At 40.9% G+C, this 59,235-nt stretch overlaps 2 protein-coding genes and 1 long non-coding RNA gene across 9 annotated transcripts; 2 read left to right on the top strand and 1 right to left on the bottom strand.

Moving 5' to 3' along the window:
• Window positions 1–10,998: 10,998 nt before the first annotated feature.
• Pcmtd2 (protein-L-isoaspartate (D-aspartate) O-methyltransferase domain containing 2) lies at window positions 10,999–27,609 on the top strand. Of its 6 annotated transcripts, none has more exons than XM_027420044.2 (7): window positions 10,999–11,110; window positions 15,443–15,573; window positions 15,688–16,018; window positions 17,593–17,695; window positions 18,540–18,711; window positions 21,991–22,114; window positions 25,391–27,609. In XM_027420044.2, exons 3-7 carry the CDS (start codon window positions 15,712–15,714, stop codon window positions 25,489–25,491), a joined length of 807 nt encoding a protein of 268 aa, XP_027275845.1. In that variant the 5' UTR covers window positions 10,999–11,110; window positions 15,443–15,573; window positions 15,688–15,711; the 3' UTR covers window positions 25,492–27,609. The 6 variants fall into 6 exon arrangements, with proteins under 6 accessions (XP_027275845.1, XP_027275839.1, XP_027275843.1 ...); XM_027420038.2 differs by having other exon boundaries at window positions 25,027–27,609; XM_027420042.2 differs by lacking the exon at window positions 25,391–27,609 and adding an exon at window positions 25,008–25,285.
• A 385-nt stretch (window positions 27,610–27,994) lies between these two features.
• LOC103159488 lies at window positions 27,995–31,204 on the bottom strand. 2 transcript variants are annotated; one of them, XR_004770655.1, is made up of 4 exons: window positions 29,527–31,204; window positions 28,613–28,833; window positions 28,387–28,516; window positions 27,995–28,236 (listed from the first exon to the last, which is right to left on the bottom strand). It is a non-coding gene; the product is annotated as an uncharacterized LOC103159488 (long non-coding RNA). The 2 variants fall into 2 exon arrangements; XR_003486271.2 differs by having other exon boundaries at window positions 28,613–28,766; window positions 29,527–31,196.
• A 53-nt stretch (window positions 31,205–31,257) lies between these two features.
• LOC100765374 (DNA-directed RNA polymerase III subunit RPC10) lies at window positions 31,258–39,156 on the top strand. The gene is made up of 3 exons (XM_027420045.2): window positions 31,258–31,448; window positions 32,876–32,963; window positions 37,461–39,156. Exons 1-3 carry the CDS (start codon window positions 31,338–31,340, stop codon window positions 37,586–37,588), a joined length of 327 nt encoding a protein of 108 aa, XP_027275846.1. The 5' UTR covers window positions 31,258–31,337; the 3' UTR covers window positions 37,589–39,156.
• The last annotated feature ends 20,079 nt before the right edge of the window (window positions 39,157–59,235 follow it).

Raw genomic sequence — 59,235 nt, 5'->3', positions numbered from 1 at the left:
GTCTCCAGTGGAAGCTCATGGATAAGGTTCTCAGGGAAGTTTTGGAGTTTGCAGCCACAGTATTCCATTGTCTGTTGAGGTTGGGAGGGCAGCCATGGACTTGGTGGGTATTAGTCTCAGTAGGAGGGCATGCCTAGGCTTCTGGCTATGCTCACTGAGGCCCATGTGGGCAAGTAAGTTTTGTGTTTTCATTTAATTCAGCTTTGTGTTAAAGGTGCACAATGCTCTGCTTCAGAGGTGAATCTAGGAACAGGCCTTCCAGATGGCAGTCTACACAGTTGATGAACATCATAGAAAGTCAGCTGAAGGTATTTTTCACTTGGAGGCCCTGAAAATCAGCCTCTTGCTTGGGCAGCAGATGCCTGTAGGCCATGTAGATCTGCTTCCTCCTGGCCCCAGTATTTAAGCCCCTGGCCAGGGCTCTAAGTCCAGGACCACTGGGCCAGGCCTCTGGTTTCTGTACTTTCACCTAGGTGCTATACCCATCATTGTTATTATTTCCCGCGTAGGCTTACTCTGTATTCAAGGTGACTGAGATGGGGACAGTGAGATCAGAGGTTAATTGTTAACGGGAGTCCACCAAGATTCCACTTCTTTTTTAGATCCATTCAAGATGTGAAAGGGGTAAAATTTAATTTAATGTGTTAAAAACACAATGTTCTTAACGTGTAAATAGAGTCCAAGTCAATTGTGACTGCAATTCCAAATTAGTATTTAAAAGTAGAGAAATTGCACTTCCTGGAAGACACTGAAAGTAGCTAGTTTATTCTGTAAATTATTTAATTTTGTCATGATATAAGTATTTATATTCATACCCTGTTATGTTAATGTTTGGTATTTATTATTTTTATTTATTAATTTTATACTATTTCAACTAGACTACACACTAGGGCACCATAAGAGTTACATAAGTTAAATCAAAACAAAAACATTTATTTGACTATAAGATAGGCCACAAAGAATCTTGATATAACTCCTAGTTATAATTTTGATGCAACTGAGTTATTTTTTATATATTTTGTTATTTATTCTTTTAATAATGGAATTTTTTAAAAAAGTATTTTGTAACTGAGGAATTTTGATAATTTGGGTTTTTTCCCCATTGGTCCAGCAGAGAGAAAGGTGTTCTGGTTTTCTTTTTCCCTTTGGGTTCCTTTTGTCAGGACAATAACAGCAAATGGAATTCTGTATTTATTATTATTTACGTGTAGTGCAGATGTGTGTGCTCTGGTGTTTCTTGTGTTGCATTTGTGGAGGTTCTTATGGATGATTCATGTTGCTGTGAGGGATTGCTGGCCATGATCAGTTCTAGGCAGTTGCCTGGACTCACTGGCCAAGCTGCCCAGGACCCTGATACTCCAATACTGTGACCCTCCTTCCTCAGGAAACACGTTGGACCCACAGTACTTCGTGGTGTGTTTGGAGGGTGATTTCTAATAAAAGTCTCACTGTGCATAGGTGCTATGGTCTGTGAGGAGGCTGCTACTCTGCTCCCCGTGCTTCAAGGAGTATAGTGTGGGTGGTCATTAAAAGGCTCTTCCATTTAAGTCTTTCATCAGTCAACATTTCTGCTGGACCTGCCTTCCCCCAAGTGTTGTTCTTCAAGGTCTAACTCACTGCAACTTACCTTTTCCCATGATTCTGGAGTGTCCAAATCATGTTTGTTTTTTCTCCCAGGAGTTTTCTTTTAGAGTCAGGAAGAAACAGTCATCCTACTTGAGTTTCTAGATTAGGGGTATGAAGTGTACCTGTACTTCCAGATCATCTTTCTTAGCCATGAGTGGATGAGAGTTTAGACATTCTGGAGGGAGGCAGAGGTAAGAACTGAGTTAGAAGGTAGAAGAGAGAGCTCTCTGATGACCTCAGAACTATTAGTCATGCCTGAACACAATCTACTCTTGGACTTCCTCTGTGTGAGGCAGTGTGTTCCTTTTATTTGTTTTAGCTCTTGTGCTTTGGCTTTTTTGCCCTTCAGAGGCACCTTTCCACTGTTACACTTTAGTAACAGGTGGATTTCTAGTTTTCCCAAGTTCACATTTGCATTTAAGACAAGTCAGATTCAACCTGACCTCTCTGGGAATGTTGCCTAGAGTTCTTCTGATATATAGACAGAACCCATCTTTCCTGACAAATTCTTAGAAGCTCTGGGTTTTATTTCCAGCTTCTGTTACAGTCAGATAAGGCCCTGGTTGCTGGGACCATACACAAGTGAACCATGCAGAATCTGCATAACTGTGAGGAAGAGCTTCTGGGGATTTCCTTTATCAAGGCTATACTACAGATAGTAGTGGTCTGGGGTTGCAACCCTTCACATGTACATAGGTGTTGTGACATGGGCCAGAGTGTGGGCAAGCAGAGCTCTGCTGCAAACTGAGCTCATCCTAGGTTATGGAAACTGAGAACTATAATGGTCCTTAATGGAGTAAAAGAGGAGAGGGTGTTGCCAGGACTCCAATATCCAATATGGCTGCCCACTGAGGTAAGTAGCTGAGACTAGGACTATGGAAGAATGAGATGCCTTGGGAGGAAAGGCTTATGTCTGCCCTCATGTGAGAATGACAACCTTGTATTTGGGTCATTACCCCTATTCTATCACTGCCCACAGTTTTCTTTCTTTTGATTTTGAAGTGTTCTTTAGGCTGTCATATACTGTCAAATACTACATGTCAGGGGAACTGCCCACCCCAGTCTCCAACCTAAAGCCTCTTTATAATCATACACAGCAAGAACAAAGAGCCTAAGAAACACAAGGGTTTACTTAAAGAACTTCCAAATAATTCCAAAGAGCCCCAATGCCAAAAAAATCACCAGAGTCTGTGAAAGTAGTTTGTGAAGGGCAGGAGCATATCCCACGTGAGTTTTGTTAAGATTTGATGACACATCTGTCTGCTCCTGTCTTTGTGAAGCTTTCAAGTACTAAACATAACTAAGAACACATTGTAGGGGGAGGAAGACTCCAGAGGTCATTGTTACAGCTGTAGTGGGTATGTGTGTATGGGTCACAGAGGACTTTAGAAGAGACTTGTGGGCAACTGAGGAAATAATAGTACCTAGTCTCAGGTTCTAAATGAAGTCCTGGTCTGTCTGATGCACAACTACTTTTAGCAGCAGCTCCAGCCCAGGGGTGGCCAGGAATTGAGCAGTTGGAGGCCATGACAGTATGATCAAATCTTCCTTTGGCTTCCCTAAGATGTGTGGTTGTTAAAATTGCTAATGGAAGCAATGTTTGGGATCTGGCTGATGGTTTGTCATATAGGGAGTTCTTAGAAAGAGAAATCCTAGGGAAGAGAACCCTTTATTTTTAAAGAGGTTCAAGTGTTTGGAAAATTATTTTGATCCTATAGATCTTTTGGAGTTTTCCACACCCTTTTCTACTAGTTTTAGGATTCTGGGAGGAATTGGGAGCCTCATGTTGGGGCTCTCAAATCTTAGTGTCTTTTTTTTTTTTTTTTTTTACTAAAGTGCTCAGCTTTTGGGCACTACAATACCCTGGGCTCCTGATGGTTAAGTCCACTGGACTTAGCAGGCCTAGACCTGGACCTGGCTCTACAGGGCAAGCAGTTCTTCCAGCCTCAGGAAGGTGGAAACATGGGTGTTAGAAAGATGCACAACACCATAGTTGGCAGTGGCATGAGAGGTTCACCACTGGGAAGAAGCCTTTCCTCCCAATTTGTAAATATCCTCTTACTCTTTCAAGAGAATAAACATCTAGTTTTTCTACAGGGGAGGGATCATTCTACAATTGTGGTTGGGACCTGAGGATCTTCAGTTTCTGAAAACATTTGGCAATATCATCTTTCTTTGAACACCTGTGCATCTCTAGCAGAACCTAGTGTTGCTAGTTCTTGGGGTGGGGGTGGGGGTGGGGATTTAAAGGCTAGATTGTGTTGGTTCTGAGCTTCCTATACTCTGGCTAGAATTCAGCATTTTGTGCTATTTGTCTTCCATTGAAAAGTTTTCTGGCCTCTGAATACATTATTGCCTCCTCTCCCACCTCCCCATCCCTAAAGTATACTACTTAAAAGCTGTTATTTAAGCTGGGTAGTAGTAGCACATGGCTTTAATCCCACCGCTTGCCAGGCAGAGGCAGGTGAATTTCAGTGAGTTCCAGGATAGCTTGTTCTACATAATGAGTTCAGGGCTACACAGAGAAACCTTATTTCAAAAAACCAAAACCAAAACCAAAACCAAGGCCAGAACAAACAAATAAAGCTGTTATTTAGATGAGTTTTGAGAAGAAGTGAAAAAAGTACATTTGAATATCTGCTCTCTCTCTCTCCAATTGGATGCTCAAGGTCACCAGCAGGAGCCTGCTCCTTATACAAAGAAAGATCATCTTAATGTGGGATCAGCACCTTCATGACTGACTGGAGCCTCAGGCTTAGGATGACTTGCCCATTAACTACTTATAAGTGGTCCATTGGGGACTAATACATTACAGGCATGAAAGGGTTCCTACTTAGCTGATTGTGGACCTTGTAATGAAGATGGAGTCTACTACTCAGGGGTTGCAATCTCTGTGCTGTTCCCTTTGCTATACCTAAGAGGAGGGAGAGTATGGACTTTGTCAATAAGAGCTTCAGAATAAGTTAAAGATAGTAGAACCCTCAGGATCCCTTATGACGACTGTGGGATATCTCAGCCAGTTTGAGGCTGCTGACTTGACAGAGCAGTGCTCCATGCTGTCCTTCCTAGCCTCTCCTGTAGTCCCTGCCTCAACTGCTTTCTCTCAGTGTCTGTAATATGCAAACAAGCCAGAGTGCTAACTTATCAGAAGCCTGACTTCTCTTTTTTCCCCTCCCACACCCTAGTTGCTCTTTAGTGCTGCTCCTTGGGGGCTTTTCCCAGCCCACATTTAGGCCTTTTCCTTATCCCTGTGGCTGATGTCTGCAGTTGAGTGGAGAACTTCATGTATCTCCCAAGGCTACCTATCTCAGCTCTGACACCTTCTGGAGTTCCATGTGGACATTTCACACCCCCAGTGACTAGAGCAGCTCACTAGCTGCTCTAAGTCTGAACCTCCCTGAATTCAAAAAAGTCACCAGTCTATAAGCTTCTAATCGCCATTCATTAAAGATCTCATGGCTACACCAGAGTTGCCAAAATGGACCACCACTGTGTCTTCTTGAAACACGTACCTGGATTGCCAACCATCAAAAGGCCCCAAAGAGGGCAAGTGTACAGAGGGGATGAAGAATGCATCGTTATTTGGGTCTTTTGTAAGTCAAACATGAACATGTGTACTAGGGCATGAGCTGTGCCCTGCAGACATGGTGAAGAGAGTCTCCTGAATTCCAGGGTAATCCCCTCCTTATAACAGACATAACGGACAGTCAAGGTGTCTATTTGTGCTGGTTTGGGCTTCTGAAGGCTAGCTGTACTTGTAGCTCCACAAACCATTGCAGGTCTCAAAGGATACACTCAGAACCCACAAAGTTGGAACATGTAGTACAACTTCACTCCCTATGGAGTCACTCCAGAACACCCACTAACATCAAGATGAGAGGCTTGGCAATGGCAGTGGACTGGGGCATGGGCAGCCTAGCTTTCCTCACAAGAGTCCAAGGAGAAAAGGCTGAGCAGGACAGTGCTACCACATCCTCAGCAAGTGAGTGTTCCTCATTGTACCTACTCATCTCTGCCCCAAGAATACCTTCTGCCAATTGGACACACTATTACTTGTTTATTTCATATCCTGTCAAATATGTTTTCCTTATCTTTAGCTGACATAGCTCTCTTTATAAAAGTCCAAACAGAAGAAGACAATATGATAATGTTTAGGACTGAAAATAGTGAGGAGAGATAAAGACCAAGCAGAAGTGCTGGAAAATTCCATGTGGGACCCTCAGCCCCACTGCTTTGGAATCCTTGACTCCCTCAGGCACCAAACCTCAGCCCTGAGTAGGATGGAGAGAACTATAGACTGAGTCTGAACTGAGCCCTTTTACCTGTACAGGCTCCTGCCATCTCTCAACTACCTGTGATATAGGCTGGGGGATTGTCCCATTTACAGATGGGGAAACTGAGGCCCAGTGAATCTCTCTGAGTTGTATAGAGACTGGTTGTGTTGACAAGATTTGCCTGTAGGCCCTTCATTCTAGGCCTGGTGTTTTAGATGGCATGTGGTAATGGACACTAGAGACCATTTATTGAAGAGAATGGGTGCTACCCAATCAGCTGATCTTCACAGAGTCATCAGACACAGTGGGTTTTCCAAGAGGCCAGAGAAAAGGGGTTACAAAGGATCCTAGATCAGCAGAGGAAGACATGGACCTTACAGGTGACTTTCTCCAGCCTCAGGAAAGCTATGCACTCTCTAGATACCCTTCAGGTGCTGAAGGAGTGGACAGGCTGATGCCATTGTTTCCTGGGTCCATAGCAGATTATCATTAAAGGCAAACAGCACACAGCACTAAGTGAATGGTGGGAGAGAGAGCTTAGGAAACTTCATTACTAGCCTTAAGTCACTGGAAATATCTGGGTGGGTGTTGGGAATGGGATTGGGAAAGTGTACATGGTGACTCGTCACACAAATGCTATTCTTGGACTGCCTGTGTGGAGCCAACTTGGAGATGGCCTCTCAAGACCTGGCAGATACCCAGGTATCTTTCCCTGTGCCTGGCACCCTGCCTTTCACAGTCAGTGGCCTCAGGTCACTCACCACATCTGACATTGAAAGGACATACCAGGCTTGTTTTACTGTCTCTGCACTTCCCATCTATGCTAGCTATCCTGCTTGACTAGAGTCTACTCTGTTTTTTGTGACTACCAGATATCTGACCATAGCTACCACATGAACTTCGGACCACCACACAAGGCTCTCCTATTTATACATCAAGACCTGGTTGATACCCATAGGTGTCCACTGTGTGGACTCATGTATTAATGCTACCTTCTCCTAACTACGCTGGGGCTAACATCAGCTGCAGTTTCCAGAATAGCTTTTTACTTCCAGGGAACTTCCTCTTGAGTTTCTATCTTATAGTTCAAAAGAGACAATGAGGAGTGAATACTGGCAGAGGCTGGTTCAGGAGAAAGGGAATTCTGAGCTTCTGAGAGTGAATGCTAGAGACCTTGGATCCCATCTCCTAAAAGTGTCCCTCTTCAGGGTAGTTATATCCCAGGAACTTTTGTAGATAGCCTTTGTAAAGACCCTGTGTCAACAGGATTTCAGATATGAACATATAGTCCTTATATAGGCTCAGCCATAGTGACACATTGATATGTGCAGACATTTCCCAGGGCCCATGTAAGACTAATTATTAGAAAGAAAAATAGTTTTAAGATGAGAAATTATTTTGAAGACCTTCCTTTCCCAACTATTCCACACATGTGTTTCTAGATCTGCATCTTCATGTAGTAGATGTGTGGTGAATAGCAGAGAGACTTTGGTACCTGTCTGAAGACTGTTAATTCCATTCTTAAAAAAAGCCAAAAAAACAACCCCCCCAAATCAAAACAAAACAAACAAACAAAAAACAACAACAAAAACCCAACAACAACAACAACAAAACGAAGAAATTCCTTCCTTTTTTCCTTAAGGATGACCTATTTTGGCTTCTTCCAATTCAGCTGTGAAATGGTGACACCTTGTGGCAGATTTTGTATCTTGTCATATTTCTGTTTGCAGCTGCCCAACATTGACTCTCCCTAGTAAGGTTCTTAGGATTCTGCTACCCTCCTCCAGGGTGGTACTGATAAAGCCAAGCAGTATTCAATGCATGTGGGCAAGCATCCAGAGGACAGAACACTAAGCCTAAGGTAAAAGCATTCAGAAGAGACATCAGAAGGGTGGACAGGGAAGAGGCTGAGGACAGAGTGGCTGCCACAGGTATGAGATTTAGGCAGTATTAGGTATATCACCTATTGGATTTCCTGTGGTCAGGACTGAAACTGCCTCCCCATTACCAAGTCCTGAGCAGGGCAAAGCCATACACATATTCTGTGTCTGGTCCTCAAGAGCAGGGTTTCTGGTTGTGAAATTCCATTGGATCAAAATAGTTTACCAATACTGTAACTGCTAAAGCAATACTAGACCATTATAAAAACAACTGCAACAGAGGTAAGGTAAGAAGTAGTATCCCTAACTAGTCCTGAGATGCAAGAAAAGAACTGTCTCTCACATTTAACCTGAGTTCTTGTCCCTGACCTTTTGTGTACATCTTTAGTTCCCTCTGGATCACTGGGTTTCATGGCTAAAACAAAAACAGAACAACAAATAAACAACAACAACAACAACAACAACTTTATTATTTCACATTTTATAGGTGTGCTACTGAGGTCTTTTTATGAATTTTCTATTCTAACAGGTGTGTATTGATATCCTATGAGTTCTTAGATGTCTGGAAATTTTGTAATTAAAACATCTCAAATTTGAGAGTTTTATATTTATAGATAATTTCAACAGAAAATAGTTTCATGGATAGCTTACATTAATATATATGTTGCTAAAATTGACATTAATATATATTAGTATGAATGAAAGTCTGTAATTTACCTTACGTTTCACTCTTGAGACTGAACATTATGTGTTTTTGTGATGGTGCTGTGGCCTTGATCAAGTTAGGTAAGCACTTTTTCTACCATTGTGCTACATCTGTAACCTCCTGGGTTTTGACAAATGTTAATTACATGTTTCTACTATAACAGTATCATACAGCATCATTCACAGTCCTAATAGTCTTTCGTGCTCTACCCCGTCCCTTGCAATCACTGAACTTTTTAGTGTTTCTACAATTTTTGCTTTTCCACAGTATCATATCATTGGGGTTACACAATATGTCACAGCTTTTCCATAAGGGTTTCTTTCATTTAGCAGTAAGCACTTGGAAGTTGGATAGATAGTTCAATTGGTAAAGTGCCTGCCATGTAAGCATGAGGACCTTAGGTTAGACTTCCCAGCATTCACATAGAAAGTTGGGGGTGTTCGGAGCTGGGAATTGAAAACAGGAGGATCCCTGGGGCTTGCTGGGTTTTGCCCCAGGTTTAGTGGGAGACACTTGTCTCAAAAAAAATAAGTTAGACAGGAATAAAAGAAGACATTAGATGTTGTTCTCTTGCATCTACATGTATGTAGACATACATTCATGTGTGCCTATTTACATACATGTGCTCATACAAGCACATATACATGAAACACCACACACACAAACACACACACCAAATTTAAAAAACTGGTTGCTTCTTATGTTTGGGGATTACACATGAAGCTGTTATACTACCTATGTGCTGGTTTTTGTGTATACTGGTAAATATCTAGGAACCCAAATCCTGATTTCTTTTAACAGTCTTATATAGCCTTGAATAGTCTTATATAGCCTGGGGTAGCCTTCAACTTATTACATAGCCAAAGTATGACTTTGAACTCCTGATCCTCCTTCCTCTACCACCAAGTGTTGGAATTACAGTTGTGTGCCGTCACATCTTATAAGACTTTGTTTAGTTCAGTAAGGAACTGACAAACTATTTTGCAAAGTAATTTTATTATTGTTCATTACCACCAGCAATGAAGGAGATGTGCTGTTGCTCTGTCTTCACTAGCATTTGGTGAATTACAAGTTTTACATATTTTGACTATTCTAACAGGTGTGTATTGATATATCATTGTTTTATAAATCTGCAATTACCCAATGACACATGATGTTGAGCACCTATTCACAATGTTCACTTGCCATCTGTATATTTTATTTGCTGAGATATATGTTCATAGGTTTTGCCCATTTCTATTTGTGCTGTTTGTTTTCTTATTGTTGAGTTTTAATGATTTTTTAAAAATCTTTTATCAGATATGAGTTTTTAGACTATTGCTTTTCAGTCTGTGTCTTATCTTTTTATTCTCTTAACAGTATATTTTACAGAGAAATTATGTCAGGTTTTAAAAAATATTTATTTTACTTTTAAGTGTGTGTATATGTGTGTGTGTGCACACCTGACTGCAGGTGACAGCAGAGATCAGATTCATCAGATCCCTGTGGAGATGGTGTTACAAGTGGACTTGGGTGCTGGGAGCCAAACTTGGGTGAGATCTGTCTCTATTAGTTTTACATGTGAATGTGTAATAATGCCAGCATCTTTTGTTAAAAGACCATCCTTCCTCCACTGAATTGTGTTTATTCATTTATCAAAGGTGAGTGGTGAGTTTACTATATCTGTATGGGTCTATCTTGGGCTTTGTATTCGATACCATTAATTTATCCCCACCCCCATATGACACTGGATTACTGTAATTTTACTAGTAAGTCATGAAACCAGATGGTGTCTGTCCTATACTTTTGTTCTTTTCCATCGTTACTGTTATTTTGGATCTTTTGCCTTCTTACACAAACTTTAAAAAATAGTATAATCATTTATTTTTCATTCATACCACAATCCACGGCAGGCTGAGTGACTCTCTTATAGATGCTGACTCAGAAATCCATGCTCCTTCTGTCTTGACGCTACTTTCTTCAACATGTACCCTCCACACTGTGTAGAGGAGGTGTGCAATCACAGTGATACAGAACAGGTTTCTGCTTCTCACTGAAAACTTGAAGAACAACAATCTTGACAGGTAGCTTTTGGTTTCTCTGAAGTGGCCAGGAGAACTTCTCAAGCATTGCAAAGTGCAAGTGTGCAGATGGCCATTCCCTGCGCCCGGTGGTCTGGCAGCAACAGGGCCGGCAGTCATTTGTGTTGTAACTCCTGCAGACGTGGGCACCCAGTGCTGCCTTTTAGGCTGTGAGGGCGGTGTCCTTGAGTGGCCATAAGCAGAGGGACCTCCAGGTTCCGTGTGTTCTCCTAACCCTGCAGACAAAAAAGACGTTTTTCCCACCAACACGCCCGCATCCCCTCATATTACTAGGCCGGGGACCTACTCTGAGGCTATGTAGTGGACACTGACGCAGGGACCCACTAAGACATTCAAACCAGGGTGTGCAAGAAAGACATGTTCGTGAGCAGCTCTGTTGCCCCTTTAAGAGCTCCTCCAACTGCACATGCTCAGTTCTGCTGTAGCGCGCGCAGGCGCAGAGGTAGCAGCGGATGTTTACAGCGGCCGAGGTCGGTGCGAAGCGACCGAAGCGTCCAAAGAACTGCTGTCGGAGTCTAAACCCGAGGGCCACTAAGCGCCGAGGTAGAGCTGTTGCTGCCCCTCGGCCCTTCCCTCTGTACCCGTTCTCCAGCTCTGGTTACCGGTCCTCTAGCGTCTGTGTCTGTTAGCATCTTTTGAGAGTTTCTAGCCCCAGCGCCTGCCCCCCCCCCCATCTCCCTGCCCAGCACCCTCCACACCAAATCTCCCTCCAGCACCTCCCCTCTAGCGTACCCCCTCCTTCCCTCCTCCCCCCTCCTGGCTGCCTGTTGCTAACTCTGGGATATGCTTGCTCTAGATCTACAGCTTACTTCTGATTAAGCAGAAAACGTTTGCAATTAGCTCAAGGGCAAGTCGGGCATTGACAAGGTTTGAAACAAATTCCACCTTGGATGGTTATTTGAAAAAAGGAGAGTATCCTATAGAGGAGAAAAGAATGGACCTGGCTGGGAAAAGGTCTAAAATGGCTGGAGAGAATTTGCAGGGGCCTAGTTCCTTTGTTTGTTTTTTTATTAGGCCTGTGCCTCTGCCACCAGCTCAGTCATCTGAGTATCTGCCCCTCTGCTCTCTTGTGCCTGCACTGTTGGTCTCTGTTCTTGTCAGCGAAGACATGGCTATGGTGGGCTCCATTCCGTTGTTGGGTAGGCTGTCTTTCTAGAAGGAGGTGTTTAAGAGGCTCAGCACCAGTTTATATAGAGAGGAGATTTGAAGTGGATCCACTGAGGTGGTGGGGTTTGGCCTCTCCCCTGGCCCTGGCTTTTCTCCATCCATCCTCACTGAGACCTTGCTGGGAGAGTTGTGAGAAGAAATGCGTTTCTTTATATCTTTCTTCAATTCTGGTATTTCCAAAGCTTTTCTATGCATAAAACAGTAGGAATTGTCCCCAGTCAGCCTATACTACTATTGATTCAGACGACAAATGGTTTGCACTTAATGTATACCCTCCAAGAGTTGTGGTTTTTCAAGGTAAGAAGCCTCAGTTATTCCCATCATTCTGTTGTAAGGATGATGGTTTGGAACCCATTTCCCCAGCAAGTTATCCACTTAAGTAGTGACGTCTAGCCCGGCAGTGGTGGTGTGTACCTGTGGGCCTGCTTGTGTAGTTTTCCCAAATGCAGCATAGATCAGAAACAACTGCCTTAGTACAGCTTCACTTGTCCATTTTGAGTCCTGTGCTACTGCTGCTCAATGTTTCCCTGTGCCCTCTTGTTCTGTTGGCTTGTGTTAATCACTTCTGAGTAGGAAGTGTAATGAGCATTACAGCAAGTAGTAAAGTATGTAGTGTAGTGAGGAAGGACATCCTCCTGAAAATAGAATGTATTGCATTCTCTTGCAGCAATGCTATCTGGTTTGGTGAGGGTGTTTCAAAGTGTGTTAGAGGACTTTTTTTTTTTTTTTTTAAATTTTGACATGGTGACTGATCATGTCCAAGTCAGCAGCAAGCATTGATGCTTCCATGCAAGGCGACTTTAGATTGTCAGGCAAAGCTAATATTAAGTTTCAGACTCTTATTGTTTACCTCCTCTCTAACAATAGCAACAGACAGGGCTACCTTGGTGTTCTGTGTAGTCTAGAGAATTATCTGATCTGGCGCATGATCTATGATAGCTCTACACAGCTTTCTGTTTTAAATGAGTGAATAGTAAAAGGACTAGTGAGTAGTGATATAACAGATAGATAGCAAAACACAATCAGATTTAGTACTCACATCCAAGAGAGATGACTAGAGTAGCTTTGAGGGAACAAAAAAAAAGGTAACAGCAGAAATCATCTGGGAAAGTCCCATTTGAGGCAGCCATTTGGGATTTCTGATTGAGAGCCCCAGGTGAGGCTTCCCAGTTAAAAAAAAAAAAAAAAAAGAATAGCAAGAAGCAGATAACATCAAATTGGGTACTTACAATCATCTAGTAGAAACTTACTGGAGAAGTTGAGGCATTCCCAGTCCAACTTTCCTTCCATGGGTGAGATTTCCATGCCTGAATTTCTGGCTTCCTGTTCCTACTGAGGTATTTTTATACCATCTAATAAACAATAGTCTTGGAAATGGTTACTTTTTAGTCATTCTCAAGGACACAGTATTTTACTCCTGGGCTGTTTTGCTCTTCCTTTCCCCAATCATGGAATTAGGTGCCCATCCAGCCCCAGGAAAAGGTATTTTGGAGGACATTTGGAGACCACTGGAAACAAATATGCTAGAGTCCTTGCTTTCACCATCCACTTTCAACAAGCTTAAACAGCACACGGCAGTTTACCAATATAGTGCACAAATTATACTTGGTTATGAAAATATTAACAATAAATTAACAGAGAATGTTGTTCTCATGTGAGTCTTTAACACCTATATCATTGATGTGCCAAAACAAAAGTCTTTGGCTAGACAGTGCTGGGTTTCACCACAGCTCCTCTTGCTGTCTGTGACTGTGAGCAGTTCAGACAGTGCTGGGTTTCACCACAGCTCTTCTTGCTGTCTGTGACTGTGAGCAGTTCAGTAACTAAGCCCGCCTCTCCTTTAGATGTTTAATGTAGTGCTGACTGGTGGATGGCAACATAGAAAGATGGTTGCTGTTTTTACTGAAATTCTGTTTTTTTTTAAATATGGATTATCTAGTACTAAATGAAATATATCTAACATGGTTTGTGGTACCTGCTGGAGACTAGTAGAACTGTGCTGGAGTTGACAGAATATATTAAGGATAAGAGGATGGCTTTCTTGATACAGTAAGATATGTGTTTTTTAAAGGTCCTTTCCTAAATTGGCCTGTAAGCATATAAATACATTACTCTATTTTCATTTGGTGTCCCATATTTTAAGATGCCTCTGCTAGATAGTGTAGCAGTAGAACTAAGTAGCTTATTCAAGATTAAGGCCAACCTTATTAGCACTAAGGACTAGTTACTGCTGTGGACAAGGGCTCTGAATCTACTTTAAAAGTAGATAAAATTTTAATAATTGAACCATGGTTTGAAAATACTTTTTGTCCTGATTATGAAGATGGAATATTTCATCATAAAATAAAACAAATCTGTATCAAGACATAGTTTTTCACCTGTTGTAAGATACCAGAGTGGTAGTTTTTCATTCTTAGGCTGAGTTCTCCAGCAGTGCTGTTACTAGTTGTGCACATGGGTGTGTACAGGGATTGTCTCCAGTGTTTGAGATAGAAGACTGTGAGGGGAGAGGGACCATAGCACTTTTATTGTTATTGTTCAAGATAGAATCCTTTTTTGTTTCCTTTTTTTAAGACAGGGTTTCTCTGTGTAGCCCTGGCTATCCTGGAACTCACTCTGTAGACCAGGCTGGCCCTGAACTCACAGGGATCCACCTGTCTCTTCCACTTGAGTGGTGTGATTAAAGGCATGTGCCACCACCATCCAGCTTGAGACAGGTTCTTATATAGTCCATGCTGACCTGGAACTCACTGAAGATGACCTTGAACTCCTGAACAGGGGGCTGTTTTGATTCAGAAAGTCTACAAATCTTCTTGTGGTTTCATAGTCTTCAGCAGTTTATATCCGCATCACCATCTTATAAGAAATAAAGCCATTAGTTTGGAAAACTCACCTGAGGTCAGTATAAAACTTGGGGGGAATATTTTTCTTTTTCTAGGAAGAAAAAGACCTCCAAGGTAAAAAATATTTTCTGTGCATTGATCAGGGCATATTGTATTTTAGTAATTGGACCTAAACGGGATGTTTTCTTCCCCAAGATACTGTAGGTAAAGTTAAGAGTGTACTTCATAAAGAGCAAGGGGAAGCTCTGTGGAAGTAGAACACAAAGTTCTGGCTGTGACCACTTCTACTGCTAAACTCTAGCCTTGAAACTGATTTAATGTTTGTTACAATAAGTTGTTTTTCACAATGTGTTCTATTTGGGAAGAAAGTTTTGTGGATATATTTACCTAAAATTTAAACATCAGAGTAACCAAATCAGTAGGTTGGTTGGATTGCTTGTTGTGGGTGAGTTTGTGTGTATGTTGAGATGTAGTGGTCTAGTTATCATTGGGGTGCCATTAAATTTTAATTTCAGGATGGCTTAGTGGGTAAAGGTACCTGAAATCCAGGCTAAAGAATCTAAGTTTAATTCCTAGGATCCCTAGGGATCACTCCTTCAAATTGTCCTCTGACCTCCACTTGTGTTTTATGGTGCACATGGGCCAGTATACGTACACTCCAAATAATAAATTAAAAAAAATTGAAAATTGAAGCAGTTAAACATCAAATGGCCTATTATTTGTTGTTCGCCTAAATTTCTATTGGAACTAGGATATCTTTTTTATAATTAAAAATATGGTGTGTGTGGGCTCACACATGCCAATTTGTGGATGAGATCAGAGGACAACCCATTAACGTTGGTTTTTTCCTCTCATCTTTATGTAGGTTCTGTGGAGTGAACTAAGGTTATTGGCTTTGTGTGGCAAGTTCTTTACCCCTGAACCATTCTTTTGGCCCTGTAATCCCTACTCCCAATACCAGCATCTTTGGAGGGTGAAGTAGTTATTGACAAAAAGGTACTCCTGTCTTTATTACATTCAGAATTCAGAATTTAGAATAGCATGTGTTTGAAGCTTTTATTATTTTGCTCTTGCCTTTAATGTAAATAGTTATTAAAATTTTAATTGTAGTCTTGCTTGATTGTAATCTTGAACATGGGCGGTGCTGTGAGTGCTGGTGAGGACAACGATGAGCTCATTGATAATTTGAAGGAAGCCCAGTACATCCGGACGGACTTAGTAGAGCAGGCTTTCCGAGCTATCGATCGAGCAGATTATTATCTTGAAGAATTTAAAGAAAATGCATACAAAGACTTGGCGTGGAAGCATGGAAACATTCATCTCTCAGCCCCATGCATCTACTCGGAGGTGATGGAGGCTCTGGATCTGCAGCCTGGGCTTTCATTTCTCAACTTGGGCAGTGGTACTGGCTACCTCAGCTCCATGGTGGGCCTCATTCTAGGTGAGTGTGGATACAGAGCTTGAGTCTCCTCCACCTTAGTACAGTGTGGTATCAGTTTAGATAGTAAATGTAGTAGGCTGGTTTGTATCCCTTGGTGGAGACCATGGACTCCTATCAGTTGCCTGAAACTTAGCTACTAGATGAGGGATGACTGGATGATGTCTGCCTGTGGGCCCTGAGCTGTAAGGGGGAGGGGGATTCTTTTTCTTTGTCTCCTCTTCCTGTACTGCTGCATTCTGCTTTGAATGATGGAAAACAGCAAAGATGTATAAATCTTGAGTTTATGTAATTTCTTAATCTAATCAGTCTTTTGCTCTTTTTTTTCCCACTGAATCATTAATCATTAAAATCCTTCAATAGTTGAAGTTCTTTGTACCAGTTTCTGTTTTGTTGTTCACTACTGAGAGTAATAAGTTTATGTATTTTTAAGGAATTTTCAGAGATGAATGGGATTTCTTAGGTTATCATATTTGAAGTTATTTAGGCTATTTTCTCTACAAGTTGTAAGAATGTATTGTAAATATGGCTATTTCTGATATTGTTATCAGGATTGTTAGCCAAAGAGTTATTGAATTCCTGACTTGTGTAAATTGCATATTGGGGCAAAGACTTTTTAAATGTTGCTTGTTTTTCTTCTCAATTGAAATGATTTTTAATCTTAATTTGTTTTTGATTGAGACTTGGTTTCCATGCTTTGCATGCTTTGAGAAAAGGACATAGGCCCAGTTTACTTATCATTCCTGTGACTTCCCTGATTTTACCTGAAAAATTCTACCTTGGCTAAGGAAGTAGTTTTTGCTGGGGGAAAATAGATAAAGCCACCTAGATTATAAATGCTAATGAAAAGAGCATGAGGATCTGAGGAGATAGCTCAGTGGGTAAATGTACAATCATGAACACCTGAGTTTAAATTCCCAGAACACATGTAAAAAACCAGGTGCAGCAGTGTATGCCTGTAATCTCAGTGCTGCAATACAGAGATAGGATTCTAGGGGCTTGTTTGGTCAGCCAGTTTAGCCCAGTGGGACTCTGTCTCAAACAGTAACTTGGGGAGTGAAAGATACCTGATATTGATCTTTGCCAACACACACACACACACACACACACACACACACACACACACACACACTCACACACACCCCTTAGTCCCTATGAAAAAAGTAAGCCTGGAGACACTGTGGCACTCGATACTGCCAGTAGTGGTAATGAAAGTGCTGTGAAATATAGATAAAGCCTAATACAAGTTTTATTTGTAAATATAGGTTTCTTTTTAAATTTGTTGCTAAAACTACTGCTATAGCTTTTTTTTCCCAATTTGCACATTATTCTTTTAATGTTTGAGAAGCCCAGGCATCAAGACAAATACTGTGTTAATGAATGGAAACTATACTATATATTGAAAGACTCCCTTGAGTGATTTGGAGCCACAGATATGCTGAGACCTTAAAACCTCATGAGTTTCTATAATTATACATTGCATAATTATCTGTGTTGTAATTAGTAAAGTACAGAAAACAAATGAGCAATGGTTCTTTTCCTCATTCTAAGAGCTTCGTTATTTTCAACCCTTTCAGGTCCTTTTGGTGTGAACCATGGGGTAGAGCTTCATTCAGATGTAACTGAGTATGCGAAGCAGAAGCTGGATGTCTTCATCAGAACAAGTGACAGTTTTGACAAGTATGGTCAGATGTTACCCATTTGTTCAAACTAAGGGTGTTAATTATAGATAGAAAAACCCTGTTTAATATACATATACTAGTAAACATAGTTAAAATATGGTTGGATGATCCCAGGTTATATGTGTGCTTACCCTCATTACTGAATTATTTTAATATTCTCTAGTCTTAAGAGCTTTATGGCTTTTATTTTATTTTCTGGTTTTTAAGACAAGGAATTCTCACATAGCCTTGGAACTATGTAGACCAGGCTGGCCATGAATTTACAGAAACTACCTGCTTCTGCCTCTGTCTCCTGAGTCCTGGGACTAAAGGCATGTACCACCACATCTGAGCAGGTTTTTTTTTTTTTTTTTTTTTGAGACATGGTTTCTCTGTTTAACAGTTCTGACTCTCCTGGAACTCAGACCAGGATGGTATTGGGTTTACAGAGATCCTCCTGCCTCTGCCTCCCAAGTGCTGGGATTAAAGGTGTGGGCCACCATCTCCCAGCCAGCTTCCTGTTTTATAATTTATGATACTTTCCATTAATTTTTCATCAGTATAGTAAGAGAAGAAAACAAAAACTTTATTCAGTTTTCATGCTCCAGTTTAGAAAACTTTCAAAACCTAATTGTTTCCACAATAAAACGGTTATGCTTGTTTTTGAATAATTTATGTAAGTAGCTCTTGGCATTTATAATATGCCACTAAAGTTCTTAAAAATGGAAATTTCAGAGAATAAAAAGTTTTTTTGCTGGTAGTGGTAGATTAAATAATTAAAACATAACCTATGGAAGCATAAATTTGTTTTATGTACTTGTTGCAATGACACATGTAGTTACAGAAAACTTTTTTCCTTGCAGATTTGACTTCTGTGAACCTTCCTTTGTAACTGGCAATTGCTTGGAGATTGCTCCAGATTGTTGTCAGTATGATCGTGTGTATTGTGGAGCTGGAGTGCAGAAAGAACATGAAGAGTACATGAAGAATCTTCTCAAAGTTGGAGGGATCCTTGTCATGCCCTTGGAAGAGAAGGTCAGGTTCACTACACAGCTGATGTTGTGCACACTCTCCTTCAAAGTCAGTTTATATGTACTATTTTTTTGCAGTAGCTTCTGCTGTTTTATTAACAGAGGACAGGTGTGGATATGCCTAGGTCTTCCATACCCTAGGTGTTGAGTGTGAACCTTCCCTTACCTCTTTTCTCTCTTATATTTGTTCTTCTTTCTGGTTTTTTTCTTTCCTTCTCCCCATTTTCCCCTTCCCTTCTCTTTCTTCTTCCTTATCTTCATCTTTACCCCAGCTCCCTTTGTTGTTGTTGTTGTCTTGTACACTTGTTCAATACTTTGATGGAAAGTATTTTACATATTTCCCCCTTTTCAAATTTTTGTGTATGTGTAGACTGACTTGTAACTTACAGTGCTTTACTTAAAAGAGTTCATGAATGTAATTTTAAGTCATTTAATTTTGAATCTACATCATTTTGCTGCTTAATTGGTATCTCTCTTAGATGTGTGTGTTTATGTATGGGTGTTCACATGTGTGTGGGTGCACATATCTGCCAGAGAATTGACATCTGGCGTCTTCTTTGATTGCTTTCCACCTTATGTATTGAGGCAGGATTTCTCACTTGCACCCAGAGTTTACTAATTTGGCTAATCTAGCTAGCCACCTTTCTCTGAGGACTCCCTATCTCAGGGAATTGTTCTCCAACCTTCTTAGTGTTGGAATTACAGGTGAAGCATACAATCTGCCTAATGTTTAATTGAGTGCTGGGGATTGGAACTCTGGTTCTCCTGTTTGCATAACAAGCACTTTATCAACTGAGCTATTTTCCTAGTCCTTCTTATTTTGTAATCTATTGGTTTTCTTTTTCATTTTTTTTTTTACAACTGATTTGTTCAAAGGGGAGTAGGTTATTGGTCTCATAGTATTTTCCTAGTACACCCTGGATTTTGCAGTCCACAGATGCATGTTCTTCTGTCCTTTATATTTTCTACCTATTGGTAATTAGATCTAGAGGCTTGGTAGAGTTTACCTTTGTCATATTTTGATGGAGGAGAACACAAGAATATAAGCTATGTATTCATAGTATTTTCCTAGTACACCCTGGATTTTGCAGTCCACAGATGCATGTTCTTCTGTCCTTTATATTTTCTACCTATTGGTAATTAGATCTAGAGGCTTGGTAGAGTTTACCTTTGTCATATTTTGATGGAGGAGAACACAAGAATATAAGCTATGTATTAAAAATAGACATTTGCCCTCAGTAAACAAAGGATTTATTCTAAGACCACTGTCTTCCACTCATGATGACAAAATATGGAGATGCCTCAGATCCTTTAGGGAATAATTGCAAGCAGAAAGTCTGTACATGTTCAGTAGTACACAATTTACTTTTTGAATATTTTTGGTATACAGTTGCTTGAATGTAAAAACCTTGGATATAGGGGACACATGCTATTTAAGTATATAGGCACAGCAGCTTCTCTGTTGACTCACCCTTATAGAATGATAGTAGCCTGATCCATTGTTTCATTAAGAACTATAGAATAATACATTTAAATTCCTTCATCTTTTCTGTATTTAGGTGCTGGTTAACTTTGATAAAGAGAAAACTGCTTATTACTGATTTGGTCCTCCTAAAGTATACATTATGTAAGACATTCAGGATAAATTTTGGTTTTATTGATGTTTGCTTATTAATTTTCTAAGTAATTTGCCTTTTTGTCAAAAGGAGGTAACTAATAAGGCTTTGTTTGTTTTTTAGTATCACTAATTTTGATTGAGATCATTTTAGCTCTAGATTAACTTGAAGAGAATAGGCATCCTCATACTATTTTCATCTAAATTATGGAATATAGGTTTATGATTTTATTTGCGGTCTTACATATCACATGTATATTATATTTAAATGTTTGATGTTCAATCTAGCTAGAAACTATCCTTTCAAAAGAACAATTTTCTGGGTGGCTGGGTGGCGGTGGTGCTTGCCTTTTATCAGGTGGAACTATGAGTTCGAGGCCAGCCTGGTCTATAGAGCGACTTCAAGAACAGCCAGGAAAGCACAGACAAACTCTGTATTAGAAACCAAACAAAACAAAAGAAAAAAATTTCTGGGTGATGAAGAGATTGCTCAACAGTTAGGAACATACTGTTCTTACAGAGGAACTGAGTTCAGGCAACTCATGAAGGTCTGTAACTCCAGCTTTAGGGGTTCTGCTGATCTCTACTGGACTCTTGAGAGCACTGGCACTTGTGCACACACACACACACACACACACACACACACACACACACACACACACACACCCCTTCAAAATTTTCTGAAAAAATGTTTTTTCTGTTATCTCAGAATATGATTAATCGTTAGATATTTTTCTAGTAATTGTGCTGTTTAATCCTTTTAGAGAATCTTAGTTTGGATGATTTTCTGGGTTAGATGTTTTTAGAAAAGATAAGCATATAATCTTATCGATTCTATGACTTATTAGGCCATTTGCAGACTGTCCTAGTCACATTGAACACACAGAGGCTTTGTTGTTAAATTGGATTCTTTGGTACTAATCCTATAATATAAAGTGCTTTGATGATCTACATTGCTGTGTATCTGCTAGCATATCCCACTGCACCCCTGAAGTGCTGTTAGTGAGAGTAAGGACAATTGCTTAGGTATTCAGAATAACACAATTATGTTGAAAGTCATAACATGGTGGTAGTATCTGGTATTTGGGCCTCTCCTGCTCCCTTGCTGTTACAGGTGCAGCTGGCTTGCGCCTCAGATGCCATTGTAGCTATAATCCTGAAAGCAGCACACAGAACTTGGGGTTCTTTATGGTTGAAATATTGGGGTTATTGTGCATCTTTGGTTATTTTTACTGAGGACAGACCCTCCCCAACTTATCCCCAACCACTGTTTTGAAGAATCCTAGAAAGTTGTTTGGTAAGAATTTTTCTTCCTCATCTCATTATTTCTTCTTCTAGTCCTTTATCTGGCTTATCGTTTGTATTCTTGTGTAGATGCAAGTTTCTGTCTTGCCCCGTCCTGCTTTCTGAACCCTCAGGCAAGCTTTAATAAATCATAAATAATATATCACCACATTCTTGTAAACAGAAGGTAGGTTAAAGAGCTTGAGTATGTTCATGCTAAGCATTTGCATAAGAATACTCTGTTAATTGTAAGTCATATAACATTAGGTGTTATATAGACAGGCTATTCCATATTTATATTTCATATATTGAAACAATTACACTTAAATATAAGTTGTCTAGTAACCAAATCCTTTGGATATTCCTGTTTTGTCTTTGAGATAGTTGACCAAGATAACACGCATAGGCCCTTCTGCTTGGGAAACAAAAAAGATTCTGGCTGTTTCCTTCGCCCCTCTGGTCCAACCCTGCCGTTCGGAGTCAGGACAGCCCAGACTTGTCCAGCTACGTGAGTATAATCATCTACCTGTGCTTTATCTCTATTAGAATAGAAACAAAATGTACAAGTAACCCTTTGATATTAGAGAATGTTAACTTCCCCTATTGCAGTCCTCAAATTATACAAGTTAGACATTTAAAAAGTTTCTCTATTTAGCCCATCTTAGATTATTTTAGTCTTCTTTTAAATCTATAAGGCGTTGTTGCTGATCATGCTTTTGAAAGTAGCACATTCACAAAAGAGCTAATTTTGCCATGTGGGAATTTCAGGCAGTTTGCCTTGCCCACTGGCGATGTGTAGTGGTACCTATGCACATTCCTCTTTTCCTCACAGTACCTGTCTCATGCTTCTTTAAGCAACACGGGTGAGGAGCCTGTTCTGCTATGTTGCTGGGAAATTTGGTGTCGCTTCACATGCTGTAAACCTTTGTGTTTATATCTGCAAGATGCAGATTCAGTGTGGAGCTAATGTAGGGTGACATTTATCCTGATGTTTTATATTTTAAACAGCTCACAGAAATAGGATTGCAAAGTGATGAGGATTTAGGATTTCCAAGTGAAGACTATTCATCATACTTTCTGATCATTTAAAACATTTGGAAAATGTGTGTGTGTGAGAGAGAGAGGGGGGATGGAGGGAGGGAGGAGGGGGAGGGGAAAAGGGGAGAGAGGGAGAAAAATAGAATAGGAATGTGAATTATCATATAGTTCTAAAACAAATACATTTTGGTGAATTTTTTTATAAAACACTTCAATTTGTGATAGTCATTTAACAAATTGTCTTACTTTGCGTGTCATGAAAGTCAGTAACAACAGTGAAACATAAAAAGAAGTTTAGAGAGACTAGGCAAGGTATGTAGAAGATGATGTTATGTTGTGCTTGATTTTGAGGGTGAGAAATCCTCAAGATTTAAGAGAGGAGTAGTAGAAAGGTATTAGGAGAACCAGGGGAAAGTTAGAGATACACACTCCATGGTATAGTCATTGTGGGGTGTGTTGGAAAATATATGTAGTTTGGGTTTTAATTCATTGTATGGCTGTGGAGAGCTTTAGATGTTATTGAAGATGCTGTGCATGTCAGTCATTTGGAAGGTGAAATTGTCAGACTGGTGCTCTGAAATTTTGTTCTATAAACAAATGTGGCCTGTGATAAGGAAGTGTACCATCTTCTGGCACAGTGGCTGAGTTTGGAAGACTTTGAAGATACTGTTTAAAATGAGTGTTTTTGTATGAGGGCTTGTCAAGCCTGGATATGTATTGCCTCCTGAGATGCTCACTGTGAATGTTGAGTGATAAACATTCATGTGATTTGGTTAGCATTACTAAAAAGATTGGTTGGGTAGGATATTTGCAGTTTCTATCTTTCCAGATTTTCCTAGATCACCGATTTTTATGAGACCAAGGGAATAAATAAGAGAAACCTTATAGCAAAGCCAGCCCACAACAATACCAAACAGCTCGAACATGTACTTGCGCTGCCTGAAGCATCCCCCTAAGTGCGTGTATGCAGGTTAGAGGCAACAAGTCAGGCAGGAAGTTGATAGGGTTTCCCCCATCAGACAAGAGACAAAGATTGAGGCTACATCAGCCTGAGCAGGAAGGGTTCAGGGTCACATGACCTCTCTGAGGAAGAACAGGAGAGCCCAAGGTATTGTAGTAGCACCTGTGCTTGATTGGGACTAAAATTCAACTTGGGGAAATGGCCTGAATTACTTAAAGTCACCAAATAGATGTAAAACCAAGGATCAGTCATACTGAGGGAGGAGTGGAGTGGACACTGGAGCCTTTGGGAATGTCACAAGGCCCAAGGAAGAGAAGCCATAAAGAAGGGTTATGAACTGAATCAGCTATTCTGGTGGTTCTAAAAGAAAGTTCGATGCTTGGGAGCCCAATGGCCAGTGAGGGACTGTTTTTTTTTTTTTTTTTTTTTTTTTTTTTTTTTTTTTTTTTTTTTTTTTTTAGCATTTTGGGGAAACAGCTGAATTGCAGAGGTTCTAAAACTAATCTTTCTTGAATTTAGTGAGAGCAGAATATACCACAGGTCATTTGTTGTTGAGCTACATGGTAGGGTGCAGGTAAAGTACTGCAGAAACATCCTGGAGAGAGAGCACAACCCGGTGTCCTCATGGACAGAGGACAAGAGGGAAAGATTGGTGCCTCTGAAAGAGGGAGGAGGTACTGTTTGTTGTTAGAACCTGGTCTACAGACTTGCATTTCTTCAGGGCAGAGGATATTGGTGGTTTCTAGGTAGGAGGTTATGATTTAGGTAGCAAATGCTGCAGATAACACCAGAGTCCTCTTTATAGAGTGGCCTCTTGTTTGGAGAAGGTTATGTGTACTGGAGGGGAAAAGGGATTTAGATTTTTCTGTTTAATGTATTTAAACCCATGGTCTCTAATTCCTTTTACTTTGAGAAAAATCATTATTACCATTATGTTGTTTATTATTAGCTTAAAGTTGTGTTTGGCTTCCAAATTTTTTTCCTTTGGTGTGCTTTGGAAGTTTTGTTTTTCTTAAAATGGTTTTAGATTTTCACTTGTCTACTTTAACAAAATATTTAATTTATAACTTACTGGGAAACTATTACAATAGGTAAAAGGATGTTAGAAATGTAGATTACTGTATTGTTCAGTGGGTGCTATTATGTCATTGAGCAGAGTAAATTTAGTTATAAACTAGTCTTCAAGAACAAACCCTAAGGTTTCAAATTCTGCTGCTGACTGATTGGCTAGACAGTATTTCTTTTCTTTTCAGAGTTAAGAATTAGTATATGTGGATATGTCCTTTGAGAAAGAAATGTGGCACAGAGTAGACCACTGGTTGCATATTTTGTTAGAATGCTCCCCTTCTGTGAAATGCTTCCAGCAAGTTAGGTGTGGGGTTGGCCCTGCCCGTGCCCACAGGCTCTGCCCCTGTCCACAGCACCACTGGCCGTGCGCAGCCTGCAGGACCTGGCCCGTCTTGCTATCCGTGGCAGCATCAAGAGGGCTATGCGCCAGGAAGCCACCAGAGGAGGTGGACTGAAGAGCACACCTATGTTTAAAAGAAGGCGACTTCGTCGCCGGCGAATGGAGACCATTGTCTTTTTGGACAAAGAGGTCTTTGCCAGTCGAATTTCCAATCCCTCTGATGACACCAGCTATGAGGATGCAGAGGAGGATCGGCGGGAAGTGGCAGAGAGGACCTTACGGGAGGCCAAGCCTGAGCCACCAGTAAACTTCCTTCGCCAGAGGGTATTGCGCCTCCCATTGCCTGACCCCCTGAAGTACTATCTGCTGTATTACAGGGAAAAGTGAGCGGTGGGAGAGTGGGACCAGGATACCCAGAGCAAACTGCTGGCCAGGTACACGTCTCGTTTCCTTGTATTGGTTCCTGACTATTCTCTAAAACTTTCATGCAATGGTGTGATTTATTTAAGCACAATCTAACAAGAAACTTCATAGAATTATTTTCCTCAGTAGTGGGGGTGGGGTGGGGTGCACATCTTGTTGGCTCTACTGTAATTTGAACTCATTGGGAACTGCATGATGTCTGCTCCTTGTGCAGACAAACTTATACATTGAGGCTGGAACTGAATTGTATTGGATCCTGTTGAAGCAAGGGGCACGTCTGTAAAGGTATGACATCTTCTTTGGGTGTGACATACCACTCAGTTTGAATTTTATGTCATGAGTCTATTGCTGGCACTGAGTTCATCTGACTTTTGTCGTTTTCTAGGTTGGGAAATGTTGGAAAGCCTCCCTTTATTTTAATCAGTTAATCAAATCTTATGTGAAATATCAACTGGAATTTTTAAAAGGAAAAGAAAATGAGATGCAGGAGTAAGAATAAAATATAACACTTCCAGATGTCTTTCTGGAATTTCCAAAGACTTCTGAGCAGTTGACCCCTGCCCCCATAACTTCTGTTACTTTATAGGAACTACCATCAAGTAATCTCTTGTAGGATATTCTAAAAGGAAAACAAGTTTTTCTTACTTAAGAAAAAAAAAATGTGTGAGTAATAAGCTACTTGCTGAATTGCAAAGACCACAACAGGTTTCTAAGGTATTTAAATGGGAATTTTCAGAGCAGGTGGAGAGACTGCAGGGTGTTACAGACAGCCCATGCTTCTCGGCTTTGTTTGCTATCTTTCTGTGATCATATTAGAGTACCAATTCATAGATTTTTATCTTTTATAATTCTGGAGAAAAATTGTTAGTTTTGTAAATTTTCTTAAGAACAGATGTATGTATTTTACTAGCTCCATTGCATTAGAGCAGTTTAACTCAGTGACTTGTGAAATTTATTATCTCCAGGCCATTGGTGTTGAGAACTATCGATTTTTTTTTTTTAAGCAACCTTTCTGGCTGTCAGAGGGCAGGATTTGAAGTTACATTGCTGATTCCAAAAGCTGGCTCTTAAAAAAATTTTTTTAACCCAAAGAAAAGAATAGTGTAAATTGTTAATATTAAACTCAAATTAGAGTGTTAATTTAGGATTAAGTACTGAAATTTTATGATTTATTTTCAGGTTAGCCTCACATGACTTGCAGGGAGAGGTTTGGTCTGTGATTTCTCTAGTTTAAATGGACATTTTACATCTTTTTTTTCTCTGTCTTTTTAAAGTTAGTTGAATCACTTTACCACACAGTATAGTCTGCATGTATAGCTGGCAAAACATACATTGCCCTACATTATAAATATAATGTACACTTCCATTACTTTAAATATAAGCTATTTAAAGAAAGTTCATAGTTGTTTTTACCTGTCTTTTAACTCCAAGTCGGACTTCTTTTCTTTCAGAGAGAAATGCATGCTCTAACTTGACTTGCAAGTGTTTGTAGTTTGTAGATCTTTGTTGATGTTAACTCTAATTGTTAGGTAGACTTTTATGTTACCTGGAAAATTTTGGACATAAATTTAAATAAATTTGTGAAGTCTGTATATTAGGTGGCTTGACTGAATTTTTTTCTTGTGATTGAACATAGGCTGCATTTTTGAAAAGCCACATTTGCCTTTATGCTGGATTTTTAAAAATTACAATGCATAAGACATTTTTCCTTTATATGTTAAACTTTTCTTAGCATTTTGTATTTATATGTTATGACTTTGTGATTTTAAACCATAATTCAGTTAAATATAGTTATAACATGTGAGAAATAGATTGGTCTTTGTAAAACCAGGGGAAAATTGGAATTTTCTTGTGAGTAATCATACTTTGCTTCCAGAATTCAGTATAATGTACCACATTCTGTGTTCAGACTAGTAAATCTTAATATAGTCAAATGTCTTCAGGATCTATATTGTAAACAACACTGAAAACTGCTTATGTTTTAAGGAGTGGGTATTTTTAAAACATGTGACTTCTGTCTTAATGTAAGAATCAAAGGTATACATAAAAATAGATTTGCCAATGTGCAACTTAAAGTGGAAAATCCAAGAAATTACAAACACTGATTTTTTTCAATGAGATGAAATACGTGGAGAACTCAATGAATCAATAAAAAAGTAGTTAAGACATTTTATTCTCAGCATTGCTTCTGTGTTTAATATAGGATTCCTGATTACATTTACATCTTGTTAAAATTCCAGTCTGGCTAATGAGATTACAGTTTGTATACTTTTCAAATGTCAGTTTTTCTGTCCCTAAAACACTCTAGTGTTGGCATATCCAACATATGTAAAAGTGAGTTTATCAGATGCCACCCCAAAGGTAGAATGTCGTGTGCAAGAGTATGTTATCTCCAGTTGGCCATCAAAATCCATCACCCATCAGATTACCTTCAAAACAGTACATAATTCTAAGAATCTGTGAAAGAGCTTGTTTTCCCTTAATTAACAAGAAACAATATTAAGAACCTTTAAAATTTCCAGACTGATGGGAAAATCAAGTTGGCACTAACAACTCCATAATTTTTATAACAGTTTTAATGATTAATTTGTCTTTTTATGTGGATACTTGTTACTTTCACTTAATTCAAAGAAAATCTTATCATTCATGTGGTGATTCTCTTAAAGCATCTTAGCAGGCTGATGTCTGTCCACTCCTCCAAAGAGTTCTTCTCAACCCTGTTTTCACACTTCTACTGTATGTCAAGAATCCTTTCGTGGGATAATGATGGGTCTGAACTGAGCTGCAGGCATCTTAGATCCTAGTAATATAAAGAACAGGAAGTGATATCACTAAGGGAGGGGTCCAGCTTTGTTCTGAACCCTATCCTCACTGTCAAGTTGAACCACAACTAGTATTTGATTTCCAAGCTATTACTGGGAACAAGCTAGTTATCCCACTGTGAACTCACATCATGGCCTACAGTTTTCCACATGCAGACTTGATCAGAGCCCCCAAATTCATCATCCCATCAGAAATTCCTCAAAGAAACAGGCTCAGTCTCTACAGTTAACAGTAGAGATCTTAGCTGGAAGCTCCACCTGCAAATACTTGGATGTAAGTAGGCACACAAAATGACCAGAATACTTGTGCAGGTGCTGAGCACTGGCCTCCAGTATCTAAATGGTAGATCTCACCTGATGCTGCCCAGGCTATTACTGTGTCGGAATCTCCACCATCCGGTCAGTTCTTTATAACTAAGGTTGGAAGCTGGATGGTGAAACTTCAGGTTTATGACAGCTCCTCACTCTGTCTTTATGGAAATCCATCAGGCCCATATCAGTTTCCAACCTGTCAAAGAATTTGAGGGACACTCTTTTTGTGTCCTAGAGAATGTGACTTGGAGCTCACCATTGGGCTGTTGAGAGAACATATGTAGCCATATCTGGTGAGTCATTTTTTCCTAGCTCCAACATGCATGAAAATGGAAGGCAATCAGAGGATAATGTTAGGAATAGGCACAGAAACCCTACTTTAACTATGCAATTTTTTAACATTTAGATTCATCTTTATTAAAATAATAAATAATAAAAATAATAAAATAAGAGCACTGTCTGCTTTTATATTTAGAGGACCTGGGTTCCATTTCCAGCACCTGCATGGTAGTTCACAACTGACTGTTATTCCACTTCCAGGATATTAGATGCCCTTGTCTGGCCTCTGCATTCAGTGTGCACAAGGTACACAGATATACATGCAGGCAAAATAAAAATAAAACCTCAAAATTAAAATAATAAATTAGTTGTAAAATTTAACCTTTATTGTGTATATTTAAGACTGACATGAATTTCATACTCGCCTAGTAAAATGATTTTTTATAGTTGCCATGATTGTGCATATCAGAAACACTGACAAATATATTTATGTCTTTACAATGTCATAATTTAATAACAGTAAATTCACAAGACATAGCAGTTTCTTTCTTTCTTTCTTTCTCTCTCTCTCTCTCTCTTTTTTTTTCGAATCAGGGTTTCTCAGTGTAGCTTTGGAGCCTATCCTGGCACTCGCTCTGGAGACCTGGCTGGCCTCGAACTCACAGAGATCCACCTACCTCTGCCTCCTGAGTGCTGGGATTAAAGGCGTGCGCCACCAACGCCTGACGACATAGCAGTTTCAATGAAAGCTTCTAAGTATTCCTGCTTTCCTTGGTAATCTTGGCTGACACGAAGTTTTTTCTTATTTTTAAGAACTTATTGTTAATTCTCAAATCACACGTTATAAACCACACAGTAAATATATCTTGGTTAGGTTTCTATGAACAAAAGCAACTTGGGGAAGAAGGTTTGTTTGGCTTACAGATCACAGTCCATTGTTTACTGAAGCCAATGCATACCAATCACAGTTCCCCTCCTTCCTCTCTTCCCGCTCCTCCCACCTCCCATCCACCACTCCTTGGTTCAGAAAGCCGCGAACTTCCCATGGGCGTCAACAAAGCATGATATATTAAGTTGAGGCAGGACCAAGCTTCTCTCCCTGCATCAAGGCTGGGTGAGGCATCCCAGCATCGGGAACAGGTTCCAAAAAGCCAGCTCATGCGCCAGGGACAGGTCCTGATCCCACTACTAGGGGCTTCACAAACAGGGCAAGCTAAACAACTGTCACCCACATGCAGTGGGCCTAAATCGGTCTGATGCAGGCTCCCTAGCTCCCACTATCTCAGGTCAGCTGTTTCTGGGTTCCCCAAGTTACGATCTTGACTCCCTCTTACTCGTACAATTCCTCCTCCCTGACTGTGGATCTCTGCATCTGCTTCCATCAGTTACTGGATGAATGCTCTCTGGTGACAATTAGCGCAGTCACCAATTACAGGAGAAGGCCAAGTGCTCTTAAGCTGAACCATTTAGCCCCTTCGTAGTGCTTTCCTATTTCACGCATGACCTTCGGCTTAGTGGTGGCACCGCCCACAACGGGCTGCGTCCACTTCTATCAATTTGCATTCAAGAAAATGCCCCATTGAGTTACCTACTTATAAGTCTGATAGAGACATTTTCCCAATTGGGATTCCTCTTCTAGATAACTAACTTGTTAAAGTTAATAAAACAAAACAAAAACAAAAAACCCACAGGAGTCACCCCAACCCCTCCCTGTGTAGGTTATAGAATTCTTGCAGAGGATTAAGGAGGTAAGACATTTAAAAGAGGTCTGAGAAGGCAGAACTGGGAAACGTAAAGGAGTCTATAGGAATGAGACAAAAGAACCAGATGGAGGTCTGTGGAGAGGAACTGCTGGTATTGTAGGTCAGAGTTGATCTGTAGAATTGAATCTAGTGAAATGGCATAAGTGAAATAAGTGAAATGGCAGAACTGGGACCAGGTGAAGAAATGGTCAGATTGGAAAGATGGTAAGTACAGATAGACAGGTATTCATACGTTAGGCAGACAGCAGCAGAGAGGTAGTATCAACACTAGGGGCTGAATTAAAGTCCCTGGGACATTAGGTTAGTCTCTGCCTGTCAGTCCCGGCTCAGAAGATGCGAAGCAGCCGGTCCTGCGCCACTGTGACAAGACCTTCCTGAACACGTCCATGGCTCGGAGTGCGGCACTGTCTTCTCATCACCTGTACCTCCCTCCGAACCTTATTCCCGGGTAGGTCAGGCGTGTCAGCTGCCAGCCCCATCTCTCGGGCCATTTAAGCCTGTGCTTGCGTCAGGGAGATCCGTGCGCACGCGCAGGCATTACAGGAAAGCTGGGAAGGCAGACAGCGCACTATTGGAGGGTGGGAAGGACTATCTGCGTTGACCAATGGCATGTGAGAGCTGCCTGCCGCAGTGCCTTCTGGGTACGTGCCAGTGGCCGCTTCTATTGGGCGTCTGCGGCCGCGGAAGCTTTAGACAGTAAGAGCTTACTTGTTGGATCTGCAGCAATGTTGCTTTTCTGTCCGAGCTGTGGAAACGGACTAATTGTGGAGGAGGGACAGCGTTGCCATCGTTTCGCCTGCAACACTTGCCCCTACGTGCATAATATCACACGCAAGGTGAGTCCCAGAGGCGAGCGCCTCCTCCACTGTCGGTGCGCTCAGACTTCCTGCGGGCGGTAGTTTTTTTTTTTGCTCACCTGTGGAAGTACCTCAAGTTCAGTAGTTGGTAATCCAGTGGCATCGCTCCGGCCAAATCGAAGCCACTCTTCTGGTCACTTCAGAGATTTCTGCCTCTGGCTCTCTGCTGCCGGTTTTGTGACACCCAAAAGGTTGCGAGATTTCCGTTTTACCTCTAGGCTGAACCACGCCTTTAAAACCTACAGCTGTCCTCCGCACGCCAGGCTCCAATACGCTTATCACCTTCTCTGATCTCAAATCTTAATGTTCTTTTTGTGGCTCTTCTTGCTCCCAGATCCTGTCGCTATTCTGGAGGATCTTACCTCCAAAAGTGCACGCAGTACTGTTAGCTCCTTCACGTTCCTTTCGCCCGAGTTTTCTTTCCCAACGAGCCATTTGGCGCTCTCTCTCTCTCTCTCTCTCTCTCTCTCTCTCTCTCTCTCTCTCTCTCTCTCTCTCTCTCTCCTCCCTCCCTCCCTCCCTCGGTGTGGGTATGTCTGTCTGTTTCTCTCTTCCTTTTCCTTTATCTCTCTCCCTCTCCCTCTCCCTTTTGGCTGTTGGTACATGCCTATAATTCCATCACGTGGAGAGGCTGTGGCAGGAGATTAAGTTCAAGGCTCACCTGGGCTGCATAGCATATGTATATGAAAATTAAGTAAACGAAGAAACCAAACCCAGCTCTTCCAGTTTATTCTCATTCCTTTTTCTTTTCCCAGGATTCATCGTCTTCTAATATATGTCATTGTTGCTGCTTTGTGTGTGTGGTGCTTGTGTTGGAACCCAGAGAAGCTGCTTTTACAGCCCTTTGTATTGTCTACCTTTCCATTCTTGTTCCTCCTTAACTCAGTGTCCTGAGTTCTGTGATTTCAGATGTGTATCATCAGGCCTTGGTGATACCTCATTTTTAATGTTTGCACTTAAGAGCTGTATGGTAGGAGTTTGGAGTCTGGATATGTGATAAGATTGAATGGTGACATAATTTTTGAAAATTGAAGGATGACTAAAGCAACGAAATGTGTCCCTGGGAATGCTGGGATACCCAGATAAATGGTGCTATTAGGCTTTTGTCTGTCTTTCATGTTGGGTTATTAGGGGTATGAGAGAAGAGCATGGTTTAACTCAGCTGTCTTCCTGCACTGTCTGCTGTTTCCTCCAGTTTCTAGGGGTCTCTGACATTGAAACTGTGCTGTTTTGGGAATATCTCAGTCACAAAACCCCTACATTTTAATGGCTCTTGTCGCTCTTTGAAGAAGATAAATTTTGTATCCATTTACTGAGTAGAGGAAATGCTGGAGGAAAGTTATAGTTTGGTGGCCTGCTTTTAAAACTATATGATTTCTTAAAATCTGATGACTTGTTTTTGTTAGGTAACAAACCGAAAGTATCCAAAGCTGAAAGAAGTGGATGATGTGCTTGGTGGAGCAGCTGCCTGGGAGAATGTGGACTCTACTGCAGGTGAGAATTTTCCCATTACAGAGCCAGTGACTCAACCCTATTTATTATTACTTATTATTATACTTAATAATAATAAATTTATTGTTATTTATTATAATGCAACCCTGTATATTGTTAGGACCAGTAAGATGGCTCAGCAGGTAAAAGCACTTGTTTCCAAACCTGTTAACCTGAGTTTGATACTTGGAGCCCAGATAGTATAAGGAGACAGCTGATTCATGAAAAGTTGTTTACCAACTCCCACCCCCTCAACCAGTAGTTATAAAAGAATTTAAGAAAATATAAACAATAATGACAAATAGCTTGTGTTTGCCAATACAGGAAATATTTTGATATGTTGTAGTCACAATATAGTCATTCTTTAAACTCTAAGCAAGGCATTAAGACCTTTTTGTTTGTTTGATTTTGTGTTTTGAGACAGGGTTTCTCTGTGTAGCCCTGGGTGTCCTGGAACTCTCTCTGTAGACCATGCTGGCCTCGAACTCAGAGATCCATTTGCCTGCCTGCCATGTGATAGGTTTAAAGGCATGTGCACCACCACCTGGCCATATTAAATTTTTTTAAAGCAGATTTCTTTCAAGGATTAAATATACTGAAAGGAAAATCACCATATTGATACCTGCTCTGTTGTTTCATTTAGATTCTCAGGACAGATATGGGCAAGTATAAGTAAAAATCTGGTACATATTCTCTTCTTGAAACAAATTTGGGGTTTATTACAAAAAAGTTTCAATGTTGATTTAAACTTAAATATTGATGGTTGTTGAGAGGAGGCGAGAGGTGTAAAAGGACAGTTGTCCATGCTCTAGTGGGTACAGGCTTCTCAAGAGAATTCTGTTGTATGTATTTTCAAATACCAATATTGTAAAAATGATTAGCCCTAGTCTTTTTTTATTTTTAAAAATGTTTATTAAATTAAAAACAATAAAAAAATCTTATTTTACATACCAATCCCAATTCCCTCTCCATCCTGTCCTTCATTCCCCCCCCCATCTCCTCATTCCATCCCCTATCTCAAAATAAAACAAAAGCCTCTACTCATTTTCCACTTTCAAGGCTTTTGCTTATTTTTGAGATAGAATCTTGCTGTGTAGCTCAGGCCAGCCTTGTAGCAAGCCTCTTGCCTCAGTTTCTTTTTTTTTCCTAGATTTTTTAAAAATTAAAAACAATCTTATCTTACATATCAATCCCAGTTCCCTCTCTCCCCCATCCTCCCATGCCCCCCACTAATCCCCCTATCCCATCCCCCTTCTGCTCTCCAGGGAGGGTGAGGCCTTCCATGGGGGATTGTCAAAGTCTGTCACATCATTTGGGACAGGACACAGGCCCTTCCCTGTGTTTCTAGACTGAGAGTGTCCCTCTATGGGAAATGGGCTCCCAAAGTCCATTAGTACACTAGGGATAAATAGTGTTCCACTACCAGAGTCCCCATAGATTGCCTAGGCCTCCTAACTGACACCCATGTTCAGAGGGTCCTATGCTGGTTTCCCATATGTCAGTCTGGGACCATGTTCAGGTCCCCTTGTTCAGGGTTTCCTCAGCCTGGTCTTGACCCCTTTGCTCATCACTCCTTCCTCTCTACAACTAGATTCCAGGAGTTTGGCTCAGTGCTTAGCTGTGGGTCTCTACTTCGCTTCCATCAGCTCTACTGGATGAAGGCTCTAGGATTGTATATAAAGTAGTCATCAATCTCATTATAGAGGAAGGGCATTTAAGATAGCCTCTCCACTATTGCTTAGACTCTTGTTTTTTGTTTTGTGTTTTGAGACAGGGTTTCTCTGTATTACTTTGGAGCCTGTCCTGGAACTAGCTCTGTAGACCAGGCTGGCCTTGAACTCACAGAGATTCACCTGCCTCTGCCTCCTGAGTTCTGGGATTAAAGGCGTGTGCCACCAACACCCGGCTATTGCTTAGTTTCTTATTTGGAGTCATCCTTGTAGATCCCTAGTTCTAGATTTCTCTTTAAGCCTATAATGGCTACCTCTATTAAGGTATCTCTTTTCTTGCTCTCCTCTATTCTTCCCTCTATCCATTCTTCAGTTGAGGAGCATCTAGGTTGCTTCCAGATTCTGGTTATTATAAATAATGCTGCTATGAACATAGTTGAACAGATGTCTTTGTTGTATGTATGTGCATCCTTTGGGTATATGCCTAAGAGTGGAATTGCTGGATCTTGAGGTAGACTGATTCCCATTTTCCTGAGGAATGCCATACTGATTTCCAAAGTGGCTGTACAAGTTTGCATTCCCACCAGCAGAGGAGGGGTGTTCCCCTTTCTCCATATCCTCTCCAGCCTAAACTGTCATTGGTGTTTTTGATTTTAGCTATTCTGACAGGTGAAGATGGTATCTCAGAGTTGTTTTGATTTGCATTTCCCTGATGGCTAAGGATGTTGAGCACTTTCTTAAGTGTCTTTTAGCCATTTTAGATTCCTCTATTGAGAATTCTCTATTTAGTTCTATACCCCACTTTTTAATTGGATTATTTCATGTTTTGGTGTCTAGCTTCTTGAGTTCTTTGTATATTTTGGAAATCAGCCCTCTGTCAGATGTGGGGTTAGTGAAGATCTCCCATTCTGTGGGCTGCCGTTTTGTTGACTGTGTCCTTTGCCTTACAGAAGCTTCTCAGTTTCAGGAGGTCCCATTTATTAATTGTCGATCTCAGTGTCTGTGCTACTGGCGTTATGTTTAGGAAGTGGTCTCCTGTACCAATTCATTCAAGGATATCCCACTTTCTCTTCTAAGAGGTTCAGTGTGGCTGGAGTTATGTTGAGGTCTTTGATCCATTTGGACTTAAGTTTTGTGCATGGTGATAGATATAGATCTATTTGCATTCTTCTACATGCTAGCATCCAGTTATGTCAGCACCATTTGTTTAAGATGCTTTCTTTTTTTCATTTTACAATTTTAGCTTCTTTGCCAAAAATCAGGTGTTCATAGGTGTCTGGGTTAATATCAGGGTTTTCAGTTCGATTCCATTGGTAATAACAAGCTGTTTTCAGTACTATAGCTCTATAATAGAGCTTGAAGTCAGGGATGGTGATTCCTGTAAAGTACAAGGTTGTTTTGACTATCCTGGGTTTTTTGACTATCCTGGGTCTTTTGTTTTTCCATATAAAGTTGAGTATTATTCTTTCAAGGTCTGTGAAGAATTGTGCTGGGATTTTGATGGAGATTGCATTGAATCTGTAGATTGCTTTTGGTAAGATTGCCATTTTTACTATGTTGATCCTTCCTATCCAAGAGCATGGGAGATCTTTCCATTTTCTTGTGTCTTCTTCAATTTCTTTCTTCAAAGACTTAAAGTTATTGTTATACAGGTCTTTCACTTGTTTGGTTAGTGTTACCCCAAGATATTTTATGTTGTTTGTAGCTATTGTAAAGGGTGGTGTTTCTCTGATTTCCTTTTCAGTCCATTTATCAACTGTATATAGTAGAAGTACTGATTTCTTTTGAGTTAATCTTGTATCCTGCCACTTTGTTGAAGGTGTTTATCAGTTGTAGGAGTTTCCTGTAGAATTTTTTTCAGGTCACTTATGTAAACTATCATATCATCTGCAAATAGTGAAAGTTTGACTTCTTCCTTTCCAGATTGTATCCCCTTGATCTTCTTTGTTGTCTTATTGCTCTAGCTAGAACTTCAAGTACCATATTGAAGATTTATGGAGAGAGTGGACAGCTTTATCTTGTTCCTGATTTTAGAGGCATCACATTGAATTTCTCTCCATTTAGTTTGATTTTGGCTGTTAGTTTGCTGTATATTGCTTTTATTATCTTTAGGTATGTTCTTGTTATCCTTGATCTCTCCAGGACCTTTATCATGAAGGGGTGATGGATTTTGTCAAAGGCTTTTTCAGTATCTAGTGAGATGATCATGTGGTTTTTCTTTTTCAGTTTGTTTATATGGTGGATTATATTGATGGATTTTCATATGTTGAACCATTCCTGCATCCCTGGGATGAAGCCTACTTGATCATGGTGGATGATTTTTTTGATGTGTTCTTGGATTCGATTTGCCAGTATTTTATTTTGCCAGTATTTTATTGAGTATTTTTGCATCAATATTCATGAGGGAGATTGGTCTGTAGTTCTCTTTCTCAGTTGTGTCTTTGTGTGGTTTGGGTACCAAGGTAATTGTAGCCTCATAAAAAGAGTTTTTGCCTCAGTTTCTTAAGTGCTAGGATTATAGCTGTGTGCTACCACACTGGGCAGGTATTTTTTGTTATAGTCTCAGAAAACAGACTATAATAGATCCTTCCCCATGCTATGCTTCCAGCCAGAATTCAACAAAATTTGAGAAAGGAAGTACGATCAGGGAAGTGCTTTCAAAGTCACAGTTCTCTCTGGTCCCGTTAGTATTGGTGTGCTGTGGGCAGAATGTTGCTATCAGCAAATTCAGCATTGGCAAGGAAGTTGGAATGAGCATGGAGATGAGATGTTTACCCACACTTAAAACAGTATTTGTGTAATGTGGATGACTTGTTTTTCTCTTTGTCAGAGCCATGTCCAAAATGTGAACATCCCCGTGCCTACTTCATGCAGCTTCAGACCCGTTCTGCAGATGAGCCAATGACTACCTTCTACAAGTGCTGCAATGCTCAGTGTGGACATCGCTGGAGAGACTAAGGGCAGGACTTACCCAGCTGCAAGCATGAATTTTGTGTGCTGAAGGTCTTTGCTGTATGATAGGAAGCTGATTCTACTGAGGACTAGGGTAGAACAGGCCATCTGCAAGTCAGCAGATAAAAGTCCTTAATGAACAGGGACCTCAGGTCCTTGGGAAATACACATAAGAATATTCACTTGGCTTCAGGTCCTGTTCATTCATCCTTTGTGTTTAGTAGGTAGGTGATATTTCCTTACTACCATTAGTCCTATAAACTTGGTTTATAGCCAAAGATAATCTTAAACCTCCTATTCTTCCTTCCTCTGCATGTGAACTGTGTTCATTTTATGCAATGCTGGGGATTGAACTCTGAGCCTCATTCACGCTAGACAGGTACTCTGACAACTGAGCTATATCTCCAGCCATTTAGTTTTTAAAATAATTTCTATTTATTTATCTCTAGAGAAATTATAAAAATACCCATAAAATCATTGAAAAGCACTTTAAAATTCAGGATTGACATGATTCATCTTTTATGATTAACAATTAAAAAAACTGTTCTGTGATTTGGATTTTCTGGATGATGTTGATAGGAATTTAAAAGTAACCAAGAATATTTTATATTTCCAGCTAGAGAGAATGATCCACAATAAAGCCTGTGCCTAGCATGTGCAAAGGTCTGTGTTTGAACCACATTCAAAAATCTATTAAAACTTGAATAAATTTAGAAAAGTCACATATTTATTGATACTACTAGTGAGATTACTCTGTATAATGGACATATTTTCTATGTTGGAAGCTCTGATCGCTTCCATGCAACTGGTCAGTCATATATATGATAAAGAGTGCAGATAGTAAGGCTATCTAAAATAACAGTGCCCTTCTATGAACATAGCATTTCTGACATTTTCAAAGTCCTTAAGTGGAGATAAGGATGAGTAATTCACAAAAGGTGACTTTGAAATCTTTGATCTATGGTTGTTTTCAAGCCTTTGGAACTTCACTGATCATCTCCTTTCACTAACTCTATTACAAAGGAGAGTCACACAGTCTTTGAATGAGGATGTATTTGAGTATTAGATCACTTACCTAGCATATGATAAGTTCTGGGCTCAATCCTTGGTACTGGATGACAGAGGTGTGGAGGAGAATGATAATTTTTACTTAAAATAAAAGTAAGTAAGGGTTAGGACATTGTCACATTTCTGGTGAGAGTGGAAGTCAGTACCAGTTCAATAGTTTCTCAGGGCAATAAGGCAATGGCTATGAGTATTTTAAAATGCTACCCAAGGGTGACACAAACATGCAGTGCTATCACTTGAGAGGCAGAAGCAGGGGTATTGGAAGGTCCAGGCCATCCTGTTATTGGCAGCAGGAGTTGGAAGAGAAGACCTTAACAACAGTATATTTGGTTTAGGGTTTGGTTACTTGGTGTTTTGGGTGTTAAGGAGGTAATTACATTTATTTGTTCTTTGTTTCATGGTAAGGAAGTCTTTTGCTTTCCCCTCTTTTGATTGGGGTATATAAGGGCTTTGAGTAATAAACTTGGGGCTGATCCTAGTATTTACTGGGTGCCCTCCCCACTCTATGTCTTATCTATTTCTTTCCTTAATCCATATTCCTACTGACAAGCCAGCAGGACCAGACACTACACATCACTGGCAGCACCCCCAGAGACCTCTACTTAGGCAGAGCTAGGATATCAGTGGATAAAGTGCTTGTTGCAAAATCATGAGGACCTGAGTTCATATAATTGGCATGTAAAAGCTCAGGGTTAGGATTAGTGTTAGGGTTTAGGAGTTAGGGTCAGGGTTGGGGGGTTAGGCTTAGGGGATTTGGGTTAGTGGGGTTTAGAGTTATGATTGTTAGGTTTGGGTTTAGGTTTAGGGTAACTCAATTAGATTTAGGCTTAGTGTTAGGGTCGTTGTTATGGTTAGGGTAACTCGGTGAGGGTTAGGTTAGGGGTTTAGGGTTGGAGTTAGGGTTAGAGAGTTAGTATTGGGGGTTAGGTTTAGGGTTGGTGTTAGACTTAGGGGGTTATGGTTAGGTTGGCTTTAAGGTTTTGGTTAGAGTGTATTAGGGTTAAGTTTAGGGTTAGGATTAGAGTTAGGGAAAAGACTAGGGTTAGGCTTAGGTAGGGTTACAGTTAGGGTAGAATTATTTTCATGGTTATGGTTAGGGCTAGAGTTAAAGTTAGGTCTAGAGTTTGTTAGGATTAGGGCTAGGTTAGGGTTAGGATTTGTTTAGGGTTAGATGGGTTAGGGCTAGGGTTAGTATTGGGTTTAGATGGGTTAGATATGGTAAGAGGGTTTGTTGGGGTTAAAAGTGTGTGTCCTGATTCTATGGCTTGTGACTGATTTTGCTTTCGGAATCCTCAGGCAAGCTTTAATAAATCATAAATAATATATCACTACACAGTATGTTTTCCTTCAATAAGCATTAGGTTATTTAATTGTTCTGGGAATGAGTTACATCCACAGTTGCAGGAAATGAATAGACCGGTTTGGGCATAGGGGCTTTCCATAGGTCCCTCAAGGCATTTCAGTGGCAAGTCAATAGTTCTTAAATATTTGTTTTTCTTCTGTTCCATGTCAGGTGGCTCTCCTGACATGAGACAAGATTTTTAATTTTTCTTTAACAAGCATGCTTCGGTGTAGATAAGGAGAGAGCCACACTCCAACTCCAAAGCCAGCTTTAATCTTTACCTGGACTGAGGCTATAAAAGAACCATTTGCATTATGTCTGTAGAGAAAATTGAACTCCAAAGGAAATGCTAAATAAACAGAAAGGGATGATAACCCAAAAAAATAGATTGCATAGTGCGTTATTAACTTTGAATTTTCTGAATGCTAATGAGAAAGGAACAACAGCCACAGAGAGACATTGGATAATAGAAAAACTACAGAATTAATTTAGCCAATATACTTTAAAAAAATGTCTTGACCTCTGAATGGAAACCAGGACATGTATTATGTTGGGGAAGACATTATGCTTTTGTTTCCACTGGTGAAGAAAAGCTATGGATAACATCAAAATTGATAAAAATTTGATTTGAACAAGACACCTCTTAATTAGAGATGATTGTTCATCAAGCAGCATGACATTTAATCTAAACTAACCTATAAAACTAACATGTTTTTTATTTGATCAGATATAACTTGCCAAAGGAGAAGCTCCACAAAAGTTTAGGGTTGGGGAAGGGTTTTATTTTTGTCTTTTCAGGAGAATAAATATATCCATCTAAGGAATCAGGAGACCATTGGACAATTGAGACATCTGAAGAGAAGGGACAAATAATACAGAAAAAGATGTCTCAAGAAAGGGTGTTAATTGGTCTATCGGTATATATTTCCAACAGGATAAAATTTCACAAATCTTCCCAAATGTCTCTCTGCAGCTGTTGCTCCTTTCTCATTAGCATTCAGAAAATTGAAAGTTAATAAAGCACTATGCAGTCTGTTTCTGGGCTTCTTTATCATCCTGCTTATTTAGTATATCCTTTAGAATCTGAGTTGATCTTTGTATAACTGGCTGCCCTGTAGGATTGTGTGGTATACCTCTAATATGCTTTATATTATAATAAGCAAAAACCTGTTTCATTTTCTGGAGCATTGTCTGTCTTTATTTGTACAGGCATATCCATGATGGCCACGACTTCTATCAAATGTGTAAATAATGAATCAGCCTTTTCCAAACTCAAAGAAGTTGCTCATTGAAAACCTGAATATAGGTATCAATGGTGTGGTGTACATATTTTAATTTTCCAAATTCTACAAAATGGAACACATCCATCTGCCAGATATTGGGGTCAGCCTTCAAGCTGAATGTCAGAAAGCAAAGCAGCTGGCCACTAACTTCTTACCTCTACCTCAGACTGAATGAGCTGATCCTGCCTCCACAAACTCTCATCAAGCCTCAGACTATAACCTCTCCTCTGCGTGGCTGGAGAATGAATACCTGATACTGACTCCTTGCTCCTGTCTTATACCCCTCTAGTGGTGGGATTAACGTTGTGAACTATAATTCTCTTTTAGACTGATTCAGTCTTGTGTAGATCTGAGTGGCCTTGGACTCGCAAAGATCTGTCTACCTCTTAATCCTGAGTCCTAGGATTAAAGGTGTGTACCACCACCTCCTAGTTTGTGGCTGCTGGGTTTAAAGGTGTGTATCACCACTGACCTCTATAGCTTGAGGTTGATTTTGTTTTGTTGAATCCTCAGTCAAACTTTAATAAATCATAAATAATATATCACTACAACAGGGCCGCTGTGATTCCAAGCACCCAAAAGACAGCTCTCAACTCTGTTACTTCACTCATGGAAGATATGATACCGTCTTCTGGTCTCCTCTGGTACCTGACCTGCATTTGTTATACACAGTGGCAAGATTTATATACCTAATTTATTTTAAATTCTTTCTAAAGATAGCATATACACAAAGAGAACCTTTTTAACAATCTGGAGTCACAAATATCTGACTTTTCGCCATTTGCATATCTTGTGCCCTAGGAGGCTAGAAGAAGCATCAGATCTCCTGGACCTGGAATTACAGGTCCCAGAGTTCTGAGCTATCTGAAGGTGTTAGGAAGCAAACACGGATACCCATCAGGAGCACTATTACTGAGCACTGTCCTGTGGATATATATTATTTATGATTATTAAAGTTTGCCTGAGGATTCAGAAAGCAAAGTCAGTCACAAGCCATAGAAGCCAGGCACACACCTTTAATCCCAGGATTTGGGATTAAGAGGTAGACTGATCGCTGTTAGTTCATGGCCACACTGACTACATGAAATTGATGCAGTGCTAAGAAAAACAGCTCACACAAAGATGATCTCAGCACTTGTTATTATGTGTCTTTAATCTCAGCACTACAGAGGTATAAGAGATAGGAGCAGGGTCTTCAGTAGATTCAGCCTCAGGATTCTCTCTAGTCACGCCAAGGAGAGGCAGCAGTTGGAGGCTTGCTGGAGAGCACGTGAATCAGCTCTTTCAGCCTGAGGTAAGAGGTAAGAGCTAGTGGCCAGCTGCTTTGCTTTTCTGATCTTCAGCTTGAACCCCAATATCTGTCTCTGGGTCTTTTATTTATCGTGTTACACTCTCCAACTCCCAAATATGTCATTATAATGCAGAAGATGAGTATGCAGAAGATTAAAATGCAGAAACTCAAGAGTCTAATCACGTCACATCCACAGTCAAGTTCAAAAGGAGAGTAAATACATATGCTTTCTTCTTTTTTGTTTTCTTCACTCTTAGACAACTCAGGGCTCAGCCTATGGTATAATGATACCCAGAGTGGAGTGGGCTCATTATTCTATTCAACCAAAAAATCAAGACAATATGTCATAGATATGCACACTGTCAACCTAATCTCCATAATATCTCATTCAAACACTTTCCAAGTGATTTTAAGTTGTATCTAGTTGACAGTTAAAATTAACCATCAAATTCCAAATTTTGTGACTTAACACAGAATCAGAAACATTCCTATCAAACAAAGCACTACATCCATGTTTGCCAAGGTCTCATTAATCATAATGGAGAACACATTCAACTTCTTAAATCCCACAGTCTTAAAAATTCCAATACTTAAAAAGTCTACAGTCTCCTAACAGTATACTATGTAGAAGTAAAAAACAAAACAAAACAAAACAACAAAAAACCAAGTAACATCCCCACTGTTTTCAAAAAGGGAAGAGGAGGAGCATAGCAAATAATCACATTTAAGGAAACCAAAACTTAACAGCTTTCTGTATCATGCTGTGCAATTTGAGACATTTAATAATATTCTGGGCTGTCAGAGACTTGGGATGCTCCATCTTTCAAGCTCTGCCATCCCCAGCACACACAGCTTCCCTGCCATCCCAACTCTACTCCACACCTTCAGCTCTTCTTGGTCATCTTATGGTCCTAGAATCTACAACACCTCCACATGTCCACTGTAACCAGTGTTCTCCCAGGGAATGTCTGAAAGCGTTTCAAATCTATTACAAGGTCATCAGCTCTCCATGAGCCCTTCAGTCTTGAATTGGGCAGTCTAGACACTTGGGCAGAAGAATCCCAGCAAATTCCCAAACATATAGTCAAAGAGGATAATGAAGCAGGTACTAACTATAATGTTCACAAGGAATTATGATGTTTTCATGTATTATAAGCTGGTGAGGAAACAGTGAATCCATATTATTGAGAAATGCTAAAGTTTGTTTCCTCACCATAATTTATCAGAGCATGAAACTTTTGGTGAGGCCCACCCAACACCCTATAATAGATTACCTGAAGTAGTCAACTTACATTTCACCCAATGTGGGATAAATGACAAGGTTGCTCCTTGACCTCCAATTGGAGAGACAGGCAAGTGAGACACTTCTTAAATTACACTTATGTTTTTTGATAAGCCTATTTTAATAACTTTGCTTCCAATAACTTGTAGAGGGTACACTTTTATTTTTCCCATTTTTTCAGTGAATCAGAAGCCTTACTGTAATGAGCATAGTTTTTAAAAAATGCCATTTACACATGTAAAAAATAGCTTACTCAGGAACCCCACTACACCCAAGGCAGCACCTGCTAACCAAAACTCAGTGATATAATTCATTCAAGATAACCAGAAGTCAAACTTTTGCCATTTGCTGATGATATGATAGTATACATAAGTATCCCCCAAAATTCTACCAGGGAATGACTATAACTGATAAACACATTCAGTAATGTTGCAGGATACAAGATTAACTTAAAGGGGCTGGAGAGATGATCAGAGGTTAAGAGCACCGACTGCTCTTCCAGAGGTCCTGAGTTCAATTCCCAGAAACCACATGGTGGCTCACAGCCATCCGTAATGAGTGCCCTCCTCTGGTGTGCAGATATACATGGAAGAAGAATATTGTATACATAATAAATAAATAAAATCTTTTTAAAAAGATTAACTTAAAAAATCAGTAGCCCTCCTATATACAGATAATAAACAGGCTGAAAAAGAAATCAGGGAAACAACACCCTTTATAATAGCCATAAATGACATAAAATATCTTGGAGTAACTCTAACCAAACAAGTGAAAGACCTATATGACAAGAATTTTATTCTTAGCCATAATTCTCTGTCCCAATTCATGCTTGTTCCAATTCTTCTACACTCTTTATTTTTTTTGTTTGTTTGTTGTTTTTGTTGTTGTTGTTGTTGTTGTTGTTTTTCAAGACTTGTGGCTTTGGAGCCTGACCCGGAACTAGCTCTTGTAGACCAGGCTGGTCTTGAACTCACAGAGATTGGCCTGCCTTTGCCTCCTGAGTGCTGGGATTAAAGGTGTGCGCCACCACTGCCTGGCTACATTCTTTATTATTTTATATTCTGTATCTTCCAACATTCTTTATCCTTTTCCTCTTACATTCTTTTTTCTTCATTCTTTATTCTACATTCTTTATTCTCTTACATTCTTTAGTTTTCATTCTTTATTCTTCTACCCTTACAAATTCCCAAACATGCATGCATATATCCATTCACTAGCAACTTGTTAGTAATAAAAAGGTTACAAGGTCATATTTCAGTAACGTAGGCATTCTTTGAAGATACAATAAAAGTCACACATAGCAAAACTTATCAGCTAATTTACAGCTGACCTCAGTTGCAGCTGTGAAGCTTCTGGCTACCTCCTTAAAAGGGGCCATTGCAGGTTGGGAAGAAACTAAACCATTAAGAAATCTAAGAAAAAGGCAAAGAATATGCGCATTATTTTACATTTCTTAAGTGTAACTAATAGTGTAGGCTACTATTTTGTGGTCTGTAAAATGCAAAAAGGCAAATGCTGCTTCCAGTGGTAGCTCAGGAAAAGCAGCTTCCTGCAAAACTAGGCACGATGAGTAACCATGTCAACCTGTGTAAACACGGAGGAAGCAAACAGTGCTAATTCAGCTCAGCACTTTCATCAAAAACAGGCTGCATAAAAAAGGAAACATCTCAGATCTAAAAATACATTTTCTGCCCTACAGTAATTTCAGAACCTAGGAAGTAGACCAAGTAATTTTTTTTTGTTTGAGGCTGAGAGACTGGGCAGTTGTCTCGTAACTCCGTAACTCCGGCAATTGCAGAGCTTTTTCCCACAGTAGAGGTGTGTGTAACATTAAATCCCCTCCAGACTGTGTTAGATAATTAGCTGGTTAATTATCTGTTATTCACATAAAATCCAGGAGTGAAGGTAAACAGTAAACTGAGCTTAGATCTTGCATCAAAAGCTGGTAAGTTGTAAATAAAGCATTAATTGCTGTTTTGAGTCAGAGCAGGGAAATGCTGGTTCCAATGAGGGTTGGTGGGAGGAACTTAAGTTGCTAGTAATCTTTTGAAGGACTATGATATAATAAGGTCAGACACCTGCAGTTCTGCTCTGTGAAAGTTCCTCCTGTGATCTCTCCACAAGGACATTCCATCTAGCCAATTTGGTCAGTCAGGCTGTTGATAAAACAACAGGCTTCAAAGTTTCTCACTGTAAAATGGGACAAAGACTGGACTATGAGAGCTTGTTTTATATATCAGAATAATATAGTACAGAGAGAAGTCATCTTCCTGACCATCACGTGCATAAGATGGAATATATACATGAGATAAACACAAAAACAATGGGGAAACACCCATAGATGTTATTAAAGAAGGGATGCAGTTCTTAGGGAAGAAATGAAGTGGCATATGAGAGAAATACAGACAAGGAACAACCAACCAGTCATTTGCAGACAGTAACCTCACAGCCTTTCCAGGTGTGGTTCCCCATCAGAAAGTCATTCATCTAATGGGTTGACATTTGAACACTAGTTATCACCCGCTGTATACTCTCACAGCCCTTGACAATCTCCCTCATGAACACTGATGTAAAAATAAAATACTCAATGAAATAGTGGTAAACCAAATCCAATAATACATTGAAAAAAATCATTCACCAGGATCAAGTAGGCTTCATCCCAGAGATACAAGGATGGTTAAACACATAAAAATCTGTCAATGCAATCCACCATATAAACAAACTAAAAGAAAACAAACACAATCATCTCATTAGATGCTGAAATAGACCTTTTAGACACGTAAAAACAGCTGGTTAATGAACCACACTATACTAAGGCTGTACCTGATAACTAGATCCAGTGATATCACTCACTCCAGATAACCAGACACAGTCCTAGAACCCTATGATGCCCACTGGACGGCATATAACAGAGACCAAGAGCAATGCTCTGTTCTGTACATGTGGAGAGACATCACTTTGATCAGCCCTGTGGCTAGAGCATCTCTCCCAGGATCCTGAGATCAAGCCTCAATTTCAGTTTCCTGAGACTGAACAAGCAGTTTCTGAGAAAAAGTCAAAATAAAGGACAATCAATTTCTAACACCCCCAACAGCAAGAAGGAGGCCTGGTACATGGAGTACTAGGCCAGGTCAGGCCACGCCTGAGCCAGCCTCCACAGCAGCTCACGGACAGGGCCTGGGACTTGTCCAGGACTGCCCAAAAATGAAAAACTGTAGCCCTGACCAGCCCCTAAAGAGGCCCAGAGAATTAAAACATACTAATATGATTGCCACTTGCTTAAGCCAGTCATATCTAAAATGACCTAACTTCCTTAGACATTCCTCAGTAAGGCTTAAAAGAAGGCCCCCACCTCCTTCTCAGGGTCATCGCCATCTTGCCTTTGTGTAGGGGGTAGTCAGCCCCAGCATGCTGGTATAAAAAAAAAGGACCACTGCCTTTGCATCACACCTGGTCTCTTGGTGGTCTTTGTGGATCTAGACTCAGGACACAACAACCTAAGCTACAGGAGACATTGATCTAAACCAGTGCTTCTCAACCATCCTAATGCTGTGACTTTTTACTGCTACTTCATAACTATAATTTTCTATAGCTATGAATCATAATATAAATATCTATGTTTTCTGAAGGTCTTAGGCCAGTCCTGTGATAGGGTTATTTGATCCCCCAAAGGGATCTGTGACAGGATGAGAACCACTGCTCTAAACTGATATAAACAAATAAATAGCATTTATGAAAAAATGGAATGAAATTCTTAAATAAGAAACATTGGAAAATATAGAGATTAGAGCAATAATGCATTTAAAGAAAATGAAAATTTAAAAATGATACTAATAATTGACTTTTAAAGTGATAAAAAATAATTGGAAGAACACTGAGCTATACTGACTTTGAAACAGAGTAGTCACTTCCCTGGTAGGGAGAATGCAATTAATAAGACATTGTATGACTTTATGCCATGTAAAATGTTAGCTACTAAGTGCTCTAAACTGACACAGATTTCCAGCCAATGGCCTGTGTCTCAAACCTCTGAGCTGACTTAACTGTGTCAACCAGGATTGCACATATCTGCATAAGAGAGTTCCATAATTGGAAACTGAATACTCAATAGTTCAAGCTATCCTCCCTAAATTGTACACCTACTAATTCTGTCTGTCATCATTCACATGTAAGGAATTAATACAGCTTGGAAATTACACAGAATGTCCTATCAGGTCCTTCTTTATGATGGAGACCCCTGCAGCTCACTCCCTTAACCTTCAGTTCTGTGATCTAGCTACTGTATAGTCTGCTTCCCCCAGCAGTGTATCCAGTACACTGTTCTTCCTGTTCTGGTCTGAATGGATAAGCCATGCATGTTCCACAAACAAATCCTTTTCCTATTACTGCAATGGACAGTCCACTATGTGACACAAACTGGTAATTTTAGAACTCTGTGGCTGCAGACCTGTAATCTAAGAATTTAGGGTGGTTAGTCAGGAGTATAGCAAGTGCAATGCCCTGTGGGGCTACAGACAGGGTTCAAGTCCACCTCAATCAATATAGGAGGACCTTGACTCAAAACTGCTTTTCAAAAAGACTGGAGATGCAGATGTTCTAGAATTAATATAACTTCATGGCACACCAGGACTTAATGCTGGTTGTGACTCTGTAATGGCCCCTTGAGCAGCATTTAGATGCTTGTTTTTTAATGGAGGGATGGGCCTTTCTGCTGATTGTAAATCAGGGTTGTCTCCTTTGTTATGGGAATGTAGCTTTATAGTTGGTTAATCCTGGTTAACAAGCATTTCCATCTTCCCATACTATTCTCTAACAGCCACAGTTAGCAGACTACTTATCTTTGGGGTATTTGGGATGCAGCCCTACGTTACCTAAATTCTACTTTTTGACTTAATGTCTCCTAAGAACTGGTAAATCTTTATACCATCAATTCTAATACCACCAATTCTACTCTTCCACATCACTGTTTAGCAGTGGAACGCTACTCTACACAGGAGATACTGATTACAAATTAACTCCAGAGGGTCCTAAAGCTAAGTGTTAAATGTTAAAACTGCAGAACTTCTGGAAGATACCAGAGAGACCAGGGCTCTCCGAATTTGGCAAATTTGCCTTCATAGCGACAATACAAGTACTACAGGTGCCAGGATTTCAGTGCCGTCAACAAGAGTATTTCCAAGTACAGTCTGGCTCCCACTGCTGTGTGCAGATGCAGCCTGGAGTGAGGTTATTCAGAGGCTGCTTTCCTGGCCCAGGGAGTTGCAAGGACCACTCAGGACCACACAGAACCAGCAGAAACACACTTAAGTCTGCATCTAACCACTGGCTCTCACTGAACCAGGGGAGGACCCACCACATCAGCTCCCGAGGCTCGGCCAGGTGCTCCACCCTGTCTGGGGACAGCAGGCCCTAGCTCACCAAGGCCAGTCACTCCTTCCTATCGGTGGAGAACAGGCACTCACTCTCTATGGTGCAGCTGCCTAACTGACCAGGGCTCTCCACAAGGCCCAACACACCTGAAAACTTCTGACTTCCACAAGAAACAAGCTGAGCCAGAACCCTGGCTCCCAGAAGTACCCTCCCAAATGACTGGCGGGTCAGCTAAAAGCCCTGATTGGATAGTGAGACCTGAGTGATAGGACCGGTGAGCAGAAGACATAAAGCACAGTAGTTCCTAGCCCTGGCTTCCAATGTAAGAACAGATCTATCCCAGGTTGGCTGGAGATTTGTGCCAAATTCAACAGCAAGTCTCTTGTTGATGTAAACCAATGGGTTCAGTTTTAAAAGGAAGCATAAAAATTCAGAAGGCTAATCAATTTTGCACAAGAGGAACACAGGGTAACTTAAGGACATTATAAACAAAGTCCACAGTGGCCTTGGGACTGATAACCACAGACCCATGTGTAGAAAAAGGTGGGTTATCAGGATCTGAAGCCATCCCTCCCCGAAAGACCCTGACCCCAGACCTTTATCAGTTCTACCAAGCAATTTCCCTGTTTTAGAGAAGGAGCTCTGTTTCTTTCTCAATACATCAGGGCCTTAGAGAAACCTTTCAAGACTTACGCAGGTTGCCAAACTCAAAGGTGCCTAGTTTAAAGTGTCTTCTAGAAGTTCTGCACTTTGAATTTGACATTTAGATATAAGATTTATTTGGAGTTAATTTTGTGGAGGTTGTAAATGGAATCTTATATACTGATTAGCACTCCACTACTAAGCTATGATGTAGAAGAGTAGTAGTATTGGTGCTATAAAAGACTTACCACTGATTAAGAGATAGACATACACACAAAGTAGAATCTAGCTAAGGAAGGGCTGCCTTTAAAATAACCCCAAGGTAAGTAATATGTTAACCAGGGATGTTAGAGATTGGGATGCTAGGATTTAAATGTTCAATCAATCACCTTTCATGCATGCTGTTATTGGTCACATGTCTGGAACAAAAACAAGTAATGGGATGCTCATCCATTGTGAAGATAGAGGCCCTTTGTGTAAAGATCTCTCTTTAGTAAGGTAGGGAATCATAGTTTTAGGAGGGATTTTTAGTTGTGTTGTACTGGAGGCCATACACACCAATTTGATGATGTTTTATTATGTATTGGCTGTTTCTTTATATTGCTAACATACGCTCATTAAAAACCAAAAGCATGGTTATAGTAGTGATGCCATGTATTATATGAAAACTGTCTTGTGTTTTCTCTAAGGTTTAGTTTAACAGATTGTACCTAGGAAATAGTAATTTACTTCATTAACTTATACATAGTTTCTATTCAGCTGTCTTTTATTTAATTCTTGTTGCTCAGCACTATCTTAAGACAAACATTTTGCACTTTTCTATGATCAGCAGTGCCTGCTTAAAAAGGATGGCCACCACCAGGTTTGCTGACTATTCCATCATAAAAGGAGATATTCCCTCCTGAGTATACAGCCAATATCCTAACCAACTGTATTTAATTCAGCCATTATGACATGTGATCTTGTGGTTTGGAGGGTTATGGGGGCCATTTTTATTTGAACCACCACAGATCCAAACTCCTGTATCTAATTAACTATGTTCAGTAAGTTCAATGAACTCATTGGATCCCCAGGGTGGACTTTGGTGAAATTGTATTTGCATTGTCTTTGGGACTTATGGGGATGGAATAGACATTGCCTTGTCACCCTCTACTGGGAAGAAAATTCTCACAACAGATCATAAATACATTTGTTAATGTTCCTATGCCTCATGAAATTAGAAAAAGGAACCTGTCCCGTGCGATCGTCTCGCCAGCAAGAACGACACAGGACACTCGGATCCTTCTGCAGTAAAGCTTTAATGCATCTTGAGAGACAGATGATCAGCTTCTGATTAGGGAGACCCCGAGCCAAGAATCCCATCCCCTTATAAAGGCTCATAAGCTCCGAGCAGTGCGTGTACAGCTGGGATAGGTGGAGGACTCATCGCCCTATGACGCCACGGGAGAGGCAAGGCTAGGCAAGTGGAAAAACACTGGGCACATGCGCACCAATGTTGTTTACTTGATCCGGCAGCGGATGTCAGCGCCATCTTGTAATGGCGAATGTGAGTGCGGCTCCTCACATCTCCCCCTATATTATTATATAGAAACACAGAGGCTATAGGCCAGCCAAATGCAGAGTGGAGATAGAGGTCAACTCCCCAAAACTGGATGCAGACCTTGTCTTGAGCAGGACTCCAGACTTTGTGTCCAGAGCAGGCCCAGACCCGTCCTTATGTCTTTTTCTGGGGGAAGGGCATTATGACATATAACCTTCATGCAAGATGACATATCTCCCAGAAGAGCCACAAGAAAAGCCGCAGGCCCTTTCTGTGCAGTGCTTAGCCTTGCAACTCTTTTGGCCTGCCGAACCTTGCTCACTCTATTCCGTGCAATGAGGTCAAGCCTCCGGAGGTGCAGGAGCTGAGCAGTCGGCGCCCTATTGCTTCAACATGCTTAGCCAAATGCCGGGGGAGATTCCATTCTCTAGGGCAGCGAGTGCCTGTGCAACCACTACCTTATCTTTTTTTGTTTGGGTTTTGAGACACACAGTCCAAAGCATAAACACCACACCACTGCAGAGAATTGTGCCAAAAAGTCCCACCCCCACCCATTCCTTAAAATAAGAAACTGCTGATGAAATCCAGGAAGAGCCTGGGAAGGTCTCATTGAACTCCCGAATAATTTGAGGGGAGAAGGTGGAGTTCCGACTTTTGAGGGTCCGAAGGGACTCTTTGGGTGAGTCTTTCCGGGATCCACAGGGGATTCTCTTCGTCCTGTGGAAAAACACATATAGCTCCCCTGGATCTTATGAGAATAGGATCCGGGCCTCTCCAAAGACCAGTCAAGATATCTTTCCATTTTACCATTTCCTTTGGCCTTTCAGGTTCTGAGGTGTGGCGCTCGGCCACAGTATGGCCCTGAGCGTCAATGTTTAGAAAATTAAGGGTAAAGAGTGCCATGGATATTGCAACTCTTGGCACAGAGGGTAAGGATGCTCCCATTCCATCCTTTTGTTTGATTAAATAAGACTTAAGCGTGCGATGGGCACGTTCCACAATGCCTTGTCCTTGAGGGTTATAAGGTAGGCCAGTCAGATGGGTAATCTCCATCTGTCTGCAGAAGTGCCGGAACTTTTGAGAGGTATAAGCCGGCCCATTATCTGTTTTTAGGATATGAGGCTTTCCCCAGGCACCCCAGGCCTCCAAGCAGTGTTGGATCACATGCGAGGCCTTTTCCCCTGTCAAAGACTGGGAAAGCCATCTGCAGTTTCCTCCGCTCCTCTAATGGTAAAAAGGAGTCGGTACCAAATTTTTGTTGTGACTCATATAATGGGGGTGCTGATGGAAATACACCCGCTGGATTAACAGGCTGTGGCCTCATATTTGCTTTCACTTTTGGCAGCCGATATCTATCGGGGTGGTATCTGTCCTCTTTATATCGTGCTACCTCCTCCTCTAGCTCTGTTTCTTCACTAGAGTCTAAAATCTCAGAGTCTGAGCTGCTCAGCTCCAAGGCCTCTAGTTTCACCGTAGGTAGAGACTAGGTTTTGAGTCTTTATTTCTCTTAAATTTACCGGGGTGTGACTGGTCATCCCCTTTCTTCTCTCCCCCCTTTTTTGTATCCTGGGGACGGCCCTTTTTCTTAGACATGTCCTTCCTTTTTTGAGCTCCCAATCTCTCATCTCGTTCGGTTTCTGACATACTATCCTGTACATCTTCAAGCGTTTCTTGACTCTCTGCTACCGCGGGACGGCAAGCCTCATCCTCTAGACAGTTTTTAATTAATTTCCATATGGCCTTAGTACCTAGACGAAGATCCCCTTCCATGTGCTTTTTATCTAGATCTCTACCTAATTTGTTCCAGGAGGCCACAGTAAGGGACCCGGAACAGGCATACAATGACGCCACTCTATCCACCTCTTTCACAAAATTTTGGAGTGTGCGGGGAGCAATTTTTAGGTCTCTCTGTTTTAGAACCATTTGCAAGGCTGTGACTATAGATTGTGAAGAGCCCATTATGCTGGCGGCTACCTGGGGTAAGCTTGGTCGCGAACTGAAACACCAGCCACAATGAGCACAATATAAGACCAATATGAACAAAAGAAGAATAATCAAGACTAGAGTTAAGGCTTCTACTAACCCATCCCATGGTGGTGACAAATTAAGGCCAAAGTCAAAAAAAGGGGTATCAGGACTAAGCATACCTCTCCGAACTTACCACCCTGCAGTTCTGAATTTGCCCCGTCTTCCGAGGGGTCTCCCGAGGTGCCGGCGATGTTAACAAGTTCCCGGGTTTCGGCACCAGATGTCCCGCACGATCGTCTCGCCAGCAAGAACGACACAGGACACTCGGATCCTTCTGCAGTAAAGCTTTAATGCATCTTGAGAGACAGATGATCAGCTTCTGATTAGGGAGACCCCGAGCCAAGAATCCCGACCCCTTATAAAGGCTCATAAGCTCCGAGCAGTGCGTGTACAGTTGGGATAGGTGGAGGACTCATCACCCTATGACGCCACGGGAGAGGCAAGGCTAGGCAAGTGGAAAAACACTGGGCACATGCGCACCAATGTTGTTTACTTGATCCGGCAGCGGATGTCAGCGCCATCTTGTAATGGCGAATGTGAGTGCGGCTCCTCACAGGAACCAGTACATTAAAAAAAGTTAAATGTAAACATGGAAATGGCCTCAGGAAAGGACTTAGATATATGAAGATAACAATGACTAGATGGCTCAAGAATAAAAAAGACTGGAAAGATTTTGCAAGTTATGAAGGTCTGAGTAAGTTGTTTAAGGTACATAAAGGATGAGATTTAGAGATCATATATTGTATTAAAGTTGGCAGGGTCAGATACCAACTATTTCAAAGACTGGCTAAAATGTATGTCAAACAAAAGTTTATTGAGTTATGTCTAGCTATTGAAATAGTATACAGTAGTTAAAAGTACCAAGTGATGTAAAACTGATTTTCTGGATGTTTCATAACCATTCTTGGAGGCTATTTTAATGTGGTTAGTGGGACTAAAAAGAAGAGTATTTCTCCCTTTTCCCTACAAGGAAAATGAGGTCCCTGGGGACTAGGCCATTGATCACTTGTCTTGTTCATGGAAGCCATGGAGATTCCACTCAATGAATTTTAAACATCGTCCAGTCTAAAAGGAGGGTCAATGTGAATAATATTTATGCAAGGCTTCAAAGGAAGCCCTGGTACACAAAGCAAAGTCTTTGGCTTATCCTCACATTGATAGACAACTGGTAAAAGAAAAGCTAGAAGAGTCTGAGATTCAAACCAAAGTAGCTCCTAAAGACTAGTTGCTCAATAGGCCTTGAGAACACAGAAAGAAAAATTAATTTGGGCCACCTGCATGGTCTTCATTACTTAGCAGGAAAGTTTAGCCAAAGACTAATAATTGATCACAACTCAAGGAATCCCACTCCACAGATATCATATGTAAGTCTTCATGACATGTTATTTAGACAGCCAATCTCACTGATGTTTTCTTCTTCACAAAAAAATGTTGCTCAGAAGTGAGACATCAGATCTTGCCTAAGTGAATACCTGCCACAGCCAAGGATGACGTGGGAAGGGCATCATGGTGACTTTTGGTTGATGATACAGCTATGATAGGGTGTGAAAACTGATTGTGGGCTCATCACTCTGGAGACCAATTGTAGATGTAAACATCTAATAGATGGGGGCTATTGTGAGCCCATCAAGAATGTCTTGTGGACTTTGGACATTTTATTCCTTACCAGGCACCAGTAAAGGAGTTCTGTGGTGATTTTTTAAAATTTTATTTATTTATTATATATACAGTGTTCTATCTTCATGTTTTGCCTGTAAACCAGAAGAGAGCACCAAATGTCATTATAGATGGTTGTGAGCCATCATGTGGTTGCTGGGAATTGAACTAGCCTGGAAGAGCTGCTGGTGCTCTTAACCTCTGAGCCATCTCTCCAGCCCCTGTGGTGATATGTTATTTGTTCAAATAAAGAGTGTCTGAAGATCAGAGGGTGGAGCTTGTCATTAGCTATCAGACAGACAGGAATTGAAATGACTGGGCAGAGAAAGGATTATAGTCTGAAGGACACAGGAACTCTCTCTTTTCAGCTGGGAAGTTGGCAAGGTAAGGTATGGCTGTGGCTTGCTCCTTCATCTCTCTGATCTTTCAGCTTTTATTCATGTATCTGACTCCAGGCTTTTATTATTAAGACCTATTAGAACTTGCATTACAAAATTCTGTTCCTGTCTATATCTGAGTATTTGGTCTTTACAAGAGGCTATCTGGAATTATATCCCAGTACTGCCACCTGATATCCCAAATTCAGCTGAAAGAAGCCAGATTAGTAATTGCTCCAATCCCAAAAGGGCAGTTAGATTACCTCTTCAGAGTAGGTGGGTTAAGAGCTGGAGGTAGAAACTGACTAGGCAGTTTAGGGTTAAAACTTCCAAAAAAAAAAAAAAAGTAACCAGTTGCTTTCTTGACTAAAAGCCAGAAGTGTCACTGGGATTCTTAGCAGTTCCATCCTTGACAGAGGCCAAAGACACCAAAAGTGTTTTGGGAGCTCTGATTTCTGATGCTAAGTGACTCTGGGGGCTAAGAAGGAAGAAAGTTAAATACAGTAAAAAAGACCTGTTACTAGAAAAGGGCCCTCAGTCAAGAGAATAGAATCTTTGTCTGGGGTGCAGGCCTAAGATTTCAAGGGGGACATGTCAACCTCTTGGCCAAGGAACCTAGTCTGTGGAGCCCAATAAATGGGCATTCAAGGGCTTGAAAGATGGCTCAGAGGTTAAGAGCACTGGCTGCTCTTCCAGAGGTCCTGAGTTCAATTTCCAGCAACCACATGATGGCTCACAACCATCTGTAATGAGATTTGGTGCCCTCTTTTGGCCTGCAGGGACATAAGCTGACAGAACATTGTATACATAATAAATAAATAAATCTTAAAAAAAGAAATGGGCATTCAAGACCTTTATAGGTCATCTATAATTGATTAACTGTACATTGGCAACCTGAACTGCAGACAAAACTGGAAAATTTTAAGTCTCCTTCCTACTGTGAACCACAGAATCATTTAGTAATTAATCAGTCTCATTTCACAAAGTCAGAGTCAGGGACTGTGTTTGGAAGATTAGGCCAAGACACAAGGCATGTTTTGATTATTGCTTTGTGTATAAAGTAGCTGTTTCTTGCTGTAGATTTCTTCCATAGCTTACTCCTGTCTGTTACAAACTTGGGATCTATTTCCTACAGTTCAGTACTATTTGATCATTTATTGGGCACAATTTCCCCTATGCATTTGGAGTATATTGATATCATCAAATTTAAGATTTTCAGATAAATTATTACCAAAAGAATACAATCTTATTTACTAGGACATGTAGCAAGCTGTATGATTTGTTGAGCCAAGGTAAATAGTGCAGAATAACTTAATTGCAGTACCAGGTACAACAATTAATTCTTTGCTTGGGTTCCTAACCTCAGTTTTATGACTTTGTTCAGACACCATGGGATAAGATTCCCTGACTGGCCAGGGTTAGCTATAAAATATAAATTAACTTCATAGCTTCCCCTCCCAAAGAGTTACAAACTTCTCTTTCTATGGTAGAGTTACATCATGCTGGACAGAAAATATATCTTAATATTTAAAATGCTTTTTTTGTCACCTTGCCTTGGAGAGTGCTGTATGGCTCCTCTGCTTCTTATCCCTGCAGCTCATGCTGCTGTGCTCTCTGAGGACACATTTGTAAACAGACAAGTTTTCAGTCCAAGAAAGCCTGGCTTTTATGACCACTAATAACAAAATATTTAAGATGTTTTATACACCCAAAAGTATAGGATATAATACACAATTTCCTTATTTCTCTTATTAGTTTAGTCCTATAAGGCTACCTCTATAGATAACAAAAAATGACCTCTTTCACAGCTGCAGTTTGCAGCCTACTAGTTAGGGAGTTTACTGAAAGAAAGTGCTCTTTTCTTACTATCTAGATTTATTGCACTGTGAGTTGTTAGAATTATGGTTTCTTATAATTTACTTAAGAAATGGTATGTGACCTTCAGATGCTGCAAGGTTTTGTGTATCTTTATAAGCTGGGTAGAACAAAGAGAAAGAAGCAGAAGCTAAGGCAGAAGCTGGCAGAAATTAGCAGAAATAGGAAAATGAAGAAGGAAAAGAATGTAACAGAATTGGGCAGAGAATTAGGGCTAAGAAATTATAGATAGGATAGTGAAAGACCCCTGCCCCTTAGCCCTCTCTTTCTCAAGTTTGCCTCTTCCTCCGGTCGGCGGCTGATGGGGCGAGCGGCGGATGCCTCCGCTCCTGCGCCTCCCCGATCCCCACCCCCGCCGGCCTCCACTTCCCCCGCCGCCGCACGCCGCCGGCCGCCGGTTCCCTCCAAAGCTGGTCCACCCCGGCGGGGCCCCGCCCCCTGCCCGCCCGCCTGGCACCGCGCCCCGGGGCTGGGGCCGAGCGAGGAGCCCGCAAGGCAGCCAGAGAGCGAGCACCAGGTGGGCCGGCCCGAGGGCGACCACCAGGTGAGCCGGCCCGGGGCCCCGCCCCCGCGCCTCCGCCCGATGGGGAACACTCCGTCCCAAGGTCTCCGTCCCAAGGTCAGCTATCTGGACGCGGAGGGGGAATTGACACCAGACCTTGAGAATATGCTGATCTGGAATGGCTCTGTGCCTCATTTGAACCATCCAATAGAAATGACTCTGTATCTCACCTCATTTGAATGACTCTGTATTTCACCTCATTTGAATAACTCTATACTGCGCCTCATTTGAATTATCCAATAGAATCTCTGCTTCTCGCTTCTGTATTGCGCTTTCTGCTATATAAGGACCCCTCTCCCTTGGCTCGGCGCGCTTGGCCTCACAGAAGCTAAGTCTCCCCAGGCACCCGTGTATCCAATAAAGCCTCTTGCTATTTGCATCCAAGTTCGTGGTCTCGCTGATTCTTGGGTATGGGTCTCCTTCTACGAAAGTACCTCTTCGGGGGTCTTTCATTAGGACAGAACAATTAGAATACAGGCAGAAGAAAAAAAGTAGAACAATAAAGAGATGTGTTGAAGTGAAGTCCTGTGAGCTGATTCATTTCTTTTACCCTTAGACATTTTCCCTTGCCAGTGGTAGAGCCTTGGCTGGACCCTGTAGGGATCTAAGGGGGCTGGTACCCAAAAGATCTCGATACTTGGCACCTATGCAGGGCACTAGTTAAGTAGGTACCGAAACCTGCCTATTCATGGAGAAGAGGTAGCACTTCTTGGAACCATCCCAGTTTAAAGAGGTGGTGTCCCAGGAGATCCATGAATGGGGAGATCTGTCTAGCATTCAGCTACAGCCAAGCCCTCACCTGAGAATGTTACAGATTCCAGGGATCCAGGTCCCTGCTAGAGGTGAGACCACCTCCCCGCAAGGTCCCAGAGAGATACTTTCAAATCGATAGCTCTTTAGAGAGTCCTCACAAGTAGGACAATATGGTTCGAAGGATGTAAATGCTTTGTTAAGGATGAGTGATTTTTTTCTCTCAACCCTCTTAAAAAAATGTTCTCTTTATATAATTTTCCCTCTTACTGAAAGACCCGCTCGGACCCTGCCCCTCTGTCTTCCCCGCCTGTGCCGGTGCTGGGTGTTCTCTCTGGAGCAGGCGGGAGGAGCAGTTGACCGAGGGCAGCGCGGCGGGGACTGAGCAGGGCAGGGCCAGGGTTCGGCCAGGGGCTGGAGAATGCAGCGCGGGCGGCGCCTGGAAGGGGAACTTGAGCTGGGAGAGCAGCGGTGCTGCTTGTCCAGGAGCTGCGAGCGGGGAGCCGCCTCCAAGGCCAAGGACACGGGGACCGCGGAGCTGCTGGGGCCTCCCAAGCCTTTACCCCGGCAGGGCTCGCACCCCCGGC

Source organism: Cricetulus griseus, chromosome 6 (assembly GCF_003668045.3).
Source record: "Cricetulus griseus strain 17A/GY chromosome 6, alternate assembly CriGri-PICRH-1.0, whole genome shotgun sequence".
In the NCBI taxonomy this organism is placed as follows: Eukaryota; Metazoa; Chordata; class Mammalia; order Rodentia; family Cricetidae; genus Cricetulus; species Cricetulus griseus.
This window is presented reverse-complemented; position numbering and strand designations above follow the sequence as displayed.

What these genes read in the sequence shown, in the direction of transcription:
- Pcmtd2 (XM_027420040.2), top strand. Translation starts at nt 15,712, where the DNA reads ATGGGCGGTGCTGTGAGTGCTGGTGAGGACAACGATGAGCTCATTGAT. An exon ending in TCATGCCCTTGGAAGAGAAG is followed by an intron (nt 18,712 to 21,990) that starts GTCAGGTTCACT and finishes TCTTTGAGATAG; the next exon opens with TTGACCAAGATAACACGCAT. An exon ending in GCCCAGACTTGTCCAGCTAC is followed by an intron (nt 22,115 to 25,026) that starts GTGAGTATAATC and finishes CCCTGTCCACAG; the next exon opens with CACCACTGGCCGTGCGCAGC.
- LOC100765374 (XM_027420045.2), top strand. Translation starts at nt 31,338, where the DNA reads ATGTTGCTTTTCTGTCCGAGCTGTGGAAACGGACTAATTGTGGAGGAG. An exon ending in TGCATAATATCACACGCAAG is followed by an intron (nt 31,449 to 32,875) that starts GTGAGTCCCAGA and finishes TGTTTTTGTTAG; the next exon opens with GTAACAAACCGAAAGTATCC. An exon ending in GAATGTGGACTCTACTGCAG is followed by an intron (nt 32,964 to 37,460) that starts GTGAGAATTTTC and finishes TCTCTTTGTCAG; the next exon opens with AGCCATGTCCAAAATGTGAA.